Source organism: Schistocerca gregaria, chromosome 5, assembly GCF_023897955.1.
Source record: "Schistocerca gregaria isolate iqSchGreg1 chromosome 5, iqSchGreg1.2, whole genome shotgun sequence".
Lineage (NCBI taxonomy): Eukaryota > Metazoa > Arthropoda > Insecta > Orthoptera > Acrididae > Schistocerca > Schistocerca gregaria.
This window is the reverse complement of record NC_064924.1, coordinates 581,640,602-581,712,690: the sequence shown is the minus strand read 5'-3', so window position 1 is coordinate 581,712,690 and position 72,089 is coordinate 581,640,602.

The window sequence follows — 72,089 nt, the reverse complement described above, 5'->3', positions numbered from 1 at the left end:
CACTTCCATGCCCGAGGCAGGATTCGATCCTGCGACCGTAGCAGTCCCACGGTTCTGGACTGAAGCGCCAAGAACCGCACGGCCACCGCGGCCGGCTATAGGATTTTGAAAACAAAATTAGGTGAAGTTAAAAGCAAGGAGTGCAACATTTAGAGTGCAACGGTAATTCCACTGAAAAATGAAGAGGAGAGAGCGGAGGACATAGAAAGCCTCTTTGACGGGGAAGGTAAACGCACCAGAGAGCTAATTATGACGTTGTGGTTGATAATGGAAGCAAAATTAAAGATATATCAAGACACGTTCGTAGGATTTGTCTACATAGAATAAGCATTTGACAATGTAAAATGGTGGTCGAAATTCTGAGGAGAATCGGGTAAGTTATAGGGGGTGACGGGTAATATATAATATCTACAACAGCAGGAAAGTTATAATAAGATTGGACAACCAAGACCGAAGTACTCGCACTAAAATGGGTGTAAGACAGGGAAGGAGCCTTTCGCCTTTATTGTTCAGTCTCTATAGCAAGAAATAATGAAGGTAATAAATAAAGATTCAGAGTGGGATTAAATTTTACGGTGAAAGGATATCAATTATACGATTAGCTGATGACACTGCTTTCGCGAGTGAAAGTGGAGAAGAATTACGAGTACATGATCTGCTGAATGGAAGGAGCAGCCTCATTAGGTATAGAATAAGGACTCAGAGTAAATGTAAAAAAGACGAAAGTAATAGCAAGCAGCAGAAGTGAAGACAGGAGAAACTTAACATCAGGAGTGATAGTGACGAAGCAGATGAACTTAAGGAATTCTACGACAGAGCCAGCAAAATAACCAGTGACCGACGAAGCAAGGGTGACGTCGAAAGTAGAGTAGCATTTGCAAAAAAGACATTCCTGTTCAGGAGAAATGTACATATGTTACATAAACCTTACATTGAGGAAGAAACTTCTGAGAATACAAGTTTGGATTATAGCACTGTGTGGTAGTGAAACACAGACTGTTTGAAATCTGGAACAGAAGAGAATCGAAGCATTTGAGATGTGGTACTAAAGACGTACTTTAATGATTAGGTGGATTGATGCCGTAAGGATTGAAGAGGTTCTGCGCATAATTGGAGAGGAAGAGAATATGTGGAAAACACTGACCTGGAGAAGGGACAGGATGGTAAGACATCAGAGAATGACTTCCATGCTATTGGAAGGAGCTGTGGAGGGCAAAAACTATAAAGAAAGACAGTGCTATTCTGAGATGAAGAAGTTGACACACAAGAGGAATTCGTGGAGGGCCGCATGAAACCAGCCACAAGACTGAAGACTCAAATAAATGTGAATGCCATGTGCATTTGTCTGTATACCCTACCTTCAAAGGAGAAATAGTAGTGTGTTAGGGAAAAATAGTGATTGAGGAATGAGATAGTGGCTTTGAAGTCCTCTTGGAAAATTTGTGTTCGACAGCAGTTAGACCATAGGCATGAGGAACATTGGTGTATAGGAAGGAGGAGTAACATTTAGGGATCTAGGACGGAAGTAGGTGGGGATGATGGGGGAGTCATTGAAAGAAGTGGTTGGTATCACTGTCCTGGGAGGCTAAATTATTGACAGTTGGTTGGAAGTGTTTATCAATGAAGGCTGAAATTATTTCAGTGAGGGCACAATAACCAGCCACATTGGGGCACCCAGTAATGTTGGGAATTATGGGTTTTGGGAAGCATTTTTCAGAAGGAGCTTGTTAAGGTGCAATAAGGGTGAGTGAGGATAGGAATGCATTCAGCAATGAAGTTCTGGGAAAGGGCTAAGGCTTTAAGTTGGGTTGGAACTTGCGTTGGGCTCCTCGGTGGGATCCGTTTGAGACAGTTTACATGTGGAGTAGTCAGATAATTAGCGATTCATAACAACAGTAGTGAAACCCTCGTCTGCAGTTAGGATGATTGGATCAGTATAAGCTTTGAGGTTGTGTGCGGCTATTCTTTGTTCTGCTGGGAGGTTGGTATTCTGGGAAAGGAATCTGCAGACGACTGTGAGGCTAAGTTGGAAGTAAGAAATTCCTGTAAGGTGTCAAGAATGTAGTTAGGTGGGAAGGGAGGGAGGATCACCCTCGATGATGGTATGAACGGTTGTGAGAGGAGCTTGATTAGAGAAAAGAATCACAGATATGTAAGATATGTACAAAGATGCACAAATACTTAAAACACTGTAAAATGTATGAAACTACGAAAAAAGTAAGCACAAACAACACAGAAACGTAGAGAAATGTCAGAGAAAAGAAATGGATAAGGTTCACGTGCATGTATGTGTGTTTGTGTGTGTGTGTGTGTGTGTGTGTGTGTGTGTGTGTGTGTGTGTGTGTGTGTGTGTGTTACGATAAGGGACGAGAGGGGAACAGGGATGGGTTAGGTCGAGGATTCACGTTTGTGTGTCACAGGAAGATGTGGAAAATAAAACACTAAAGTATATCAAGATGAGGGATGAAGTGGGAGTAATAGGAATAAATATAACTACAACTACTGACGGAAAGAACCTGGTGCATCAGATGCTTTATCAACAATCCACAAAGTGACCAAGAGTGTGGTGTGTGGGAATGATCTTGGGTATAACGTGGCTGGGAAGTAGATAGGGCTTGGAGGGTGGTGAAAAAGCATAGGAGAAAAGAGTAGGAATATACACTGAGAAAAGAATAGTAACAATGGAAAACATCACATTGTTTTCAGGAAAACCTGCTGGTAAAATCAAACAACTCAACATCAGCCCTGCTCTCATGATTACCATCCTGGAATTGTGATAAATCTACTCTCCAACTTTAGATACCTGAAATGGAAACATTTCTATGATGCAATCCCTCCAGTCATAGCCAACCTGAATCCAACGTTGAATCCTGCATCTCTCATACCATCATCCAACTGTATGCTTCCAACCCCCTACCCCACCTAACCACCCACTGGTCACCCTCCAGAAATTCCTCACCTCCAATGTAGCTAACCATGCTTCTCCAGGTGACTTCCTCAGAACACGAACGTTTCAGCTAAAGAAAGAAGCCAGAAACAGGTTCAAAGTCCGATGCCCTCAGCAGTATAGTCCATTAAAAATTCACACACACACACACACACATACACACACACACACACACACACACACACACACACACATACACACAAAGCCTCAAAACTAACCCCAAAGTAATCATCTAACAAGCAGATAAATGTCCCACACTGATATATGAATTATAGTGACTACCTGCCAGAAAGCGTGTGCCAATTATCTGACTCCTCCACTTGTATACTCTGCCAGAGTGATCCTATCCAGAAGTCCAACACAACCTCGAATCCCTGCAGACAGCCTTAGGCCCTTACCAGGACTTCTCCACACAATCAGTTTCCCTCCTCACCCTTATGACACCTTGAACACCCATATAAAACATGTGTTCCAAAATCCACAAACACAACAGTTCTGGATGCTCCACTGTGGCTGGTTGTCGTGCCCCAACTTCAAGAATGTCACACCTCACTGCCTAACACCTCCAAGTAATTGCCCATAATCTACCATCCCACAAGAAAGATACCAACCACTTCCTTCATCAACTCCTCACCATAACACCCCCCCCCCCCCACCTTCCCCATTTAATCTCCTGGATCCCTACACAGTACTCCCTATCCACAAACAACCATCATGTCAGGTCTTACCACTGTTGAACACTATCCTTCCCACCGTTCTTTACACCCCAGACTCTCTACCTCATTCCTCCAAATACCCTACTAACTTTATCCTAGCCCACAACTATTTTTTCTTTGAAGGAAAGGTAAACAAACAATTCCGCAGCACAGCTGTGGGCACTTGCATGGCACCCTCCTATGCCAACATATTTCTGGGCCCTCTAGAGGAGACCTTCCTAGCCCCACAAAATCGCAGAATCGTTGACCTGCTTCAGATTCGTTGATGATCTGGACTCATTCACGACCTGAACTCAAGGGCCAAGATACTTTATCCTCAGTCCATCAGAGTCTCAACACTTCCTCTCACATCCGATTAACCTGGTCCTCCTCAACCAAATATGCCACCTTCCTAGAAGTAGGCCTCCTCCTCGGTGATGGTTTTATCTACACCTTTCTCCATATTAAACCCACCAATTAACAAAAATACCTGCATTTTGAAAGCTGTTATACCTTTCTCAGCAAAAGTTCCCTCCCATACAGCCTGGCTACCTAGGGATGGCGTATATTCAGTGATGAGGATTCACTTGCCCAGTACACTGAGGGTCTCATCGATGCCTTCACAAACAGACGCTTTACCCTTGATCTATCCCTCAAACAGATCTCCCATGTCATTTCCCTTCACACCCCATAACCTTTCATCACCCAAATTAACTAAGTAACCAGGCACTAAAGAATGCCCTCTTTGTAACCCACAATCACCCCAGAAATGAACATTTGGACCACATCCTTCGTCAGGATTTGACTAGCTGTCATCATGCCCTGAAATAAGTCACATCCTGTCTGAGCTCCTTCCCACCGATCGTGATGACCTTGAAGTTTATCGCTCTCATCCGTAAATCATTAACATCACCATCAATATGTCGGTAACAATGATGGAACGCCGTTAAAGACGAATATCAAGCGGACACACTGGAAAAGAGATCTGTGTAATTAAAATGGTCCCTCATTAACACCACTGACTAAGAACATTTACTATCACAAAATATAAACATCTGATCGTACAAATTAATCTTGGCAAAAGCACTAACGTTTAATCTCAACTTTAGTGTTTGGAGCCCCATAAATTTTAAAAAGCAGTATCATTACAAAACCACACTCACCACAACGCAGTTACACGTTTATCAGCCACTTATGGTACACAGACCATACCATTAGTGATCACTAATTGATAGTCAGTATGCCAAATCCAATGTACTTACCTACTGGGCTCACTGGTAAAATAACGTGACTTGCACTTTGTGAGTAACTGTAATAAAGTAACAGAGCACTGACGAGTGGTTAGCCCTCTATTATACTCGTCGGCACTAGTCATACCTTGATCTAAATTTCCTGATCATAGAAGACTGTGACCTCCTTATCACTAAGCAGGCACTAGCCTTGTGACTCGCATTATAGCGCAATAGTAGGCCAGCACCCTTAATAGCCAGCACCATAAGCTAACATATCGCTATAAGAATTAAAACCCCTCACATGGAATGATGCTGTTGCAAGAATTCGGAATTTCCGCTGAGTGACGATAATACCCCACATCGAGAGCGAACGCACGTCCGCTGTTCCATATGTACCACAAGGGAACAACATAATAAAAAACAGTCACGTGTGCAGAGTAACGGGACCAACAGCCAGGCACTTGGACGTCGGTTTCTTTAATCAACCAACACATGGAACACTAGCGAAGTGGCCAATACACGGTAGCGACTAAAAGTAAATTCGCATATGTCTGTCCAATGCACAAGCGATACCGAAACGCAGTTACGTACTGGTGGCCTGAAGGAACAGCACAAAATGCAGACGTAAGTATTAACCCACCTATTCCTCTCATTAACCATATTACTAGCGACGTTGGCAAAATTGATCCTTCTACAATAAGGAAACCGATAATTAACACGATAGAAACTAGAACGCCACACAGGCAGTGGGATTTAACTGTCTCTCGCACATGGCCCTCGCTAAGTGCCCTTATGTAAGTCACAATCCATGTGACAGTCAAGAGAAAAGTTCAAACTACGCGCATTTTCGTAATCTGGTGCATTCAGCATGACAGTTGACTCGGTGCAGGTAGCATTATACTAAGGAAGTTAACTACAGCAAAGTGTTATCACTGGTACAGAAAGCGTATTAGGTTACAGGAAGATTAAGCAGCTGCGACTATTTGTAAGTGCAGCTCACCGTACGAAGCATCGGCCAACTCGGATGTTTCATTAGTCCCAGCTAACCTCACTGTTCTATTAGCACCGAATCTTCAGACTGGAAACACAGCGGACATGAGCACAGTTGCTTTTGCTCCTTAAAACAAAACAACCAACCAAAGTGGAAAGCCTTACGGAGTGAGGCGACAACAGTTTCCCTAGTCATGATGCCTAAACCATACGGAAACGACCACTGTGACTGGTGGAGAACGTCCGACCGACACATAATACGTGACTCTATAATCCTGCACTCAGTTCACATGCAAAACAATCATCTTCGTTCCGATCCAAAACCACACAACAACACGGAAACACTCACAAAGGAACCAAAAGAAATTTCCGAATGCGTAATACACAGCTGACAAGGAACAAACACATAAACACTGAACCCGCTACAACACAACACAGGCGTTAACATTCCGGGAACTACAGCACGAGACACTTAATAATCATGGTACAGTGTAGCAACCATGACGATATTCACTTAGTTCCTCAGCGCTGTGATCGACGTTTTGAAACCATGAATACGGTCATGCAGGTTAACGTTCTGGGGGTCACTTAATGCAGCTATTCACCCTGGAGGGCTCTCGTTTCCAAATAGCTGGAAAAAAAAGTGTTCGGAAATTTGTGTGACAGGCAATAGCGTGAAAATATATACATTCTGTAGCATGGTTTCCCTGTACAACGAATATGACAACAGCTTCGCATGCAGCAGATTGTGGATAAGAAATGTCGTCAGATGCTTTTAAATTCTTTTATTTTTAAGTCTTGATCGAAATGACTTTAATCACCATTTTATTAAGTTATTTGGTTTAAATAGAATTTTTAATTCCACTTCTTTGTTACATAAATTTAATCGTAATATCAGCTTCTTCATTTCCTCTCATTTTCTTTCTATCATGTTTTCTCCTCTTTAAATCCTTGTTCATGTATTTTAATGAATTTTGTGTATTCCCTGTATCTTCGTCAACATTATTACATTCATTATATCTGTGTTTAAATTTGCCTGAATATCGCTTTATTTATAAACCCGTCTTTCATTTAACTTTCATCTTTATTATTTTGTCCATAGTGCCACACGTATTTGATTACGTTTGAAATGTTTATATGACGAACATAGTGCAAAAGAGAATTGCGCATCTGGAAACAAAAATACATTTCCACTACATTAAACGAATGCAAATAAATTATTTCATTGTTTGTTTTCCAAATGATAGGTAGGTATTTTAAAATAGTGGTATATTATAACAGACAAATGTAATTACGTTCATATTCACACATATCTACATCTACGTGATTAATCTGCTGTTCACAATAAAGTGCCTGGCAGCGTGTTCAATGAACCACCTTTAAGATGTCTCTCTACCGTTCCACTCTTGAAGGGCACGCGGGAAAAACCAGCACTAAAATTCTTCAGTGTGAGCCCTGATTTCTCTTATTTTATCGTAATGGTCATTCCTCCCTATGTAGGTGGGCGCCAACAGAATGTTTTCACAATCGGAGGAGAAAACTGGTGATTGCAATTTCAAGAGAAGATCCCGTCGCAATGAAAATCGCCTTTGTTTTAATGATTGCCACTCCAATGCACGTATCATATCTGTGACACTATCTCCCCTATTTCGCGATAATACTAAACGAGCTGCCCTTCTTTGTACTTTTTCGATGTCATCCGTCAGTCCCACCTGATGAGGATCCCACACTGCACAGCAATAATCCAGAATAGGGCGGACAAGAGTATTGTAAGCAGTATCTTTAGTAGACCTGTTACACCTTCTAAGTGTTCTGGGAATGAATCGCAGTCTTTGGTTTGTTCTACTCACAATATTATTTATGTGATCGTTGTAATTTAGGTTATTTGTAATACTAATCCAGAAGTAATTAGTTAAGTTTACAGCTTTCAGAATTGTGTCACTAATCACGTAATCGCAATTTAGCTGATTTCTTTTAGTACTCATTTGAATAACTTCACACTTTCCTTATCAGGGTCAATTGACGCTTTTCGCACTATACAGATATCTTACCTAAATGATTTTGCAAGTCGTTTTGATCACCTGATGACTTTACAAGATGGTAAATGACAGCATCATCTGGAAACAATCGAATACGGCTACTGAGATTGTTTCCTATGCCGTTAATATAGATCGGGAACAGTAGAGGGCGTATTACACTTCCTTGGACAACGCCGGATATTAAATCTGTTTTACTCGATGACTTTCGGTCTATTACTACGAACTGTGACCTTTCTGACAGGAAATTATGAATCCAGTCGCACAACTGAGGCGATACTCCGTAGGCAAGCAGTTTGTATAAAAGATTCTTGTGAGGGACGGTGTCGAAAGCCTTGAGGTAATCTAAAAATATGGAGTCGATTTGACATTCCCTGTCATTAGAACTTATTACTTCATGAGTATAAAGAGCTATTTGTGTTCAACAATAACGATATTTTCTGAAACCGTGCTGACTATGTGTCAATAATTCGTTTTACTTCGAGGTACTTCATAATGTTCGAATACAGTATATGTTCCAAAACGCTACTACAAATCGACTTTAGTGATATCGGACTGTAATTCTGAGGATTACTCCTACTTCCCTTTTTGGGTATTGGTATGATTTGAGTAATTTTAAAGTCTTTAGATAGGAATTTTTCTGTGAGCGAATTGTTGTATATAATTGCTAATTATGGAGGTATTTTATCAGCATACTCTGAGAGGAACCTGACTGGTATACAACATGGACCGGAGGCCTTGCCTTTGTGAAGTGATTTAAATTGCTTCGTAACTCCGAGGATATCTACTTTTATCTTTATCATCTTGGCAGTTGTTGTTGATTGGAATTCAGGATAATTTTCCTCGTCTTCTTTGGTGAAGGAGTTTCGGAAAACCGTGTTTAATAACTCTGCTTTAGTGGTACTCTCATCAGTGACTTCACCATTGTTATCGAGCAGTAAAGGTACCGATTGCGTCTTGCCACTAGTGTGCTTTATTATGACCAGAATCTCTTTGGGTTTTCTGCTAGATTCCGAGACAGAATTTCATTGTGGAAATTATTAACAACATCTCACATTGAAGTACGCGCCACATTTCGGGCTTCTGTAAAACTTTCCCAATATTGGGGATTTTCCGTTCTTCTAAATTTGTACGCTTATTTCATTGCTTGTGCAACAACGATCTGACCCGTTTTGTGTGCCATGGGGCATCAGTACCATCACTTATCAATTTATGTGGTGTATATCTCTCAATTGCTGTCGATACTATCTCTTTGAAAACATTTCACAACTTTTCTACACTTAGCCAGGCGGGATTAGCCTAGTGGTCTAAGGCGCTGCAGTCATGGACTGTGCGGCTGGTCCCGGAGGAGGTTCGAGTCCTCCCTCGGACATGGGTGTGTGTTTGTCCTTAGGATGATTTAGGCTAAGTAGTGGGTAAGCTTAGGGACTGATGACCTTAGCTTTTACGTCCCATCAACTTTCACACACACAACATTTTCTACTCTTACGTGGTCAGATCGGAAGAATTGAAGACTGTCTCTCAAAAAAAGCCTTAAAAGCATTTTTATCAGCTTTTTTAAATAGATGTAATTAGCGGTTCTTTTTGTTGTTTGTCGATGTTACGGTATTCAGCCTAGCGGCAACTGCCTTGTGGTCGATAATCCCTGTATTCCTCACAATACACACTATTTGTCCAGGATTATCTGTTGCTGAAAGGTCAAGCATGCTTTCGCAACCATTAGCATTTCTAGTGGACTCACGAAACAATTGTTCAAAATACTTTTCTGAGAAACCATTCAGTACAATTTCGGATGACGTTTTATGCCTGCCGCCGGCTTTAAACGTATAACGTTTCCAGCATATCGAGGGTAGATTAAAGTCACCACCGACTATAAATGTATGAGTGGAGTACTTATTTGAAATTACACTCAAGTTTTCTTTTAACTGTTGAGCGACTATATCTTCTGAGTCTGGGGGTCGGTAAAACGATCCAATTTCTGGACATTGTTAGATCGGTTCAAAAAATTTCCTCTGAAATTATTTCCGCCTTTAGCCAGCTCTCTCTACCTACAAATATTTGGGCTTCATTGCTTTCTATTAGGGCTTGGAGCTCTGGTTCTTTCCCAACAAAGCTACGACAATTTACAATTACAATACAAATTCCTATTGCGTAAAGAATGATGCAATGAAAAAATGAACAAAGGGAAAAGCTCATACGGTGATTAAAACGACGTGGAAAAGGAATAGAAATAAAAAATAACATTTGAACCTATTAATTAAATAAAAATGATGATTTAAGTCATTTCGACAAAGATTTAAAAATATTTACGTGTGCAGGACACTTGACGACATTCGAGCCCGCCACCTCCTGCTTTTGAAGCTGTTTTCCTATCCATTACACCACGCAACCACAACTTTCAGATCCGTGACTGTACACCCCCGCGACCCATAGAGGGAGATTACCATACAACCTCCAGAAGCGGCCTATGCTCAGGATGTCTAGAGGCAGGACTGTTTTTCTAAAAAAAAAAGGCTAGATTCATTCTCGTAAAAAAAAGATAGATAAATCTTTCTGGAGCTTACTGTACATTCCGCCAAGTCTGAGGCTGACAAACTGAGAAATCAAGTCTATGTAAAATGCACAGTTTTGTTCACGTCTATATCGCATACCATATTTATGCCACGAATAATCGTGTTGAAAGGAATGGAGAGGAAGCGGAATGGGAAAGAGGTAGGGAGGAAATAGCGACTTCCAGCCGCCCGGGGCATTGCAGCAATGACACAGAGAGAGCAGCATATTAGTAACGACTCGGCACTCGGACTCGGGTCCGCGTATCTGTAGAAAGGTTGCCTAAACTACCCACGGCCATCTCGTCATGCTTTCCGTCAGCTGAAAATACCCAACCTCCCGCTCGTAGCAGAGGAATGAGCTCTCGCTTCCCTCACCAACCCCCACACCCTTCAATTAACACACATCCTAAGTTCGGATGTTGGTTATGCACTGTCTCTGGAACTTTTTCATCAAGCTTGTTGCTAACTAAATTTTAGCGTCTACCGATATATCTCTCACGAAACCACCTCTACATGTAGCCAGAAAATCGACCGGATGGTATCTTCATTCAATTGCGTAACACTTTGTCGTTCCTGAATTAGTCTATGGAACACCTATCAAAGTAGACACCTGATGTGTTGGTGAAGAATTTTCTTATGCCCTCATCTCTTTAAGGTGCTGCTCATGCTGCACAGCTTCTTTAGTTAATACAGGTTTCAAATGTTGTCTGTTCTTATGCATGTCTTTCTCACATTCCACCACTCTGCCAGACTAATTGTTAATGGACTTACTGGTCACTTCTTCAAGCGTATTTTGTACCAGTACACTAATTATTGCATCGTCAACCAGCTCGTAATGAATCCCATCCCAAAATCCTTTTTCTATTGCGTCGACACTGGTGTTAACCAGCGCAAACTCTTCAGAAATTTTGCCTATATGTGCCCTTACAGCTTCTGATTTTGAATGTCATCCCTTCTATATCAGATTTAATTTCTTCTTCTCAGGTTTTACACTTTCTGCTACACTTGTCTCTACCTGTATCTCTGTTTTCATCAAACCTATCTCTGTACCCTACAGCCCATTAAAGATCACAAATTCTTCTGTATTTCCCTTAATCATCCCACTGAATCATTCGCTATTAAGCCTTCCTTCGCTGTTCTCGAACTATCTGCCGAACTTATATCGTCTCTATGAACACTACAAAATCCAGATTTTGTGTTAACTTGTCCGTTCACGTTATCTGAACCACAAACACTGGGTGATAGCTTAATCATTTGAAGCTCCATCACTATCACACTGCAGGCTGACGCATACTAACACTATCGGCGCAAGTAATTCAATTACAGGTAATGGTGGCTGCTTCTGCTGTACTGCTGCTGCCCGAAGTGTCGATTCTGGTGAACTCGTAGGTGCCGCAGTTGCCGCTGAGCCGCCGTCGAAGTCTCAGATGCTGCTAGTCGCTGCAGACTCGAAATTAGCGTGCCTCTGCACACACTTCCCCTTCCTTGAATTTCCACGGATAACTTCCCCACAACTACCTTTTGTTTCCAATTCTCATTCCTGCAGCTGCTGAAAAATCTTATGCTCTGAGCCTCCACGCGAGCTGCCTAAACTGCCAATAATGCAACAGATTTCGAATCTGCATTACAGAATATTATAAAGTGTTATAAGTGCATTTGTAATTCTAAAGGGATACGATTAATATCCCGGACGACAAAACACTCATTACGACGGTACCTAACGGCTACTGCTGTTGAGTTGCTATGGCTATTCGCACTATAGGTACAGGCACTTGCACGGCTCTGTTTAAAAACGTAGCTAGACGTAGTCATAATGGCGAGCCGCGCGCATCTGTTTTCACGCCCAGCAGCTAATTTTCTGCAAGTAGTTTTGAACCTGCAGTCAAATAGTCTATGCCTTCGCCAGAATTGCGAGTTAGTGTAACAGACAGATACAGAAAACATAACATACATGTCTAATTTTATAATAATGTTCTATTCCGTAACTGATATAGGTGACAGAAAATTATACTCAATAATGTTTATTCATGAAAGGACATCTCGAATAAACCGGAAGTGGTCCAAGGATATTGAGTCAAAATAGAATCAGAAAATATCCTTATCAAACGGAGTAAAATTACGTTGAGAGCCTTATGAGAATGGTAGCCCAATCAACAAACTAAATGTTTATCAAAGATACGTGAAAATTGATTCGATTTCGTGGTCATAATACACGAAAGATTCCCCAGCTCAAAACAGACCAGAGTATAAAGTGATAGTTTACTAATTAGTACACACTGTACAAACAATAGTAACTCGTGCTCTGTCTCTCCTCAGTTCCATAGTGCAAGTCGAAAAAGTTAGTTCTGCTCTGGAGCACATTCAGATCTCTTGAAGTATAAAGACCCTTTAGAAGTTACCGCGTGGTAGGCGAACATTCAACGTCGAGAATCAAACACCTCTACGATTGAGTCATGCAAGTTAACTCAGATAGGTCTGCCTTCTTCCAACTCGACACAAAGTGTGTCCAGAATCGCTCCACTGAGCTCTACACTCGAAAAGTCCAGGTCTCCGCTTGACTCCTGGAGTGTTCCACTGATATCTGCATTTCCAATGGCTGGAGGCCATGCTCACGAAAAACACGTTTTCCTTAAATTCTACAGACATGATCAGATTAAAGCTGACTACTTTCTAGAGTAAGCTATTATATTAAAACAACATTTAATTTCAAAATGTCATATACTTTCGGTTACACGCAGATTATTTACAATAAATACATTTAATAGTTGGTGCATAATAAGTAAAAGGCATTCTGCTGCAAGTGTACTCACGATAAATGACAACAGATTGTCCTTAGTCATTGTATAAGTAGTTATTTGGGCCTTCTTCACAGAAGCATCTCATTGTTCTCTTTCCACTGGCGGTGTCCGCTAACACTTGTGACATCCCACATATAAATTAGCATAAATTAGCAACGTTTGTTCTGATACCACTTGCAATCAACTTCTAAATAAAGTAACTGAGAAAATGTATACAATTTATTATAAAATACATAAATACGAGGTATCCATGCTGTGTTCAATTGCTGTCGAAATGTGGAGAACATGTGATAATGTTATCATAAAAATGTTTGTATAATAAAAAGAAAAACGTATTTACAATAGATGTCGTAAATCAAAAAATAAAATAGATGCAGATATTAGCTTGCTAGGATTAGAGACACAGTGCAACGCTATCATCCGACATAACGTTTGCTGCTACTGAATGAAGCTTTTAAAAGTTGCTAATTCAGGGATTCATTGTGAAAATGTTTATCGCTCAGAAATATTAACTTCTGTAGTTTTAAAGATAATATTCTGTGTCCTTGGATCTGCCCTGTTTTTCTGGTATCGCCAGTATATTCAGACATTGACACCGGTGTGTCAGACCCACTATACTTGCTCCGGACACTGCGAGAGGGCTGTACAAGCAATGATCACACACATGGCACAGCGGACACACCAGGAACCGCAGTGTTGGCCGTCGAATGGCGCTAGCTGCGTAGCATTTGTGAACCGCCGTCGTCAGTGTCAGCCAGTTTGCCGTGGCATACGGAGTTCCATCGCAGTCTTTAACACTGGCAGCATGCCGCGACAGCGTGGACGTGAACCGTATGTGCAGTTGACGGACTTTGAGCGAGGGCGTATAGTGGGCATGCGGGAGGCCGGGTGGACGTACCGCCGAATTTCTCAACACGTGGGGCGTGAGGTCTCCACAGTACATCGATGTTGTCGCCAGTGGTCGGCGGTAGGTGCACGTGCCCGTCGACCTGGGACCGGACCGCAGCGACGCACGGATGCACGCCAAGACCCTAGGATCCTACGCAGTGCCGTAGGGGACCGCACCGCCACTTCCTATCAAATTAGGGACACTGTTGCTCCTGGGGTATCGGCGAGGACCATTCGCAACCGTCTCCATGAAGCTGGGCTACGGTCCCGCACACCGTTAGGCCGTCTTCCGCTCACGGCCCAACACCGTGCAGAACGCCTCCAGTGGTGTCGCGACAGGCGTGAATGGAGGGACGAATGGAGACGTGTTGTCTTCAGCGATGAGAGTCGCTTCTGCCTTGGTGCCAATGATGGTCATATGCGTGTTTGGCGCCGTGCAGGTGAGTGCCACAATCAGGACTGCATACGACCGAGGCACACAGGGCCAAAACCCGGCATGATGTTGTGGGGAGCGATCTCCTACACTGGCCTTACACCTCTGGTGATCGTCGAGGGGACACTGAATAGTGCACGGTACATCCAAAGCGTCATCGAACCCATCGTTCTACCATTCCTAGACCGGCAAGGGAACTTGCTGTTCCAACAGGCCAATGCACGTCCGCATGTATCCCGAGCCACCCAACATGCTCTAGAAGGTGTAAGTCAACTACCCTGGCCAGCAACATCTCCGGATCTGTCCCCCCCATTGACCATGTTTGGGACTGGATGAAGCGTCGTCTCACGCGGTCTGCACGTCCAGCACGAACGCTGGTCCAACTAAGGCGCCAGGTGGAAATGGCATGGCAAGCCGTTCCACAGGACTATATCCAGCATCTCTACAATCGTCTCCATGGGAGAATAGCAGCCTGCATTGCTGACAAAGGTGGATATACACTGTACTAGTGCCGACATTGTGCATGCTCTGTTGCCTGTGTCTATGTGCCTGTGGTTGTGTCAGTGTGATCATGTGATGTATCTGACCCCAGGAATGTGTTAATAAAGTTTCCACTTCCTGGGACAATGAAATCACGGTGTTCTTATTTCAATTTCCAGGAGTGTATAACTTTTATTTACTGTCGGAGTTCAGAGAGTAGTAACTTAGCCATCTTTAACATTGTCTGGCACTCCACTATTTCTTGTAGGACTGTCTATCCTCGTAAGCGGCCATCCGTCGATAAAGTTCCCCATACTGGGATTAACTCACATGCGCTGGCGCTGTTAGTCTTTGTACCTGGTTGAGTTCGTACCGGTCAGCTATCCAGCAGCCGGAACTCGACGGCGTGCCCTGAGGCCTTGCGCCCGTAAAGCTGTAAGACAAAATCATTTTACTTAGTACTATACTAGGCGTCCGATTAGCTCGCCTAAGTACGCATAATCTTACATCCTGCACAAATTGGCAGTTCTCACAGTTGCAAAGCTGCAGTGCCCTTACTATCTCTTCCCCATTCCGTTTCCTTTCCATCCCTTTCAATCTTATGATGCATGCATATGTCGAGGCTGCTTCATTGTGAACGGTATTCATGATGTGCGACATGTTCAACAGATTGGATGTTACTACTATGGGTACGATTTATGACAGCCAGTTTCAGCTCGAAAGTGTCATCAATAGAACCAGTATGTTGTATAGGTTGACATTTATTGAACTACACGACAAATAAACGTAAATTAGTTACAAACTAGGGTGTGCACATATTTTACTCAATATGTGAACCTCATTACAGATATTCGGACCGGGCGAGGTGGCGCAGTGGTTAGAAACTGGACTCGCATTCGAGGGGACGACGGTTCAATCCCGCGTCCGGCCATCCTAATTTAGGTTTTCCGTGATTTCCCTACATCGCTCCAGGCAAATGCCGGGATGGTTCCTTTCAAAGGGCACGGCCGTCTTCCTTCCCCGTCCTTCCCGAGACCGATGACCTCGCTGTCTGGTCTCCTTCCCCAAACCAACCAACCAGATATTCGTACTTAGGCTATGACATGTTCGATATGTCTGCCATCATTGGGGATGACACGGCCCAGATGAGTAGTGAAATTCTGCATGACCGACTGAAGTGTCGGAACGTCGATGCTGTCGATGACCTGAATGGCTTTTCTTATCTCAGCAGTTTTTTGAGACTACTGTTGTACACCTTGTCTTTAATACAGCCCCAGAAAATGGACTAGGATGTGTTAAAATCTTGAGAAATGGCGGCTAGTCGAGGCCCATGTGAGTAGCCTCTGGGTACCCCAGAGCCACAATGCGGTCCCTAAGCTGCTCCGGTAGAACATCAAACGCTCACCTGCTTCTTAAGCGTCGATCTCAGTCTTGCAAGAACCGCTTCTTGTCTAAATCAGAGACACTTTGGATAATGCGGATGAAATCATCGGCCAAAACCTTCACGTACCGTTCGGTAGTCACCGTGCCATCAAGGAATATTACACCGTATTGGTGAAAAACAGTCTTGGTTGCTATTTTAGTTTTCTATTTTTCAACTACGCGTTTAGCCTTATTTAGGCATCTTCAGGCTGATCTTAATTTGGCATTTCTAGGATAACACACCGATTATTCCGTTACTAGATACTGCACACCACGCAGTCAAACGTTGACGGTGAAGAGTCTTGTCGATAGCGAAATTCGGATTCTCAATCACCCAAAATGCGACAATTTTGCTTATTGACGAACCTTTTAAAATGAAATTAGGCTTCGTCGTTAAACCAAACCATACAGCGCCTACTAATTCCCATCATGCCCCGCGGCCTACCGTCCAGTTTCAACGCCCTAACGCGAACTGTTCAGAAGTTATGACAATTTTATTTCATTAGTTCAATAATAGTTGCACTTGAAGTCATCACGTACCGGTAATTGTGTGCAGTTGTTGCGTAGATCTGAAAAACACAAAACGGAGGAAGAAGCTAGACAGCGTGTAACTAGTTCAAATACTGATGACATATTAAAAAAAGATGCGTTACGTCATTCTGTAGCCATGTTACGACGTTTCAGTTCCTCCTTCTACTACACCGCAAAACACACTTGCTGCGGATCCCGCCATTTGTCTTACGCTGACCGAGCGGATCTTCTTTTTGAGTCTGTGAGAAGAGAACGGACATAAAGGACGAGATTTTCGCTGTCGGTCGTCAGTAGCGGAATGGCCGAAAACCCACGGAGTAGCCACGGATAGGACTGTTCCCGGTGCAATTCTGAATTTCATTTTAGCAAACTGCGAGGAAGGAAGCTGGTCATGTCGTCGTTACCTCCTTATGGGTTTCCGCAGCGCTGTAGCTGACCGTCCGTAGAGGGTGGAAGCGGTGGCTCGAATGGGGTGGTGAGGAGGGCGGGGGGCAGCAAAGTAAACGTTATGACAGGCAGGCGGTGCAGTGGCCGGGGGCAGACGGGAAGCCAATGTCAGGGGGCCCACAGCGGCCGCGGTAAAGTATCCCCAGATGCACGTGGCACCTGTCCCACACTGCCGCTGACCGCCAGCTCGTCGGCGAGGTACGGGCGTGGTGGGGGTTTAAATTTAGTTTCACGCTCCGGTCGCGTGGTCGCCCACGTGCTTGGCAGCAGCCCAGACACGGATTTCCGCCGGAGTAATTCTCGGGTTGAGGGAGACAACGCCGTTCGCTGGTTTACATCGCCAATTCGAGAACGCCCACGTGGTGCTACGTTAGTTCCTAAACGAGCTGTGGCGGTGAGCCGTATTAAGATGGTGGCGCTTCGTACCAATTAGAGTTCTCCTTCGTTGTGAGCGGTGCTAACCAGCACCACCTAAAAAAGAAAACCCATGCATGTAGTGCGTGGTTTCACAACGTATTGTTGTCCAAGACAACACAGCAATATTCACATTGCACGCTATTTATCGTAATTGAGCTTGTACGTAAATGTAATTAGTATGTGATTGAACGTTAATGGTTTTGCTTTACTTTGTGTGCACTAGATTGGAAGTTTTCTGTTTGTTTGATTAACCTACAGCCTTGACTTTATTCCCAAAATGTTGTCTCGTACTCCTCTGCCAACTTGTATGAAATTACGATGGAGGTCCAAAAATTAGTGCATTTCAAGTTCTAGAAGATGAAACAATCAGGCACAAATGGTTATCAAGAAATCACAGAAAAATTTTACATCTTATTCAGCTGCAGACGTAGCTTTACCGACTTTTTTTAGTTAATTTGAATCACGAAGAGTTCTGTTTATTTTGATTGTAACTGAATTGCATGGAGATACATATACGAGGATGTTAGCTTCTGACGTTACACAAGACTACATAATCTCTCCCTTATTTGTTGCTAATAACACTAATATAGCTGGCTCTACTATTCAGTTCCGGTTTCTGCTGAAAAGCTTTCAGAATGCTGCCGGTTGAAAAATGACAACAATTTTTGCATATTTTACTTAGTAAGAGAAATAAATTAACGGTATCTGCTATGTCAGTATGTCAATACATCTGTCATGTGTAAGAACTTTATGTTCAAAATCCATGTTACCAATTCAGTGCAGAACACTCACAGTGAAAAATGTTTGTGCCCTACAATGTTTACATAGGCTAAATATTTTTCTTTCAAATTATCGACAGAATTCTACAAAGTGGGAAGAGTGCCTGAGGAGGTGAATATAGGAAATGTAAAGAAAGGATTGTTTTTATTTCCAAGTACACTCCTGGAAATGAAAAAAGAACATATTGACACCGGTGTGTCAGACCCACCATAATTGCTCCGGACACTGCGAGAGGGCTGTACAAGCAATGATCACACGCACGGCACAGCGGACACACCAGCAACCGCGGTGTTGGCCGTCGAATGGCGCTAGCTGCGCAGCATTTGTGCACCGCAGCCGTCAGTGTCAGCCAGTTTGCCGTGGCATACGGAGCTCCATCGCAGTCTTTAACACTGGTAGCATGCCGCGACAGCGTGGACGTGAACCGTATGTGCAGTTGACGGACTTTGAGCGAGGGCGTATAGTGGGCATGCGGGAGGCCGGGTGGACGTACCGCCGAATTGCTCAACACGTGGGGCGTGAGGTCTCCACAGTACATCGATGTTGTCGCCAGTGGTCGGCGGAAGGTGCACGTGCCCGTCGACCTGGGACCGGACCGCAGCGACGCACGGATGCACGCTAAGACCGTAGGATTCTACGCAGTGCCGTAGGGAACCGCACCGCCACTTCCCAGCAAATTAGGGACACTGTTGCTCCTGGGGTATCGGCGAGGACCATTCGCAACCGTCTCCATGAAGCTGGGCAACAGTCCCGCACACCGTTAGGCCGTCTTCCGCTCACGCCCCAACAACGTGCAGCCCGCCTCCAGTGGTGTCGCGACAGGCGTGAACGTAGGGACGAACGGAGACGTGTCGTCTTCAGCGATGAAAGTCGCTTATTCCTCGGTGCCAATGATGGTCGTATGCGTGTTTGGCGCCGTGCAGGTGAGCGCCACAGTCAGGACTGCATACGACCGAGGCACACAGGGCCAACACTCGGCATGATGTTGTGGGGAGCGATCTCCTACACTGGCCGTACACCTCTGGTGATCGTCGAGGGGACACTGAATAGTGCACGGTATATCCAAAGCGTCATCGAACCCATCGTTCTACCATTCCTAGACCGGCAAGGGAACTTCCTGTTCCAACAGGACAATGCACGTCCGCATGTATCCCGTGCCACCCAACGTGCTCTAGAAGGTGTAAGTCAACTACCCTGGCCAGCAAGATCTCCGGATCTGTCCGCCATTGAGCATGTTTGGGACTGGTTGAAGCGTCGTCTCACGCGGTCTGCACGTCCAGCACGAACGCTGGTCCAACTGAGGCGCCAGGTGGAAATGGCATGGCAAGACGTTCCACAGGACTACATCCAGCATCTCTACGATCGTCTTCATGGGAAAAAAGCAGCCTGCATTGCTGCGAAAGGTGGATATACACTGCACTAGTGCCGACATTGTGCATGCTCTGTTGCCTGTGTCTATGTGCCTGTGGTTCTGTCAGTGTGATCAAGTGATGTATCTGACCCCAGGAATGTGTCAATAAAGTTTCCCCTTCCTGGGACTATGAATTAACGGTGTTCTTATTTCAATTTCCAGGTGTGTATATATAATCATTTAAGACTGATTATGTCTTTCAGCGTTCAGTGTGGAGCATTGCCCCCTTATAAAATTCCTCCATGATCCCCTATTCAGTGCTAACATTGGTGCCTCTTCTGATGTTGTACAAATTGCTTCAAAATCATTCTTAACCGAATCCAGGTACCTTCTCCTTGGTCTGCCCCGACTCCTACCCTGTGCTGCTGAACCCATGAGTCTCTTGGGTAACCTTGCTTCTCCCATGCGTGTAACATGACCACACCATCTAAGCCTGTTCGACTTGACTTCTACATATATAGATTTCATTCCCAGTTTTTCTTTGAATTCCTCATTGTGGACACCCTCCTGCCATTGTTCCCATCTACTAGTACCTGCAATCATCCTAGCTACTTTCATATCCGTAACCTCATCCTTTTTGATAAGGTAACCTGAATCCACCCAGCTTTCGCTCCCATACAAGAAAGTTGGTCATACCATTGAACGGTGCACAGATAACTTAATCTTGGCACTGACTTCCTTCTTGCAGAAGAGAGTAGATCGTAGCTGAGGGCTCACTGCATTACCTTTGCTACACCTCGCTTCCAGTTCTTTCACTATGTAGCCATCCTGTGAGAATATGCATCCTAAGTACTTGAAACCGTCCACCTGCTCTAACTTTGTTCCTCCTATTTGGCAATTAAACCGTTTATATTTCTTTCCCACTGACATTACTTTCGATTTGGAGATGCTAATCTTCATACCATAGCCCTTACATTTCTCATCTAACTCTGAAATATTACTTTGCAAACTTTCAATCGAATCTACCATCACAATTAAGTCATCCACATATGCAAGACTACTTATTTTGTGTTCACATATCTTAATCTCACCCAGCCAGTCTATAATTTTCAACATTTGATCCATAAATAATACGAACAACAGTGAAGACAGGTTGCAGCGTTGTCTTACTCCTGAAACTACTCTGAACCATGAACTCAATTTACCGTCAACTCTAACTGCTACCTCACTATCCATGTAAAGACTTTTAATTGCTTGCAAAAGTTTGCCTCCTATTGAATAATCTCGTAGAACTGACAATAACTTCCTCCTGGGAACCCGGTCATATGCCTTTTCTAGATCTATAAAGCATAGATACAATTCCCTGTTACACTCATAACACTTCTCTATTATTTGCCATAAGCTAAAGATCTGGTCCTGACAACCTCTAAGAGGCCTAAACGCACACTGATTTTCATCCAATTGGTCCTCAATCAATACTCGCACTTTCCTTTCAACAATACCTGAGAAGATTTACCCACAACGCTGATTAAAGAGATACCTCTGTAGTTGTTACAATCTTTTCTGTTTCTAAGTTTAAAGATTGGTGTGATTACTGCTTTTGTCCAGTCTGATGGAACCTGTCCCGACTCCCAGGCAAATTAAATTATCCTGTGTTGCCATTTAAGACCTGCCATTCCACTGTATTTTATGAGTTCCGACTTAATTTCATCCACCCCAGCCGATTTATTGCACTTCAATCTATTAACCGTTTTCTCCACTTCCTCAAATGTGATCATACTCCCATCATCATTCCCATCCCATTCTACCTCGAAGCCTGAAGCATTACTGATCGTATTTTCACCTACATTGAGCAACTGTTCAAAATATTCCCTCCATCTGCCCAAGGCATCCACAGGACTCACCAGCAGTTTTCCTGACCTGTCCAAAATACTTGTAACTTCCTTCTTACCTCCCTTTAGAAGACTGCTAATTAGACTCCAGACTGGTTTTCCAGCAGTTTCATCCATAACCTCCAACCTGTTTCCAAAGTCTTCCAAAGATTTCTTCTTGGATGCTGCAATTATCTGTTTGGCTTTGTTTCTTTCTTCAACATAACTTTCTCTGTCTACCTGAGTTCTAGTATGTAGCCATTTTTCCTTTTAGAGGCTGCCTTGACTGTGTCATTCCACCAAGCTGTTTGCTTCATCCTACTTTTACACACTAGTGTTCCAAGACATTGTTTAGCCACATCTAGTACTGTGTCCCTGTACCTTGTCCATTCCTTTTCCAATGACTGTAATTGACTACATTCAACTAACTAGTACCTTACTGAGATCGCTGTTATGAAATTGTGCCTGGTTTCCTTATCCTTAAGTTTCTCCACTCTTATCCTCCTACGTATGGACCTGACCTCCAGCACTTTCAGCCTCAAAATCCCAATTTCACTGCAGATTAAATGATCAGTGTCATCAAAGAATCCCCTGAATACACGTGTGTCCCTCACAGCCTTCCTGAATTCCTGATCTGTTGTTATATAGTCAATGACAGATCTGGTTCACTGCCTTCCCAAGTATACCGGTGAATGTTCTAATGTCTAAAAAGAGTTTGTGATTACTAAGCGCATACTGGCACAGAAATCCAAAATTTGTTTCCCGTTCCTGTTGGCCTCCATATCCTCTCCAAATTTACCCATAACCTTTTCACACCATTCTGTTCGATTTCCAATCCTGGCATTAAAATCACCCATGAGCAGAACACGGTCCTTGTCCTTTACTCTATCAAGTACATCTCTGAGTGCCTCATAAAAACTATCCATCTTATCTTGATCCGTCCTTTCATAATGCGAATATACTGACACAGTCTTAAATTTCTTGCTAGACACTGTCAAACCTATCCACATCAGACGTTCGTTTACATACCTTATTGCAACTACGCTGGGTTCCATTTCTTTCCTGATGTAAAGCCCTACACCTCATTGTGCTATTCCTGCTTTGACTCCTGACAGGTAGACCTTGTATTCTCCCACTTCCTCTTCTTTCTCACCCCTTACCCGAATGTCACTAACAGCTAAAACGTCCAGCCCCGTCTTACTTGCAGCCTCTGCGAGCTCTACCTTCTTCCCAGAGTAGCCCCAATTGATATTAATAGCTTCCCATCTCATTAACATTGGCCTGCCAAGTCGTATCTTAGGAGTCCCCGGTTTGTCAGAGGTGGGACTCCGTCACCTCCAAGGGTCCGAAGAATTTTGCTCTGATTGTTGCCAGCATCATATTTAAAGTACTAGGGAAGCAGGTTGCTAGCCTTACTTGCCCCGAGTCCCATTGGGTTTTACCCCTAACGGTTGAGGGACTAACCGGTGGATTTGGTAGTCATAGCCGTATGAGCACAAAGGTGACCACGACTCATAATATGTCCGAGATGCCCAGCCTTATTCCAAAGTAACTGGTATCCCGACTGTCGGGACCACTTACTTGGACATTCATACATTGCCCGTGGTTCATGAACTAAGATATGACTACAGAAATCCACACCATGAACCAGGTTCAGTTGCATTGTCCATCCTGCTTCTCAAAACAGTTAAGTCCTATAGTGCTTAGAGCTACTTGAACCATTCGCAAAAAAGCAGAGAAGGTATGAAAAGCCAGAGGAGAAAAAGCAGAAGCTAGAAAAAGAATAGCTAACAGCACGTTTATAGTATAGTCTGTCTACTCCAGGACAGTCTGGTGACGTTTTCAGCTTGAGCTATTTAGGAGTGAAACATGTTCTACTTGAAAACATGTACTGTATGTACCTGGTACAGAAGATAAATAAAGTAACATGGAATTGTAGAGTTTCTTGTCTACATTCCATTCAACATACACGACTTCATTTTACACTGGTTTGTACAAGATGATAGCATGAACAATATCCGAAAAGAACTATCCACATCTAAACGCTTACCCCTAACGCACTATTTTCAGTTTCATTTTGCTGGTATATTACATACTTTTTTGTCGCAGTGTTAGCTTCCATATGTAAAGAGTAAAACTGCTTGTACATGAACAATAGCTACTAGATGATATTCTTAATGCGTTATTCTAACAATCCTCATGAAGTCGCATAACGATGCAAAGCATGTGATATGTTAAACTTCCTAACAGATTAAAACTGTGTGCGGGACCAAGACTCGAACTTGGGACCTTTGCTTTTCGCGGTCAAGTGCTCTACAACTGAGCTACCCAAGCGTGACTCACGACCCGTTCTCACATCTTAAATTCTGCCAGTACTTGCACGCGAAAGGCAAAGGTCCCGAGTTCGACTCCCGGTCCGGCAACAATTTTAATCTGCCAGGAAGTTTTATATCAGCTCATACTCTACTGCTGAGTGAAAATCTCATCTGGATTCATGTGCGATGTTGCTTATGGTTTCATGAATCCAAATCCGCTACTGCATTTAAGAGACAATTCAGGATAAAGTATCCCAAGCCTCGACCTCAGACGCAAACGGTTTTTTATTGGTACCTTCGTTTCACCAAAACTGGCCGTGTAACATTCTGGATGCCACATCAGGACCAACCAGTGGTCTCCGATGAACTAATTTAATTCCAATAGATCGCCGTGAATGGACTTACATTATAGACAGTGTGTTTATTCTTCCACTTCCGAAAAACGTCGACGAGCAGCGTCAACGGATAGCAAAAGAATCTGCCACCATACATCGACACTTGCCTAATAGGATTTGGCGAGAAAACGATTATAGGTGCCAGCCGCTGTGGCTTAGCAGTTCTAGGTGCTTCAGTTCGGAACCACGCTGCTGCTACGGTCGCAGGTTCAAATCCTACCTCAGGTATCGATGTATGTCAGGTACTTAGGTTAGTTAGGTACGAGTAGTTCTAAGTGTAGGGGACTGATGACCTCAAATGTTAAGCACCTTAGTGCTTAGAGCCATTTTTTTATTACAGTTGGGACGTTTATTGTGTTACAAAAGGTGACCACACAGAACATTTTAGGTAAAACTTGAAGATATGCTGCATACAGCGCTGTATCGAACGTGTCTGTAAATCATTTACGTTTCTCAGACTTCAACGTTGCTTTTCTGCAACTAATTTATGAAAACCCCGTATGACCCTGTTCCAATATCTGGTTTCTCAGAGTGTCTAAAAATTTTCTACACACGTTAAATCTTTACTTCTTTTATTATTTGTTCGGCATGTGTCTTACATTGCGTAATTTGCACTTTCATGCCATGTTCAACCATAGAGAGCAACTCTGTAAACGGTCTCGGTGTGATAGATTTCTAGAAACAGGCTTTATAATGTCTATAGTGTCATTTATGAACTTTCCTGAAATCAATACGATTCTGCTACAGCCTGCATTGTAATCTTTATTCTCCATTTCCTTAGCTGACGAATTTCTATAATGCATTCTCTGGGTTCACTATTTTGTATTCCTATTGTTTACATGTTTTGAAGTCTACTTCTTCTTCCTGCATTATTAGCGGAAGTTGAACTCCTTAGAACCAGGATTGCACACCTACCATTCGCGATTTCTCGGCTACTAGAAACTTTATATTATCTTTCTCTGCATCTGAGAATTTTTGCAATGTATACACTTTTGTAAACTTCAAAAGTTTGTTTTTATAGATATCGACTTGGTGTTTCATCTATTCCACACTCAGGAATCGTGCAAACAATTTTGTTTTTCAGACTCCAATCACCGCTAACATCGAAAGAAAAGAGAATGGGCTTTAAAACATGAAAACGAGAGCAAGAGACATCAATGATTATTGAAGATTATTTATAAGTTGAAAGTGGGAAGTTAATACTTCTTTGCAGAGTTGACCAATGATTCTGCTGTGGTGTTTATACACAAACTCTGAGTATGAGATATTAGTATGGAGAGTAGTTGAGAGCAAACAGTTTTTGAGAGAAGTAGGAAGTGGTCAGAGGCAGCCTGTGGTCTTCAGATTGCGCGGGACATGCAAGGTCACAGGCTGCCTTGACCGTGTGAGTAGTACCGGAGGACACTCAGGTATTAATTGTGGATTTTTTCTAGTTTCCCCTTTAGCCGCATGTAGTTACTGTTTCCTTGCCCACTGGGTGGGTTGTGTCATATTTGCGTATGCATATATTGAGAGTAATATTCGTATCTTTGTTGTAGCCAGAGACGTGTTTATTGAGTACAGACACTGTGGAATAATTAAGGTCTGTGTAAGGTTTGTCAGTGTTCAAACAACCTATTTTGCAAAAATAGTCCTTAAAAGTCTTTATGAGTACTTTTAATTTTTATTCACCGTTTAGTACTAGTTGACCAAACGCACCCTTATCATTCAATTTCTATATGGAAGATATGACAGGAGTTTTGGCAGTTTTTATGCACTTCATTCTGCTTGTATTGCAGCACTGCTTTTGAAATACTTTTAGCATGTTGCAGAGGCTACACGAGGTAAGTTGTTTATTGCGAACAGGATCATTGCACAACAGTTGTAGGAGATGTTAGAGAATATATCACAACTCACAGTCATTTACTTGAGAACAGATTTCTTTGTGATTTTGAGAAATATGTAATTTCTGTTTCTCCTTGTTCCCATGCAGAATTCTATTAATGTCAGAGATGCAACTTCACGTACGTCTTTCACCAGAAGAAATAATAATAACAATAAAATTGCAAATATTTTTCAAAGTAAATGCTAAACCTTTCTGCTGAACAATTTCTTTGCAACTGCAGCAAACTTAAGCTTAAAAAACCCACGAATCATTTTGTAAATGAAGATAAAACGCTTTTGGTGAAAACCGTCTCTAACTATAGTAAGCTTAAGAAGAGGGAAAAATAATAGTAACATCACACATACCAAACGCTGCTGAAGATGGCTACAGAAATAAATATACTACTACATTTAGTTTTTTAAAATAATTAGCAGTAGGTTAAAAATCGAAGAATCATATCATTTCAATAAATAAATGTTGTTGTTCCATAAAGCATGATACAGTTAAAATGGATTTATTGACGAATTTTTGACTTCCGTGTCCCTTTAGCGACAGAACTGCTCTGTGAGCGCCTCAGACTACGGCGACGACGTCACAAAATAGTGAACGCTCTTTCTGTTTTTAGGAGGTGCTGTACTAACGCTACGAATGCGGTAATTCTTTGTAGTCAACGTACGAGAATACTTGGACTCAACAGCATTAATAGTATTTTTCATTATGTATTTAATTTTCATGACACTACAACGGTGTCATACTAGGTTTCTATATAATAATAAGCCATCATCAGACGGTCAGTTCGAAATGAAAGACAAAGAGCGACAGTAATATACTGACACACTAAATTAAAAATCAAACTACCTGATGTAACCAATTATACATATCAGAATACGTTACATGATCATTCATCTGCTGAACCAATTCGCTGAGGCTCCGTATGTAGTTATGTTAGTATTGCGAATGTTGGAACTCAAGAGTGCTGTTACTTTTTTTCCCCGAGGCAACAGTCTTCCGACAGGTTTGATGCGGCCCACCACGAATTCCTCTCCTGTGTCCACTGCAACCTGTGGGCTCCATTATTTCTTGGATGAATTAAAATCTGTGTCTCTCTCTACCGTTTTCCCCGTCTACAAACCCTCTGGTACTATGGATCTTATTTCAAGATATCTTAACAGACGTTCTGTCAGACTGTCTGTTCTCCTTGTCAGTGTTTTCCACATTTTCCTTTCCCTTCCGATTCTGCGTAGAACATCCTCAATCAGCACACCTAAATTTCACTATTCGTGTGTAGCACCACATCTCAAATGCTTCGATTCTTCTTCTGTTCCGGTTTTTCCACAGCCCATGTTTCACTACCATACATTCTATTCAGCAGATCATGTAATTCCTCATCAGTTTCCCTCAGGATAGCAACGTCATCAGCGAATTGTGTAACTGATATCCTTTCACCGGGAATTTGAATCCCACTTTTAAACCTTTCTTTTTCCATAATTTCTTCATCGATGTACAGATTGTACAGTAGAGGCGGAAGACTACATCCTTATCTTACAGCCATTTTAATCTTACCACTTTGTTCTCAGTCGTCCATTTTAGTATTCACTCTTGGATCTTATACGTATTGTATATTAACCGTCTCTCCCTGTAGCGCAATGCTATTTGTGTCAGAAATTCGAACATCATGGTCCATTTTACATTGCCGAACGCTTGTTCAAGATTGCGAAATTATATTTCTTTAGTCTTGCGTTCATTATCAACCGCAACGTAGAATCGCCTTTTCTTTGCCCTTACCTTTCCTAAAGAAAACTGATCGGTATCTAACACCTACTAAATTGTCTTTTGCATTCTTCTGTGTATTATTCTTAACAGTAACATCGATGCATATTAAGGTGATGGTGCGATAACTATCGCACTTGAAAGCTCTAGCAGTCTTCGGAATTGTGTGGATGATAGAATGTCAGATATTATGTCAACAGTGTGATACATTCTACACAACAATGTGAATAGTAGTTTTGATGCCATTTCCCCCAATGATTTTAGAAATTCTAATGGAATTTCGTCGATCTCTTCCGCCGTCTTTGACCTTAAGTTCTCCAAAGCTATCTTAACGCCTTATTCTAATACTGGAAAACGCATCACTTCTAAACAACTCTCTTCTGCCACATCAGACAAATCTTCCACCTCATACATGCCTTCAATGTACTCTTTCCACTTACCCACTATCTGCATTTAACAGCGGAATTCTCCTTGCCCAAGAGCGTTACCACTCTTGCATTTTTAAATTCATCTCAGGTTAGTTTGACTGACCTGCATGCTGCGTAACTCCTTCAACAATCTTTCCTTTTTCAATATCTTCACGTTTTACATGTTGCCATTTCTTCTTGGTTTTCCTGCAGTTCCTGCTTATTTCAGTCCTGAGCGACACATATTTCTGTACTCCTGAATTTTCCTGAACATTTATGTACTTCCATCATTCATCAATCTCTGAAGTATTTTATCTTTTACCCATAGTTAACCTCTTTGCACCTATGCACCCGTTTTCCTCTTTCAAGTTTCTGTTTTTTTTTTTAATTTTATTTTTTTTAAGAGATGTCCACTTATCTTCAACTCTACTGCCTACTGAGCTATTTCTTATTGCTTTATCTGTAGCCTTTGAGAACATCAGGCGAATATCGTCATTCCTTACTACATGCGTATCATTCGTCATTGCGTAGTGATTCTTCCTGACTAATGTCTTAAGCTTCAGCACACTCTTCGTCACTACTATGTTGTGATCTGAGTCTGTATCTTCTCCTGGGCATGCCTTACATTCCAGTATCGGATTTCGGATTCTCTGTCTGACCGTGGGGTAATCTAGCTGAAATCTACCCGTATCACCCGGCCTCTTCCCAGTATGCCGCCTCCTCTTGTAGTTCTTGAACAGAGCATTCGCTATTACTAGCTGAAATTTATTACACACCTCGATTAGTCTTTCTCCTCTCTCATTAATAACACAAAGCCCATATCCACCTGTAACCTTTTCTTCTACCCCTTCCCCCAAAAGTTGAATTGTAGTCAACATAGATTTGCATCTCCGTTTACTTACAGTATTATCCTTTCAACATCCTCATATACTTTCTAAACATATTAATATTCATCTTGGGTCCTCGGCTTGTATAACTGAAATATAGTTGTCGCTATTGGTTTCCTGTGTATTCTGATAAGAACGTCTCGATCACTGAACTTGTAACCCCGGGGCTCCGGAACTCTACAGACATAATTTTTTCTTTCTTGTCTGTTCTACCTTCTGACATTGTAAATATTATATGACTGTATTGATAGCACAAGAGTTTTTGATTTCTCCTTTGTAAAAACGTTGATGTCATTATTTGATTCTAAGCAATGAAGTGTATCTATCATTTAAATTCATTTTCTCATTTCGAGAGAACAAAACTTAATGTATTTAACTGTAATTTTGTTTAAATACTTTTTTACAGAAATACCAACATGCGCAAACGATGTGTTTTGTCTAAAGTAACTACTTGCTCTTAGTAAAGACTGATCCTCACTAAGGCTTTTAGTTACTTTGTATGTAAAAGGTGGTATTGTTACCTTTGGGAACGGTACTGTGTAGAGTGCGCAAAATGTGGTTGGCATGGATAGAGAGGTGGAAACAAGAGTCAGTCGGGGACTAGCTACCAAATTTTCAACTGCTCATGTAAAAGTTGTGTATTGTGCTGGTGCCTAGATAGGCTTTTCGTGCCTTTTTCCAATGTGCCGAAGCCTCAGATGGATGGATAAAGAGCTGGAACTATTCTGGAATTGCTATCTATCAGCGCCACCAAGAAATGGCAGAGTCCCGCATTTCCGCCAGAAAATCCACCCACCAAAATGCACTCGCCACCACGTTGAGCAATCGCTGTAACGAAATCATGTAATTATTAAAATGTACAGTGAAAGATCAGCTCATGTGGATGATTTATTGGTTTTCAATTACAAGGAAAACCAAAAGACAATTTTTGAAAACATATCTTAATTTATCGTCTGGCACATTTAGACTTACGATCCTACCCATCTAAAGTGGTTACCGTGTGTCCTCATTGAAAGAACATTAAAGCCCAGTGTTTTACTAATTAATGCCTCTTGAACACAGTAAAAAGAAAGTTAAAGTTTATGTAGCAAAAGAGTGAGCTGAAGTAAATAATGTTAGCTGAAAGTAAATTTGCAATTAAAACTGGTTATTAAAAGTTAGTGGGCTTTGCTAAAAAACTAAAGTGAAAAATAGAATTTAGAGTAGGAAAGTGGTACAAACAAATATTACAACAGTTTGCTGTCAACTCCAAAATTAAAAGTTATTATAACTGAGGCTTTTGAAGTTTTGCTTAGTAAATTATCACATTGCTGCCTCTTTAAAATTGAAAAATGTCAATATCTTACAAATATGTCAATTTTCTGTCTGACTGCAGTTAAAGTTGAAAACTGCAACTGTGGAAAGTTATATACCCATGCTTGCTAAGTACTTGTTTTTCTTGTTTATTGAAAGTGCATATTAATAGTGTTACAGGATCCACAGTTTGTCCATTATGCTCATGATACATAAAAATGACTAGAAGGCCCATTATCTATGAAAACAGCAAATTTTTTGTTCAAAGGTACAACATATTGCAACATGCCTGCATCCACAAACTGTACTTTAATCTGTGCCTATTTAAACACACATTGACTTCTGTCACCGATAGGATACAACTCAGCGCTGATAGAGCACCTCATTTCCATCAGTAATTTTCTTGCCGAAATTACAATCACCCAAATGCCAAGGAGACATAACGACAGAAGTTTTAGTAGGATTTAAAATTAGCACCAGCTCCCACGCATGAGATTAAACTCAGCCAGATCTTAATAAGCAAATAGAGAATTTAACGGTGAACCGTGATAATATAATTTTCAACCAGTTCGATGGCCATTGTATTGGTAACCAACGAGAAGCGATTTACTGGTTAACTCAGGAACATGCTAAGATTAGCGAAGTCAGTAACGTCAAATGAACCACATGACAGAGGGAACAGCAAGCTAAGCGCGAGAAAGCTCTGCCAGGTTACAAGACTGAAACAGATAAATTTACTGTCGACAGAGTGGTCAATCAAGTTAACCATTTACAGAAAGAACATGAGAATCGTGTAGCGATCATTGATAACGAAACTAAAAAAAACTTTGAAAGGTTCTGCAGCTTTGGAAATAAACGTGTGGCCCGAATTGTATTTCTAAAACATGATCTGAGTCGGATTTACCAAACTACTGAAACAGATAGCTAATCCGAGAATTCGGATATGCATGTCGACTAGTATGAACGACAAAATTGTGCAGCACACTGGACCTAGATCATCGATCCAACAACAACTCATTACGAACCCTGAAGCAATCTATTGATTGGACACCACACCAACGGTCATCAATGCGATGATCGAGGAACATGCGATTCGCTACCGTCAATTTACCCCTTTCACAACAGATAAGAAAACAGTACATTCGTTCCTTTCATGGAATATTTGCTCGATCCTGGAGCAAAGTTCAAAAGATCAGCAGTCTTATACCTGGGTCACCAACTTTTGGGCAACCGAAGCAGATACTTATACTACCTTCATACAATTTGAGAACGCCATATTGGCTATGCAGATGACATGTGGTGTATAGGAGCGCCTCTGCAAAGAGGACAAAAGGCAGCCTTAGGAGGTAATTCGAAAAATATTAAAGCAAGACGTGGTGATGGGAAGATGTCATCACGAACCGTCATACACTACACGTTTTAAGAACAAAGCTGCCTAGCACTAGAAACTGATTAACGTGTCAGATGAAGATCTGGAAACAATTTTGTCAGCGACTGATAATGGTGATTTTATACGTGAAGCTGAGGGAGCTACCGAAATCTCGCGTCCTTTGAATCAAAAACCCTTAAGAACGAGGAGCTACTCGACAATCGACGCCGCCATAGCTAGACGAGCAGTTCAAACAATCAATCACAGTCATAACTCTCAAACCAAAAAGATTAACGATCCATTCAACAACAACTATCAAAGTGACCAATGCGACTGAAATATGAACCACCGTGTTCGGACACACAGATGGAATATTTGACAAAACTGTCAACACAAGCAACGTCTCGAAGCCATGAAAATGGCATGAGCATCATGTAGGTACACTGTGATACACGTCACAACAAGACGTCACATTAATCGGGATCGGAGGAAGACCGACTAGTCCGGTCCTAGAGAAAACTGCGGTCGTGTACCATGATATACGTACCAAAACATACAGTGTAGTAGTAGGCCATCGACATGAATGCTGCGAAGAACATAACGAATGCAACCAACACCTGGAACACAATGCGCATTACGCGATCCAGACCACAGTCAGAGGAATAAAAGTGGTAATAATACTGGACAGAAGATGCTGTTAAGTGCTATATTTGCCACTCTTCACAAGTATTGGAATACGGGATGCCCTGAAGTAGCCTGATAACAGATAAAATATTATGGTAGTTGTGGTGTCACCGCCAGACACCACACTTGCTAGGTGGTAGCCTTTAAATCGGCCGCGGTCCGTTAGTATACGTCGGACCCGTGTGTCGCCACTATCAGTGATTGCAGACCAAGCGCCACCACACGGCAGGTCTAGAGAGACTTCCTAGCACTCGCCCCGTTGTACAGCCGACTTTGCTGGCGATGGTTCACTGACTTCTACGCTCTCATTTGTCGAGACGATAGTTAGCATAGCCTTCAGATACGTTATTTGCTACGACCTAGCAAGTCGTCAGTATCCGTACTATTGATATTGTGAATCATGTACCGTAAAGAGCGACGTTGTCCATTAATGGATTAAAGTTAAGTATTCCACAAGCTTCGTCCGTTTTTCTCAATTTTAATTCCCTTGTTATGTTCCAGACCTCACGCCAGCCTGCGTGAGCTGAGACGCGTGCATTTCGGCCTCCTTTAGAAAAATACTGTTGGCTCTCCTACCAACCACAACAGTAGTAGTTGCCCCAGGTCTACACTCATCAAAAACGCGGCCTTGCTACGAATTAAATTAGTGAAAAGAATTAATAGGAATCATGGACATTCCCCTTGTTGAACGACAGGGCCGCTATGATCAACCCTTAATCCAGCAACCTACACTTGATAACAAGTAGTCACAACATAATCATTGGTTTAATCGCCACTGAAATAGGCCTAGCAACGTTTTGCCAGGGAATGAAGATACTATTTGTCAGGGAGAAGACCTATATGGAGATGCTTTATGAAGAAAATTTGAATGCCGGTCTACCCGGTGTCACTCGTGGAACGGTACAGGAATCTGCCTGCCTCGAAAAGTCACACCTCACTGCCTTGTGTCCGTTAACGTTCCGGTTACATTCCCTAGGCGCTGACATAAATTCAGCAAGTGTATTTTCTTCATCGAGTTGTCGCTGTCCAGGACGGTGTTTAGTTTGATAGCTCAATGTATAATTGGTTGTGGGTGGCAATACGGTCTGCGTTGTGGCATTGAACTCCCTGTTGTTTGCTGGTCGGGTGCAGCCGAAGTTGTCTTGTCGGTGGGTCCGTTGACTGTCTGTCGGTTGGGTTGTCGTCGAATCGAGAATGCTTGCGCCGACTGCCTGTCTCACCGAAGCAAGCGTTAGTGTTTGAATTCCAGGCCGACCCTCGGATATTTCTGAGCGCCGTTGAGTGTACTGCCTTTTCTTATTTGTTCTTGTTGATTGTATTTGTATGCCTTTGATGTCTTAAAATTTTATTTTGGTTTGAGTGGTGGTTCTTCAACCGATGTTTCGCTCTTAAGTTGTCAGATTGTTTGGTCTTCAGCCTTATTAAAGGAATGAAGAATGGCAGTCAGCCGCTTAATTTGGCCCCTTTCTACAATTTAAACCACCTGTCCTGTCCTGCGGGTTTAGCATGGCGTCTCAACTGTATAAATTCATACGAAAAGATTTCAGAACGGTTATGATCTGTCCGGATGTAAAAATTGTAGTTATTCTCAAACCACAGAAAAGTGCTCTAAAACAAGGGCAGTATCACTCGCTCTTTCTTTATTTGTCCCTTTTTCTCATTAATGGCGGGTAAAGTGGAGAGGAACTGAACATAAATTAATGCATAATAATAAATATAAATTTAGTTTTTAAGTTCTTGTCAAGCACTAAAATGTCACGGAGATTGTGACATCACTAATTATGTGGCACCTAAGCACACATTGAAACAGTTTGCCAAGTTTTTGAGGAAGTTTTAACTTTATTTGTGGGCAATTTTCGATTTCTTATTCTTATTGAAATACGAGGTAATTTTTTTGTTGAAAGATAAATTACGCATTAATTAGGTATATGACTGACGCCTGTACTTTGGGCGTGTCAACTCAAAGCATTTAAGGGGACATTGAAGTGTTTCCTTCTATATTCTTTTTTTCCTTCCACTTTTTAACTGATGCTTGACTTAATTCATTGTGGGATAAAGACTATATATTTTTAATTTTATTTAATGACATATGTGCTTATCAAAGAGCGAACGAAATTTCTGAACGCCATGAATATCTGTACTTAGAGAAAGCTCTCAGTGTGTAGAACGTGTTAATGTCACCGACAAAAAACGAGAGAGGCTACTTCTTGTGTCATCTAGCTACCAATTTGTATTTTCCATGTCGGAACTTATAGTGACAGCATGCAACTCGATGTGATTGTGCTTCGCTGGCTTAATAATAATTGATTCCACTACAGTAAGTAGAGTTCATTAGTTAACAAGAATTGTCATCCTGTCTCCTTATCATATACGTAATTCATTTTGTGCTTTGAATGTGTCTCAGCCAGTAAACAGGAGAGATTGGTGGCAGACTGTTCAGGGGAGAACGGCAGAACTGTATTTGTGCTCTTTCACTCTCTCGGTAATTGCCCTTACTCTTGCGACAGAGCAGGAAATATTGAGTAAGTTGTAGTGAGTGTACACGTGTACAAACGATAAAAGCAGGATACCTAGTTACCTCGAATATTTGTATTCCATAAATGTTTGCCAGTGGTATAAAAATATATCAGTCGTGACGCTTATGACCGCACGTTTACATGTTATAATGTACTATGTACTACTAAAAATACGATCCATGTGAAATAATAATCAGTGCAGTTGCATTTGTGCCCTAACTCTAATGCTGCTGGTACCCAATAGATATAAGGAAACGCAGCTGTTCCTTTTTGTGTTATTTTAAATAAGTGAAAAACAGAAAACTGCATCCAACGATGCGATGCTGATTCTTAATCGGGTACTGTCGCTGGAGACATTGATTAATCCCAGCAGACATGTACTGGCAGTAATAGTTAGTTAGCAACAAGACACTGCCCCTGTCGTATAAAGCAATTAGCTCAGTGAGATATCAGTAATCAGCTCAAACTTGTTTTTCTGCTATTTGACCATCAAGGAATGTTGATATGGTTTTCATAAGTTTATAATTTGTTTTAAAGGGTGGCAGTTCATATTGACTCCCACATTTCCAACAGAACATCATTCAAATTCTAGAACATTATCGTCGTGTCCTATATTGTATAAACAAACATGAGGTCCTCCAGCAGCGCTGGTGACCCATCGGGCAGAAATTGGTGATGCACATCTGTCTGGTAAAGTATAGGGCCCTGTGAGTCTGTGACCGACAGCTGCCAATACGTTGAGATACCGAAGCGATCCGGAAGCCTCATCTCCATGATCGATTGAGTATTTGCATCGTCCCACACATGCGTATTATGGTAATTAACTACGGCGTTTATTACGAAGACGGTCTCATCTGTAAATACGTTAGTCGTCGCAAATTGAACGGCCCATATCTCTACAGGAATTTATTTCCAGACACATAGTTATGGGAAATTTTCTCCTAGATGTGGCCAATACTACCTCCTCTAACTGATTACAATACCTAACAAAATATACCTTGTTTATTGGATGTTAAATTTTAGAACACAGTGCTACCACCTGTGTGCTGGAAAAATAGACTCTAACCCTCTTGAGCACTCAGTGGAGATGGACTTGAATGATATACACAGATAGGTTATTCCATATCTTAGATAGTGAGTATTAGAGGGCGATACCCTGCATGTAGTAGCACTCACCAGCGGTTGTTTTAATCGTATCTAAAACTATAATATTTTTAAAAGTGCCCTGTCATACATTTTATAATTTCCAAAATATTTTCTATTTATTTTTTCTGTATCGCATTTAACATTACGCATTTTGTACAAATTGATGACCAATTTCGGTAGCTTCACAGTCACCTTCCGATCTGAGAAAAGACCATCCAAAAGAAAAATTACTGAACGAAATTACCAAATTACTGTCTTTTCCTATTTCAGAATGTAGATTTCTGCACTCGTAAGTTCTCTGTGTGTCAGTGCTGACAAATTGGACCATACGAACTTCCCATCACAGATTTCATTCATACTTACAGGATGTATAGGGCACGAGTAGGATTTCAACGTAAGTAAACAGGAAAGCGCAACTCACAACCGTATTCGAGGAAACAAAGTTAGAAAATTTCAAGCATATTTCTCTATTTTTGTAAGCTCGCTGCTACTAAAGAAATCCGTAGCAGGGTGTGTTAACCTCTTAGTTTCAGGATATTCGTGAATCGAGTACCCCTCCTGTATTTCTTTTTTTATTTCCTCTCGTAACTATTATGACTGTGAAAACTGTCGTCACTGTCTGATATATTTTGAGTAATCTTTATCCTCAAGGTGTAATCTTTATCCTCAAGGAAGGAGAAAGAATTTCGTAATAAGACTGGAAGAGGTGGACACACAACAACATTTAATGAAATGAGTGTACCGATTTTATTTACACACATCAAAAAAGTTTTGAAAGACGATTCAAAGACATCACTAAACCCGCGAAAAGATGTAATGCTTGAGCAGTGCCTATTAGACGGAGGAGCTTATCAGTTAGAGTCATTCCACCAAGAAGTAGGTAAATGGCTAGTGTTGTCCGTTTCAGTCATACCCAGTCGGTCAATACCACGGTTCGATCGCGTCCGCATTGCTAATTTGTGTCAGGAAGGTCTCTCAATAAGAGAAGTGTCCAGGTATTTCGGAGTGACCCAAAGCTATGTTGTTCGGACATGGATGAGATACAGAGAGAGAGAGGAACTGTTGATGACATGCCTCGCTCAGGTCGCCCAAGGGGTGCTACTGCAGTGCACGACCGCTACCTATGGATTGTGGCTTGGAGGAACCCTCACAGCAACGCCACCATGTTGAACAATACTTTTCGTGCAGCCACAGGATGTGTTAACGACTGAAACTGTGAGCAATGGGCTGCATGATGAGCAAGTTCACTCCCGACGTCCATAGCCAGGCCAATCTTTGATACCACGACTCCTGGCAGCGTGGTACAGATGGGCCCAACAACATGCCGAATGGACCGCTCAAAACTGGCACCATGTTCTCTTCATCGATGAACGTCGCATATGACTTGCACCAGACAATCGTCGGAGACGTGTTCGGAGGCCAACCGGTCGGGCTGAACGCCTTAGACAAACTGTCCAGCGAGTGCAGCAAAGTGGAGGTTCCCTGGTGTCTTGAGTTGGCATTATGTGGGACCGACATACGCCGCTGGTGGTCATAGAAGGTGCCGTAATGGGTTTATGATACGTGAATGCCATCCTCCGACCGACAGTACAGCCGCATCGGCAGCATATTAGCGGTGCATTCGTCTTCATGAACGACAGTTAGCGCCCCCATCGTGCACATCTTGTGACTGACTTCCTTCAGGATAACGACATCGCTCGACTAGAGTAGCCAGCATGTTCTCCAGACATGATCGCTATCGAACATCACTGGGATAAATTGAAAAGAACTGTTTACTGGCGATGTTAGCCACAAATCACTCTGAAGGTTCTACGGCGAATCGCCGCTGAGGAGTGGAACAATCTGGAGCAACAGTGCCTTAATGAACTTGTGTATAGTATGCCACGACGAATACAGGCATGCAGCAATGCAAGAGAACGCGCTACTGGGTATTAGAGGTAGCGCTGATGTGTAGGAATCTGAACCACAACCAATGAAGATCTCGCTGAATGGTGGTACAACATGCAATGTGTGGTTTTCACGAGCAATAAAAATGGTGGAAATGATGCAAATGTTGATCTGTATGCCGGAACTCGCGGAACCGAATTGATGAACACTTTTTTTAATGCGCGTATATCATTTATCTACGTATGTATTTGGCAAGTATATTGTGTAACCTATAGAGCACTGCACAAATCAGGATGATATTGGTCAAAGAATCATGGGACACACTAATTATTATCTTTTCACGTGCATGGTTTTTCCGAAGTGTCTACTGAAAAGAAAAAGAAAAGCGTTAACATCCTAAGCGGTGCTCGGCCATCACACAATTTCTCAGCGAACCACACGTATCTGTGGTTAGAATTACATGGGAATGAAATCAAGACACAGTACCGGAAGCGAGAGTCGATCCACCGACCTTACGTTAACGAACTAGGCGTTTATTATCCTGGCTGAAGAATTTTTGATTGCTAGCGACCATATTAAGTATTTAAGCATGCAAAAAAACGTTGAAACCCGATATTCTAGAAAACGGTTGGGTGTTGCTTGTTGTTATTAGCAACATTTTGAAGTTCTAGCCGTGCCCTGTACAGGATGTGAATATGAATCAAATCGGTAAGGGAAGTTGCTATGGTCTTTCTGTTGTTTATCATTCGCAAAATCACGCATGTAGTGACTCAAGGCCTGTTTGACGTGTATTGGATGCTGACATTATAGTTTTGCACCATTAATGACCGGCAAATTGCTTGCGGTCACTGCAGTTAGCGTGCCGGCAGCGGCAGCTGATGGCACCTATATGTACGTGTATGTGTGTGTGTGTGTGTGTGTGTGTGTGTGTGTGCGCGCAACACGGCACAGTAGACGGGCACCTCCTTCCTGAGCAGTCCGTCGCTTCGCACCGCGGGCTGCGACCCCTGTGACGCCGCTGCAGACCCCGCGCCCTTCCGCGCCATAAACTCCCATTAGGGCGCATTATCTGCGCACACAAACGATGCAGCCTACAAACACTCCATCAGCGGCAGTAGCGAGGCCTGCGCCTGTGCGCGACAATCTGTTATTAATAGCCGGGGTACTCGGGACGCGGCGACAGCGGCCCCTTCTGGAGGCTAGGGTAGTGGCGGCGGGCGACTATCCGCCCGGACTACCCTTAAGCCGCCGTCGATTACGTCACGCGGCACATTGTAAGCTGGCCGTCCTGGCGGGAGGCTGAGGATTTGATTACGGCGGCGGACTCGTGCTGGTGCCGTACGGCTTCCTTCAGGGCACCCGGATTCACTTCCACAGCCAGGACTCGGTAAGAGATTGATTTTGCAATGAACGGAAGCGTCTAGTGACTCATATGCTGTTCGCAAATACTTTGCCTTGTGTGTTCCGGAGATTACCAAGTGCAGTCGTAACATTTTGAACTGGAAGAAAGTGCTACTACCTGAATAACGTTTTGTTTATTACAGCTACGTGTCTTCAGCCCGTATCAGGGGTGCCAGGCCATTTTAAATGACTCCCTCAACCGTTCCACTACATCAGCAGTCTGCCACATTGTTTTGTTATTCTTTTCAGCAAGTCGCGGTGCTGGAGCCAGGGAATATCTGTATTTACCATAACTGTGGATGTGTGGAAATGAACAAAAAAATTAATTTCGAAACTGTAATTTTTTGTTATGGTAATTATAACCTTATGATTACCGTCACTGCAGAATGTCTAATCTTTTGGCATTTCAGCCTTTTAATATGTAGAAATATCAATGAAAGTGAGACAGGGCTAATGGAATGTACTAAAATTAAATAACGTTGTGTTAACGTAATTGCGAAGTAACGTTCTAAATGTATTACACTAGTTCTGCTCTCTGTGCAGATAGAAGTGTAACTATGGCTGAACTAGAACGGAGATAAAAAGCTGTCTAGCAGTAGCAAGAAACCCGTTTGTAACAAATATAAATATTTTATTATTTGATTCAATATAACAGTCAGGAGGTCTTTTCTGAAAGCATTTTTCTGTAGTTTGGACTCGAATAGAAGTGAATTTGGATGATGAACAGTCAGAGTAGAAGAAATTGTGAGTTTCTGAAGGGGTGATTGCGGTGAGCAGTTAATGAGGCAGATGTAAAAATTCTTGTTGAGAAGGCGCTAGTGTTGAGAGCTGCAGCAAAACCATCTTCTGACTCAAAACGAAACTTTTCTTTTTTTTTAGAGCTCCGATCTAGAGCCTTATAAAACTATCAGTTGCCGCCAATTTCCCTTTATCTGCTTGCTGGAATTACTAAGTAGTACGTATCTCAGAGCAAGAGCAAAAATGAGGTCCTGTGTGATCTCTAATTCAAATGGTTCAAATACCTCTAAGCACTATCGGACTTAATATCTGAGGTCATCTGTCCCCTAGACTTAGAACTACATAAACCTCACTAACCTAAGAACATCACACACATACATGCCCGAGGCAGGATTCGAACCTGCGACCGTAGCAACAAGCGAGGTCGGACTGAAACGCTTACAACCACTCGGCCACAGTGGCCGGTTGGGCGCTAATTATTGTATGGCAGCGAAATTTGGTACTTATCCTAATGCGTCAATGCCCACCTGGCACTATACAGCATCTTGTCGAAGTATCTGGTGCTTATATTGAACAAATTGTGTAGGTACTAGTAAGTAATACAATTAACGTTACACCTTTCTCACTTGCTGTTCCTAATCCATTGCAAACGGAAACATTCATTTGCTTTTCTTGTATTCATAGTGGCAGCCTATCACCTGGCAGCCAAATTCTACACTAGTGTTTTACAGCGTCAATCAGTTCCACATTAACGCATTAAAATATCTCCAAGGTTTCGCTGCCATAGACAATTACGTCCACTCTCGACCTAGTTGAGTAGCTATCCTCCGTGTTTAGGGTAGCGGAAACCGAAGTCAGATGACTGTGTACGGCATTTAGACTTTTTTCTGCTTTATTTTGCTACTCTTGAAACGTCCCCTTGGAACAATTATACATGACTGTGCTTAAACTGACACACAATATTTTTAGCGCAACGCAATCTGACTTTCAAAAATCCCTACGAAAGAATGGCCCTGACTAACATTAACCTATACGTTCCACAAATCACTTACCTCAGAAAAAATCTTCGTTACTCGAACTACTGCAATACAGCGAGCACCACTACTGCCAGCTAAATAAAAGATTCTAACTACGGAAGGCACTAACTACTGATAGGTATAGTTAGCAAATGAAAGATTTTAATAGAGAACAAACAGTGTATTTACCTTAATAGTCTAAATATATATGACAGTTCATGACATCCAGTCTTACAAATTACAAAACTCCGCTATCTCTCTCCCCACGTCCACCACTGCTGGCGGCTCACCTCCAACTGCGCAACGCTACGCGCTGTTAGCATCCAGCTGCCACTGCCCAACACTACAATGGCAGACAACAATGCAGACTAAACACAGACTGCACAGGGCACAGCCAGTGATTTTTTCATACCGAGCGCTATGTGGCGTTACCAACAAGAAAACCGAAACAGCCTACTTACATAGCCCCCATGCTCCCCACAAAAAATTTTTAAAAATTGTTTTGGGCAGTGGCCAATAATGATTTGATAAAATTTTTCATAATTACTATAACAAAGATTTCAAATACACACACTTATTGATACAATGTTGGTCAGAAGCTAAAATTTTCTCACAGTCCATAAAGACAGTCCTGATCGTTCATCACAGTAAAATTGCAGTGTTTTTTTTCAAAGTCTGAGCAATAAAAGAAATTGCACTTGTAAGTAGTGGATTTCTAAGCAGTCTTGAAGAAGTAGTGTTGTCCTTCCAACGAAAGACAGTGCTGACTCTTGACATGCAGACAGATAATGGGCCACAACAGAGCAAACCCACAGCAGTTTCAGTCGAAGTTTTGAAGAATATTGGTAGGTAGGTCATCACAGCGTAGACCCCTTGTAGTCCTGGTAGAGATTACGGTATTGGTGGGCCACCAGAGGTGCAGACCCATTGCAGTCCTTGTAGAAATAATGGTACCGGTGGGTCGTCAAAGGTGTAGACCCACTGTAGTCCTTGTAGAGATGGCCAGCAGCCATCTGTTCGACTGTGCAGGCGCACAATCACCATTGGAGAGTCTTGCGGGTAACATAGCAAGTCCATAACCCACCACTTGTCCACTCACAAAGTTTTTGGAATTGTCCTTAGAACCAGCAATGCTGTTAACCAGTCCCTTGCTGAGTTATTAACACATGTGCAAACACTATCAGTCCCTACTTCTCACATATTGTCCATATACTATGACCAACAGAAACGTGTGCAGTGAAATGTAATTTACAAGTTACTTAATTTGATGAACTGGTGTCAATTACAATTTTATAACATAAGAATGCAATAACAAAGGTACAAAATACATCTTTAAAGAACATAACAATACAGATAACATTTGCAGTAGTACAGGCTTTACAAAAGAATCGAAATAGTAAATACATCAGTGTTACGAAAATTACGACATAAGTACATACATAAAAGACCAGAATAACTTTTGAAACATCAACTTCACACATGAGCATTAGAACAAAACAGAATAAATAATGTGTAAACGTCTTTACAAGGTAAATAACATGTTATTAATTCAAATTATTTTTGAGGATAACAGTATTCCTCATCATAGTTCATGTAACTGATTATTAGAAAAATTCTACAACATAAGTCTTATCAGATAAACATATAAAGACAGGAAGAACATAAATACACAAGGGTACACAAACACATAGTGGGATAACACAAGGAAAGGGCAGGGTTTGTTTTACTGCAGTATTTTGCAAACAAAACTTTCTTTACTTCTCGGAGATCTCCCTTCGATCTTCATTATTTCCAAAAAGTCCTATCTATACCTGCTTTCTGTACTTTTCTCATCCTCTTTCAAAAATAGTTTTTCTCCACTATACACTACTTTTTTTGGCCAAATCATTTTCATATAGCTTCTCAATGCTTCTCTTCCAATTCATCATAGTTATTTTCTTATATAGTCTACCCCCTCTTAAGCTAACTTAAAATCTACTGAGCTCAGATGCTAAACTAAGGGACGATGCAATGCAGCAGCACAAAACAATTAACACAAACAACAATGACAAAAATAGAAATTGTTAAAGCAAGCAGCAGCAAATGCAATAACTTATATCTAAACATGACAAAACTGAAGCAGAAAAAATATTACAGTAAAAATGTTTAATACCTATGTCACATCTTAACACTAGAGTGATGCATCACGAGAACATACGCTAGCAGATAAGTTACCAAATCGTAAAAAAAATTATTTTTGCAATTCCTGTCAAGGGAAATGTCTTTTTGAGCTCCTTCGTTTTTTTAAGTGCATCATAAGGTTATTATTTACTGGATCTGTAGGCATAAAATATTTATATTAGTACATCCATTAAATATTATAGTAACCAATGCTGCAATGCAGCTATAAACTAGATATTAAGCAAAATAGGCAAAGCAAGGCGTGAAACGTCATTCGCTAGCCGTATGGCGTTTCATAGGGCAGTAAACAATCTTTCAACTAGCAAGACAATAGACATGAAACGTTTCTCATCATTTCATTTCAGTAAATATCATAAATTAAGAACTCTACAGTGTAATCAGGTTTTCAAGTTTGAGGGTGTCGTATTGGCGGTGCTTTCTACAAAGGAATGCCAATAGCGAGGATAATGGCTTCCCTTTTTTTTTCTCCACCTGTGCCTGTGACAGGCACACACTAATGGCTTTCTTTTGTCAGGTGGTTGTCACACAGCTGGGTGCCCACGACGCATTGCGTGCAGGTGGTCACTTACCTTTCTTACTGAAAAAATTTACGACAGCAGTCTCATATAAAAAATTTCACAGGTCAAGAATTTGCGTTACACATCTGTAGAAACAAAGTTCTATTAATATAACAGTGTCCAAAAATTTTTGGCGGCCTTGTGATACATTCACGCGTATACACACATTTCATAACTCTTAAAGTACGATTCTTGGTTTCCAACATCCTTTTCCACAAACCAGAGTCCCTAACCACTACTCATTATTCCTTACCTTATTACACATATGTATATTCATCGACACTTCTTCAATATGTCATCATAACAGATACGTAGCATAACCAAATAACTCATATAGCATCAGCTTAAACATACCTCAACAGCATAATTCACATCGTCGTCGTAATAATAACATTATAACACCTCATTCATATCTCAAAAACGTCATAGCTTTCTGCAATAACTTCAAAACCTAAAAAAAAATTCTCTGCTCATGTCAAAAGTGTCATCTGCCTCAAACGTACTTTAAAAATCGTGATCCCATACCAAATATGTCATTCAAAGCTCTCATAGTATCACAATAGTTCCGAAAAATATGAACAGTTCACAATGTACAGACAAATACAATTTCATAAGTGTGACGTTATCCAACGGTGTAATTACGTAAACATCTGTCACTGATGTAGTAAAATAAATGTTTGTCTCTCTCAGTTAAATGATCAGATAGCTGTGTAATTTATGTGTTAGAGAAATATGTTACCGATGTGTAAAGTTGTATAAGCAAGTACCATATTACCTAGGGCTCCTTGTGCTTGCCAAACACATGGTACAGAAAGTAAGCGTGTACCCCCCCCCCCCCCCCCCCCCCGAGGATTAATGTAATTATATCCTCAGGTGTTACAGATTACAGCAATGGAATGAAATGTATCACGGAAAAATTTCTTTGTAATTCAAATATGTTGAAAAATAAATAGTTTAATGCGTGTTCTGTAGCGCTAAATGTGCGTCTTGCTGTAAGACAATCTCTGTGGAAGTGTCGTAGTTATTGTCCTCCAAAAGCTATGTTCTGCAGAAATCAATGTACTTACCTCATGATAAATAAAAGTGAAATGCTTTGCGTATAGATATCGTATTACTACGCTTATTGCTGTGATGAAGTAAGTACTGTACTGTAACGTATTGTTGTGCTACAGAAAAGGCTGTCTCATTGTAGCTATACCACAAACGTTACTACTAAAACATGTTTTACTTTCCAGAATAATACAGAAAAACTGTGCAGATATAAAACAGATACACCGCAAAAGCAACAATGTAAATCATGTCACTCATTAGTAGCATCGTGATATAATCGTGTAGCTATCAAAGAAACCAAATGCTAAGTCATCTTTAATCTCACAGAAAGAAATTTAAATCCAGAATTTATTTTCAAGTAAACCAAAATGTTGCATTAAAATCTCATTAGCAATACTGGTAAATGTCCTAAGTATGTGAGCCTGATAGTCGTTACGTAATCGTGCAACTAACAAGCAAGAATGTACACACGCAATAACACTGTGATGTCTGTTCACTATAACAATGCACTCGTAAATACTGTCTAAATATGTTCTGTAGGTTCTAGACTGGATAGTGAACCTCAAAACATTGTTGCATGTTAACAGTTTCTAAGTGTGACAAAGCATACTAGAAATGTGAAGTGAAATGTTTTATGGCAAAGACAAAGTTAAAAAGCAGATTATCTTTCAATAAACGGTTTTACATGTGAAATGTGGTGCCATCATTTACCCTTTCTAGGTCGCAAATTTTTAACTTCAAAGCAATTATCATGTTGTGTACGTCGGTAAGGAATGCTAAAATTTTTCTCAAGGTTAGCGTCTTATGTTATTTTTCTCTGAGCCAGCCGGCGCACGTGGCTGCCTGCAGTGCGAGTCATTGTCTGTTACCTCTTTGTCGGCGCGCGTCGTTACTGGGATTAGGAGACCTAACTTCTACAAATTCACCTTGCCGAGAGGGCCCTGTCCTGTAGGAATCCCGCCAGTTATGATGGATTCAGGTCTGTCATTTTGTCGGTAGATTCCATAGTTTCTTTCTTGTCGGCCACGTGGTGGAGAATTACTCCCTGAATCGTAATTGCGCGCTGGACCGTTGCGTCTGAAGTTATTCCGTCTCCCTTGATAATAATTATTTTGGTTTCCATATTGTCTGTTTCTCTGATTTTCTCTGTGATAGTCATTACCGCGGAGAGGTGATCTTTCCCTGTAATAATTACTACTCTGCAAACGGTTGTCATACGGGTGGTGTCCGTTTTGGTCACGATTTACGTTGTACGAATAGCCTTGTCGTGTATTATTTCTGTCATCGCGGAATTGTGACAGGTGTGACCTGTAATTGTTGTGTTCCTGTTTTCGCGATCGATTGTCAGTGTCAATTTCCAGTTCTTGTAACAGTCCCTGAAAAGCTTCAATGTCGTCTTTGCATCGTCCTGCTAAAATAATCTGTCGTAAATGTTCAGGTAATTTGATTAAGCAAATGCGGATGAGTTCTAAGGGGCTGTATGGGTTTGAAAGATACTAATTCTTATGTAACATGTCTTCAAAATATTTGACAAGACTGGAAAATTCAGATTGTTCGAAATGTTTCATCATTATGATGCTATGTTTTACTCGGTCTTGTGTGGCTTGGGACCAATATGCTGAGAGGAAGGCATGGTAAAATTCTCCTTCACTGTGGCAATCGTGAATGACCGATCGCATTCTTACAGCTGGTTCATTCTCTAAATAGCCACACATAAATTCTAATCTGTGCTCTAGTGACCAGTTGGGAGGAAAACAATGAGAGAATTGATGGAGCCACGCTTCTGGATGAATGTCGTTGCCAGAATTCTTAAATGTTTTGAATTTACGTGTAGTAATGAACAGCTTATAGTCAAAATCATCGTGTCGGCGGGTCGCATATCGGTCATTGTTACGTCGTTTCGGCGGTTCCATCTCAAAATTCGGTGTACTTTGCCAATTACTTTCATGATTTCCGAAATGCCCTGTGTTATTATTTTGTGGTTGTTCTGTATTGCTATGTCCCTCTTCCCATACTGGGGCGCGAGTGTCCTCTGAAATATGTAATTCTTGTATTACTTGAGCCAACTGATCTTGTACTTCCCGCATTTCTCTTTTGTACTGTGTGTTGATTTGATTTTGATTCTGTTTGAATTTCCTAATTTGTTCATACTCTTCAGTGTCAGTGAAGGCTACAGGTTTTGTGTCATTCAGATCATCATCTACCTTCGTAGATAAGTTAGTGAACTGATCTGAAAGTTCGGCTACTTTATCCGACAGTGAAATTATTTCCTCTGTGTGTCTTTCTGAACCAATTTTCAGAGTATCTACTGTGTCCTTTAAGTTCGCTTGAGTTTTTGCAAGTTGCGTAACCGAATCGGTAGATGCAACTGAGACAATTTTAGCGTGCAAGGTCTCATGATTTTCATGAACAATAGTTTGCAGTTCTTTTATGGCTGCTTCGTGATTCTGTAATGCATTTTCATGCCGCGAAAAAATAGGTTGGAAATGCTCACAAATTTGTGTTTTTACGTCATTACAGACTTTTTGACATTTCGATTCAATGTTATGTAACTCATTAGTTAAATCTTCACGTGTTTGTTCAAGGGTGGTGTCTAACTTTTGAAGCTTTTGTTCCATTGTGTCTAACTTTTGAAGCTTTTGCTGTGTTTGTCTCTGATTTTGTTCCATTGTGTCTAACTTTTGAAGATTTTGTTCCATTGTGTCTAACTTTTGAAGCTTTTGCTGCGTTTGTCTCTGATTTTGTTCCATTGTGTCTAACTTTTGAAGCATTTGTTGCAATAATTGTAATAACAATGCACTGGTGTCTGAAACATGTTCCTTAGTCCTATTCGGCAATGCATTTGCACCGGCAATATTCGCAGTTTGAAAAACAGAAAATGTGTCTTTACTTATTTGAGAAAACGGTGAGGACGCAAATCTGAATGTACAGTACTTGCAATATTGTGTCCTGTCATTTCGGAATCCTCAGGCGAACTGTTGCCGACCGATCGATCGATAACGCTTTCCTGTTCACTAATTGTTTCACTGCCTACACCATTATGTGCAACCCGCTCCATTTCCCTATGCACAATTACCAAATTACTACTTTGAACATTAGTTAATTCATTACATGGTGGCGCTAACACACTGTTTTCGACTTCACTGTCATTTCTCAGTTTACTTTGGAGCCTAGTATTACGTTTTTCACACGCCATTATTGTCACAATATTTCACACGACAACACAAAAAAGCACAATTTGAAAAGCAAAAATAAGAGAACACATTAACATACCACTGAAAATAATATCTATTAATTGCAAGCGCAGCGGCGAAATACTTTGTGCAAAACTACATGCATGCCACAACTGTTTTACTGTACAACAATGAAAGACTGCAACTACATAGGAAATTCTATGATTACGCGCTAGCAATAAACGAAAGCTACACTAATTACACAAACTACAAGAAAAAAATCAGAAGATTCCAGTGAGGTATCCTTGGCTAAGGGTCGACATATGAAACGTCCCCTTTGAACAATTATACATGACTGTGCTTAACTGACATACAATATTTTTAGCGCAACGCAATCTGACTTTCAAAAATCCCTACGAAAGAATGGCCCTGACTAACATTAACCTATACGTTTCACAAATCACTTACCTCAGAAAAAATCTTCGTTACTCGAACTACTGCAATACAGCGAGCACCACTACTGCCAGCTAAATAAAAGATTCTAACTACGGAAGGCACTAACTACTGATAGGTATAGTTAGCAAATGAAAGATTTTAATAGAGAACAAACAGTGTATTTACCTTAATAGTCTAAATATATATGATAGTTCATGACATCCAGTCTTACAAATTACAAAACTCCGCCATCTCTCTCCCCACGTCCACCACTGCTGGCGGCTCACCTCCAACTGCGCAACGCTACGCGCTGTTAGCATCCAGCTGCCGCTGCCCAACACTACAATGGCAGACAACAATGCAGACTAAACACAGACTGCACACGGCACAGCCAGTGATTTTTTCATACCGAGCGCTATGTGGCGTTACCAACAAGAAAACCTAAACAGCCTACTTACACTCTCATTAATTTCCCAGAGGCACGTGAAGTAAGTGGAATGGTGATCGTGGTGAGAGCATAGCTTGGGGTAAATTATAGTCGTTTGGAAATCACAGCCTCGAACTGGTTAGGAGTGGGTGTAACAAATGATGTGTCACACATGAGCAGCTTCGAGTGCCGCAATGGGTGAGCCTGCTGCTGGAACATTGAGTAGTGCGCGACAAAAACAGAATTTCGCGCTGTAGAGCCAAGGTTCGATATGGGACACGTTTCTCTTGAGCGAGAGCGACATCATCAGCCCTCAGACATTTGTGCGATAAGTGAAATAGCACTGTCGGTGGAAGGATACTGATATGTGGATCACTCAAAACCAGTCAGTCCTAGTCGCAGTACGATGAGAATATGACACTGGTTGAGCGATAATCCACAGCGGTCAAATAAAGATGGAGAGTGATTGGGTGACCTACCCGAGACCGTGTCTCATCAGCGTTTCGCTACTGACGGGAAAGCGTACTTTCGTGTCTCAACCTGTGATGAGAAAATCTCTTCTATTTCTTTGCATCACGTCATCGGTCATCAGACTGATTTCGTGAGAGTCGCTTAGAGTTCCTTTCTTGTACTTAACTCGTCATCTCAAAGAAGCACGTACACTTAATTTCTTCCTTTTTTATTGTGTATACTTCAGTGTTTTACTCCACAGTTTTTGGCTTCCATCGCTACATCGAGTACCGTGAAAGTCAGTAGTCCTGATATATTAGCTTCTCTCCTATCATCTTGTCCCTTCTCCTAGGTCTTCCGCATATTCCTCACCTGCCCTATTCTCCGAAAGACCAGCCTATTTCCTATCATTCCACTTAATTACCAGCGTTCTTGTGTATCAAAATATCACAAAAGCTTTTATTTTTACATTTCCTAATTTCCAGATAGTCCAGGATTAACTTCCACGTAATCTTGTAATCCCCAAGTACATTCTGAGAGAAATTCCTATGTCTAATGTTGCAGGAATCCTACAGCAAGGAGTAGCAAGGAAAACCATGACATCTTGGGTTGTCAGATGTTCTGCCGGATATCAGCGTCGTACTGGCACGATATTTCGGTCACGTAGCTCGCAACCTTCATCAGGTGCGACCTGAGACTGCTCCTCGAGTGGAGCCTTCCCCCTCCACCAACGGCTGCAGGCGCTTCCTCTGTGGTCCGCGCCCATGCCCTGCGACTTGCTGGGGTGTTGCTGCTCCGTTTTCCGTCCACTGCGGTTCTAGGTGTTCCCTTTGTGGTCCGCGCCCACCAAACCCGCTCCTCGGGGTTTCATCTACAGTCTGGGGTACCAAGCGTTCCCCCTGCGGTCCGCGCCTGCTCACCACGACCTGTTGGAGCGTTGCCGCTCCATTTTTGGTCAGCTGGGCTCTGGATGTTCCCTCTGCAGTCCGCGCCCACCAGTCCCAGTTCTGGGCGTTCCATCTTCGGTGTGGTGCGCCTGGCGGTCCGTCAGAGGCTTGTTTTCCATCTCCATGTCTCTGGTTCTTCTGTTTGTGTAGTGTTGCAGCTGGCCCCGTTGCTCCTTTAACAATTCCAGAGCTGGATCCCAGGCTCTGCTTAGCTGGTACCCTGTGTCACGGTTCATAAGATCGTCATCCATTTTTATTTCCATCGATTCTCTTATAACACTGTCCCAAACTGTGGGTGATTGTGCTAGAATCTTGGTATCCTCATACTTCATGGCATGATCTAGTTCTAGACTGTGTTCAGCAATGGCTGACTTAGTCGCCTGTCTTAACCTAGTGTGCCTCTGATGTTCTTTCACCTCATCTCCACAGTTCTTGTCGTCTGGCCAATGTAGGACATGCCACATTGACAAGGTATATTGTAAATCCCTGGTTTTCGTAACCCCACGTCGTCTTTGACACTCCCCAACAGTCCCCCTATCTTGCTGGATGGACAGAAAATACACTTGATCTTGTGCTTACTGAGGATCCTACAGATTTTGGCAGAAATAGAGCCAGCATAGGGCAGATATGCCACCTTCTTTGCTCCATCTAGGTCTTCTTCAGGAACCTGTGGTGTAGTGGCTGGTTGGAGTGCCCTCTCGATCTGTCTGTCTGTGTATCCATTCTTGGAGAAAACTGTTTTGAGACGTTCTATCTCTATAGGTAGATTCTCTTAGTCTGACAGGGCACTTGCTCTGTGGACCAAAGTCTTCAGAACCCCATTCTTCTGTGCAGGGTGGTGACAGTTGCTGGCCTGCAGATATAAATCAGTGTGTGTTGGTTTTCGGTACACACTGTGGCCAATTGATCCATCTGCTTTCCTCTGGACTAGTACATCCAGAAATGGCAGCTGGCCATTCTTCTCCAGTTCCATGGTGAACTTGATATTAGGGTGGCACGAGTTAAGATGTTCAAGAAACTCATTGAGCCTGTCCATCCCATGTGGCCAGATCACGAAGGTGTCATCCACATACCTAAAGATGCATGTGGGTTTAAATGTGGCTGTCTCCAATGCTCTCTCCTCAAAGCTCTCCATAAACATGTTGGCAACCACAGGGGACAGTGGGCTGCCCATAGCTACACCTTCAGTTTGCATGTAATATTGGCTTCTGTACAGGAAATACGTGGATGTCAGTGTATGACTGAACAGGTCCAACAGAGCACCGTCAAATTTCTCTGCAATCAGTTCTAGTGAGTCCTTCAGTGGGACCCTGGTGAACAACGATACCACATCAAAACTAACAATGATGTCCGAATCTGTGATGTGCAGTTGGTTGAGGCGTTGCAGGAAATCTTCTGAGTTGCGGATGTGGTGAATACATTTCCCCACATACGGCGACAGGAGACCTTTCAAGTACTTGGCTGTTTTTTACGTAGGTGCCCAAATATTACTGAGAATTGTACGTAGGGGCACGCCCTCCTTGTGTATTTTGGGCAGACCATACAGTCTAGGTGGCACTGGCGCTTTTCCCCGTAGTTGTCTGATGATCTGGTCCACTCGAGGAGCAGTCTCAGGTCGCACCTGATGAAGGCTGCGACCTGCGTGACCGAAATATCGTTCAAGTACGACGCTGATATCCGGCAGAGCACCCGACAACCCAAGATGTAGGGGCACGCCCTCCTTGTGTATTTTGGGCAGACCATACAGTCTAGGTGGCACTGTCGCTTTTTCCCTAATTGTCTGATGATCTGGTCCACTCGAGAGGCAGTCTCAGGTCGCACCTGATGAAGGTTGCGACCTACGTGACCGAAATATCGAGCTAGTACGACGCTGATATCCGGCAGAACATCCGACAACCCAAGATGTCATTAGATCGCCGGGAAAGGCTGAAGAGTTATAAGGAAAACCATGACAAATTTATATCAGTCCTCATTGTACTGTGTAAAAGTGTGTGAAGCCTGAACCATGTTAGGTTACCACAATAAGCTGCAGGCGCGCAATCCTTTGGCTTACTGTTGGTCTCCTGTGTACATCATTTCCGCCTTAGAATTCGTTGCGTCCTTAACTAATGATACAAGGGCTGGGGAACGATCTGACGAATGTGTTGGTAAGTTAAGTGGCGCTGTAGGTTGGGGGAATACGGTGACATTAGATTGCCTTTGTCTGTTATGTTCTTAATTCGAGTATGAACCTAGCTGAGTTAACGAACTATCATAACCATTTAGTTATTTTGATTTCTGGTTATCAGGTGAACTTGTTTATGTCTGATGAAGATCAAAATATCTGTTCTGGTCGAATGAAAGTTTGTTGTTATCCAAACATAACTTATCGTCAGATTCGCTATTAGTGTGTCACAGATCCCTTGGATTTTAAAATTAATGGTAATAAGCCACATACGATATTTTAATATTATAATAATGATTCATATGCAGGAGTTCACATTTAATGTCACTAACATAACATCAGAGAAAAACATCGTTTGAAAACATTAAGTTGTAAAATTAGAGAAAATTTTACATGTCTTCGTGCAACTGTGGTGTGAACTGTAATAACAACAAAATCGTATAACTTCGACACGATCGCCGGCCGGTGTGGCAAAGCGGTTCTAGGCGCTTCAGTCTTGAGCCGCGCGACCGCTACAGTCGCAGGTTCGAATCCTGCCTCGGGCATGGATGTGTGTGATGTCCTTAGGTTAGTTAGGTTTAAGTAGTTCAAAGTTCTAGGGGACTAATGACCTCAGATTTTAAGTCCCATAGTGCTCAGAGCCATTTGAACCATTTCGACACGATCACAATTTCCGTGATAAAAAATTTAAGTGTACATCGAACGTTATCAAAATTTTACTACGATTGTGAACAAAGGTCTACTGTGACTAAGCGAGCGGTCCTGTTCACCGAGCGATGTGGCTCACTGGACTCGCATTCAAAAGGACGATGGTTCAATCCCGCGTCCGTTCATCTTGATTTAGGTTTTCCATGATTTCCCTAAATCTCTCAAAGCAAAATCCGGGATGATTCGTTTGAAAGGGCACGGCCGACTTTCTTCACCATCCTTGCCTAATCCGAAGAGACCGGTTACATCACTGTTTAGTCTCTTCTCCCAAGCAACCCCAAGCAAGATCTGTTCCTTAAACGCGTATCCCACAGCTCAAGTTCATGCCATGTTTCTTTTTGAGAGATCATTTCCTTTCTGTCCTAACACATCCTACGTCTCGCGTTTTTTCGTGTTCTACCTGCAGAGTCAGGAATAGTGATGAACTTGTTGCTAACAGCACGGACCGCAGATATGAACAACCGTCTAATCCGGTCTGGACTGTTCAGGGCAGGTTCTCAAGCTACAAGCCCATCCACGTGAAAGAGTACGACCGCTACTATATCAGCAAGATGAGCCGCATTAGGAAAAGTATGTATTCCGAAAATCTGATAACTTTCGGTAGGCACATCGCTAAGGAAATACATACGATGCTGGATATGGAACACAGCTGGCAGGTATTGTATAATCCGCCCAGAGGAACATAGCTGAATTTACAGGAAGAATTAGAGATCGGCATTTCTACGAAGACGGCTCCCGATCGAGTAATAAATGATAAGAAAGAGTTCAATAGAATTTCTGCTTTGGTATTTTTGATGAAATGCTATAGAATTTCTGGCAAGTCATGCTGAATATAAACTACAAAGTTTAAGCCCGAGGACTGTGTGTTTCTACTGCTGTCTTCCACCACCTAGCTGCGCCTACAGGTATGTCTACAAACCGGATCGCCTTCACGTCACCTCGTGGCACCGCATCTGTCTCAGCAGCCTACTCACCGTAACAGTTAATGTGAGTTGTAACACGATATGTTGACAACATAACGATTTTTAAATCATTTGTTATGTTGTGGAGACATGTGACATTGCTTTTTCACGCATTGTTTCATTGTAATTAATATTCATTTAATTAGATTAATGGGCAAGTACTTTTAATTATTACGTTGAAAATCTACACATTTTGTTATCAAGGTTAGCTTTAATTATTTTGTGTGTCGATCCATATAACTGCACTGCTGTCAACTGTTGTTTCGAACTGTGAAAATGCAAGCAGGATAGTTATGTGAATGGTTAACAGCTAAGGTAACCTACAGGACGCACAAATATTTTGTTTGCTATTGCGTAGTTATGTGGTGTAATGAAATGCTTTCCATGTTTCATATTTGCCTACGATTAAAAAACTTGTGTGGTATTCATCCTGTTTCAATGATGTCAAAGCTTGTATTTAGAAATTGTAGTTATACTGCTTACTAAGCATTGGTTTGGTTCGCTTATTCCCACAGGTGTAGATTCACTGTGATTTTAGTTGTGCTGTTATAACCAAAATTTTACATTGAACTTTCATTATATACAAGTGAATGCTGTTGCATAATATGGTTATTTTTTCATCTCAAAACACGTTCATAGGATTTGTCCACCTGAATGATGCTTTCGACAATGTAAAATTGTGCAAGATGTTCGAAATTCTGAGAAATATAGGGGTAAACTACAGGGACAGACAGGTAATACACAATATGTACAAGAGCCAAGAAGGAAAATTAAAGTGGACTACTGAGAACGAAGTGCTCCTATTAAAAAGTGTGTGAGACAGGAATGTAGTCTTTCACCTCTACTGTTCCCTCTGCACCTCGAAAATGCAGTGGCAGAAATAAAAGAAAGATTTAGGTGAGGAATTAAAATTGAAGGTGAAAGAATATTAGTGATACGATTCCTTGATGGCATTGCTATCTGTAGTGAGAGCGAAGAAGAATTACATGATCCTCTGCAGCAAATGAAGAGTCTAATGAGTACAGAATGCTGCTGAATGGAATGGTGTGATGAGACCAGAATACTGATTGAGAGTAAATCGAAAAAAGATTGAAATAATGAGAAGTAGCAAAAATGAGAACAGCGAGAAACATTACGTCAGGATTGATGGTCACGAAGTAGAACATGTTGCGGAATTCTACTACCTATGCATCAAAATAACCAATGATGACGGGGCAAGGAGGACATCGAAAGCAGACTAACACTGACAAAAGGAGCATTGCTGACCACCAGAAGTCTACTAGTATCAAACATACGCCTTAATTGGAAGAAGAAATTTCTCACAACGCACGTTTGGAGCACAGCAGTGTATGGTATTGCAACATGGACTGTGAGAAGAACGGAAGACAACCGACACATTTGAAAGGTGTTGAAACAGACGAATGTTGAAAATTAGGGAAACTGATGAGGTAAGGAATAATGAGATTATGTACATAATCTTTCTTGGTAGTAGAGGGAGCTTTAGAGGGAAAAAAGGATAGAGGAAGACAGTAATTGCAAGTCATGCAGCAAATAACTGATGACGCAATTAGGAAGTACTACTCTGAGATGAAGAGGTTGTCACAGGAGAGGAATTCGTGGCGAGCCGCATCAACCAGTCAGAAGACTGATAAGACAAAACAAAAAAAACAAAAAACAAAAAACAAAAAAAATGTGAAAACGAGAATAGCTTCTTACTCACGTGGTGACTTTTCTGTGCCATATTGTCCGCCCCCGGTAGCTGAGGTGTAAAATAAAAAAAAATAAAAATAAAAGTAGCGTGACAGAATGTCAATCCTATGGGCCCGGGTTCGGTTCCCGGCTGAGTCGGAGATTTTCTCCGCTCAGGGACTGGGTGTTGTGTGTCCCAATCAAATTGAAAGACTTGCACCAGGCGAAGGGTCTACCCGACGGGAGGCCCTAGTCACACGACATTTTTTTTTTTCTGCCGTATTCTACGGCGCATGATCTCTGGGTGAACTACGTTTAACGATAGAAGCATGGCAAAAATCATTTTAAATTTTTAATATAAGGTATGTAACGAGTATGTTATCAATTACTGAAGAATTGTTTAAATACTCCTTGATGAGTATATTGCACTAAATAATGCCTGCATTATTTTACTTTCTATCTCACATGATCACATACTTCCGAGTGCTTTTCTATTGTAATACATGTGAAGAAACTGTTGGAGACTTGAATATCACATTCTAAAACAGTGTTGTGTTACTGTAGCAAGTAAATGTTGTCATAAAACTAAACGCCAGGGTCTACACTTGCACGTAGGAACTGCACTTCACTAGTACAAGAACACAGTCTGCAAAATTGACATTCAGTTGTTGGATTACATTTTCATTTATCATCACTCAGAAAATACTTAATTTTAACTAACGCTTTAAGTACCTTGTTGGAGAAACAGCGACGTCCCCATCGCAGTTGTCGTGAAGTTCTTCCTCTGAATAGCCCTCCTATTCGCTGGCAGAATTACTATCGCTGGCTATTGTAAAATAGATTTTTTCGTCTATTTTCTACTCTATATCACTGACATCTTCATGTGTTCATCCATTAAAAATTTCATCAAAATTCGAATCATTAAAACTGAGACGTTCTTGAAAAACACACTTAGTACTGTGCCGAAGAAAACAGGTATGTAATTGACGAGGCTGAGTCTAGTAAACCGATTGCTGGGTTGGAGATATAAGCAAGGTAGGGTGAACATGCAAGCATTCCAGTAGAACTGGCCTTGCAGAGCGAGTTCGAAAATTTTCGCTTGGTCTGAGAGACCACACATCGCGAATTGAGAGTTACATTTGACAGCCAAAGCTGCTTTCTGTTCCGGAACATATAGAGTGATCTGCACACAAGTAGGCTGTATTTGTGGGCTGAAGCGTGTTTATTGATGCCGCGTCTTGATCCGCCAAGAGCTGCAGCCGAACGCTCCCGCAGCTGTGAGCACCTCGGGCCGTGAAGCATGAGCCGAGACGTCGGGGCGTCTCGCTTTGAGGCCTTTGTCGCACTCGCCAGGTGTCCCGGCAGCCCGCAGCCGCGTCTCTGGCTGGCGGCAGCCATGCAGCACCGCTTTGACGCTCAGAAGACGGAGGCAGCTGCTGCGCTCGGGGCCGGGCGAGGAGAATACGACTGCCCGCGTGGCCGCCCCACTGTCTGCCTGAGGAAGCCGCCCGCTCGCTATTTCGGATGCCGGTACGCGTAATTTACTGGCGGGACTTCTACTTTTGCGCTCGCGCCAAGATTAATTATGGAACTTTGTTGTGTGCGCAGCGGGCACTTCCGCAGCGCTGTGGGAGTGGCTGTTTTTGTGAATGTATGTTCGTACATTGTGTGTGTGGGTGTGGGTGTGTCTGTGTGTGTGTATTTGCGTGTGGCTGTGAGCCAGCGGTCGGAGATAGAAAGAGGCGCAGTAAGACAAAAAGAAATGGAGGTGTGGATGGAGAATGGTGCGATGTGCTTTCACAGTAATAAACAGCTAAGTGCAACGGCGGACCGGAAATAATTAAAAATGGTGCAAGGCAATGAACAAGAGATCGTAAAGACTGCTCTTCGGCGGCTGTGAAGTTTCCTGTGTGAAGTACTTTCGTCTGCAGATGAAGAACTAAGGAGTAGAATAGTACCATTCTACGGGGCGCCTCAAAGATACTCTTATGATTTCATAAGACAGTTTTATTTGTTTCTTCTTCTAATAATTTCCGGGTTTTCAGCAGGATCCCGTCGACATTGTGCCACGATATTTCAGCCCAGAGACTTCCGGCCATCATCACGTGAGTACACAACTACTGAAGAGCCTAGGTGCAGTCGCAGTATTTTTGCCGAATCTCGCGCGTGCGAAATGTACTGGCATCCCACAGCGCGTGGGTCAGGTGTTGACACGGGCGGCATAGACGAGTTGTACGTGCTGCCCTCGGTGGTGAAATTAAAAAATCATTCTAGACATTAAGTATCGAATGACACCGTCGATTCCGCTGTGATTGTATAATTTGAATAACAGGATTCCAATTTTTATCCAGCTGAAAGCCGTTGTCACGATTTATAAGACTCTCGGCAAGACTATTTCCACTGATTCTTTGATGACAAAATCCCAAAATCCGGAAACCGGAGCTAAAAGTTTTGTTCCATTGTATTACATTGAATGTCCCAAAGAAATAGAGTGCTCTGTTACTGCCAATTTTGACGGTTGCCGCAGACGGGTGTATCTTTCACGTTGTGTACATCGTTCATGGACAGTTCTTGTCGTTTGGCCAATATATGCAGAACCACATTCGCTGGGAGTTTTGTAGACGCGTGGTTTATTCAGTTGTGAATCGTTTTTAACGGATCCAACCAGGTCCCGGTTCTTTGCTGGTGGACGGAATATAACCTAGATTTTATTTTTCTTCCGTAATGTGCCTCTTTTCGTCGACACATTCCCGGCGTATTGAAGAAACGCAGGTGACTTATAGTCGTCATCAGCTTCCTCAGTGCGTTGCTCCTTGTTATGACAGTTGCGCATGGCCTTCCTTATTTGGCGTGAAGTGTAGCCATTCTCATTAAAAACCTTTTCTAAGTGATCTATTTCTACATAGAGGTTTTCATCATCCGATATTACATGCGCTCAGTGTATCAAGGTACTATTTTATTTTGTTAATGATGTTTAAATGCCGTCTTTGCGACTACTAAAACATTTTTCAATTTTTGCACAAGCACTTCGTGTTATGCGTCCAGCAAATCATAAAAATAAATTTAATTAGGTTTCTAGACCTAAAATAGTTCACTGCGAAAGATGCTGAAGTGTAATTTTTATATATACAATTTTTTTCTGATTACCACTTACATCTAAGAGAGGCATTTCCTCATCCATTTCCAGCTATTCACCTGTCGGGAATTGAAGGTTTCGGTCTAATTCCGACAAGGACTTGCAACACCACACAAGTCTTCACGTGAAGTATTTAAAAACTAGCTTAGCACCCGCTGCGTCGGTCGCTTAGACTATATGGTTTGCGCTGAGTTTGTTTTTGTTTTTCCTTTAATACAATTTTATGTTGTTCACAAATTGCGACATCTCTTAAGATATTGCGCTTATTAAGCCCTTAGAAGCAATGTATTTTGCAAATCTACTTCTGATCGAAAAACTAATCCGCTAGGTGGAGCAGGATTTCTTTGTTAAGCCTGCCTTTTTGGTTCTTATGGTGACAATTCCATACATATTTCTTTATAAGTCAAATACCAATTCCCACACTTTTACCTTTCAATTTGTTTAAATATAACGAAATATTTTCATAAAAATTTTATCCCCTATTTCTCCCGCTTTGGATTGAATTTCGAAAAATACTCAAAAACGTTTTTTTCTAAGCGAAAAGTTAAACACCAGTTTTCATAGACGTAGAGTTCAAAATGTTTTTTGTAGTCCTTTAATAATTATTTATTTTCAAATATTACCGCATTAGTGTTTGAATTTCCAAAAAATGCTGAGCATGCATATTTTTAAACTTCCGGCCGAGAAACCAAATACCAGTTTAAGTAGCTGTAGCTTCGAAAGTGGTTTAACAGCGACATATTTTCACAAAACCTCTCGTCCCGTATTTCACCCCCTTAGTGATGGAATTTCAGACAATACTTTATCAACGATACCTAAAGGATAAGAATAACGCTACAAATTTCAATATTCTATCGTTAGCGGGTTTGGGAGGGTGATGATGAGTTAGTGAATCTGTCAGATCATATTTTACTTCCTTAGGGGTTGCAATTCCAGAGGCACTGAAACACTCCATTTTTTATTTTCAACAGAGAAACCAAATTTACATTTGGTTTAGAAATGATTTCGTAATGAAATTTTATCATAAAACATCTGCTCTGTTTCATCTCCAAAGAAGCTGTATTTCCAAACACACCTGAACTTTTTTTCTTCAAATTGTGAGTAGTCAGATATCAGTTTTCATATATGTAGCTTGGAAACAGGTTTAGTAGTTCTTTAATAATTATATAATTTCGAGAAAAATATTACTCAATGAATTTACAAAAATGCTGAAGCTAATGTTTCTGACCGAGAAACCAAACAGCAATTTTCGTAGTTCTATCTTAAAATTACCATAATAGCGACATATTTAAAAAATGTTTCATCCTCTATTTCACCCCCTGGGGGGTGGAGGCGAAAGATCCCTTCTTACACGATGCCTATAATATGAGATCAACACCCTGTCCAAATTTCAAGTTTTTGTACTTAGCGTTTTGGGATGATGATTCTATCAGTTACATATTTACATTCTATATATATACTGATATAGTACCAGTACCAGTAGGCTTTATGTACGACATGTAGAGCGATTACGGATACTTTGGCCACAAGAGTGAAAATGCTCCATCTCCAACTTAAATCGGAGTAGGGGTGATGGTGTATGTTTCCCGATCACCATTCTTTGCAACATTGTAGTGAATTAAACTTTTGACCTCTCCGCAGTGTCTCATACAGTGGGGGCATTTGACACTTAATGATTATTTGTTCGTTCTACTGGGACGCTGAGCCTCCTTTGGTCCATTTGGAGAGGCGTATATTTTGTGCGAGCATCGTATTTCACCCTCAAATCATACATTATCATGCAACATAGAGATAAGACCGCACCTCACACACACACACACACATACACACACAGAGACACACACACACACACACACACACACATATATTACGGTCACTAAAATGTATCGAATACACTAATCTCACAAATCTCACTCCTCAGGAAGAAAAGCCGCCAAGGTACGCGAAGGAGAGAAACAACCTTTCCAATCAGGTTGCTGAACCTGCCTCTCAGAATCTCTAAGTAATTCAAGTCATAAGATTTTATTTTCGTTTTATTTAAATTTATTAGCAGACGGTTTTCTTAGGTGTCCGTAAGGGTCAATCTCGTGCAGCTATCGCGCTTGCTCACTCGCTGCTTCATTATGCAATTGCGAGAACATGCAACTTGATTTTTTACGAGCAAGGAACACAGTCGCTCTGGCACTTACATTTAAGACCACTTCTCAACAACGAGGTATCGCGGTTGACCTCCACGGTGGCCTAAACTCAACGTATAGAATTTTTTTTTCTATTTCATTTATTTTGCAGGCTTTTATGGAAATTGGCTCCCATTGCAATAGCTCTGGGCGAACCGCGACGACACCTACCAAGAACAGTAACGACAATAACTGCAGACATCCTCACAAAAGTATGCGACATGTTTCACTATCAAGTCGATGTTTGTCATGCGTCCAATCAAAAAAACATTCAGCATTCATGAAACGTAGACGAAAATTTTCATCGTGAACAGAATTGTAAAAAGTACCCCAAGCTTCAATGTGCACACTTGTAAACTATGTATTCACTGTTTAATTGCCTGGTGAGTTGACAGAACTTCCCTTTTAATCCTATCGGAAAATACAAACGTAAAATATGAGATTTGCTTCAGTTTATAATACTAAGGTTTTCATGTCAGTAATGACGTATGATAACCTCAAAAATTAATCTTTGACCCAACACTATATAAAATTATTTTTACCACCGCCTTGCAACAGGACGTAAATAACGTTAAAGATGACCCTTACCATATCTGCCATCACATTGTCACGTAAATTGCTAACACAATAGATCTTCAAAATCCCGAGATGGGTGTAGGACTTGACAAACAAGCTCCAAACGTTCTCAACAAGACCATCCGCAGACCTTGGTTGTCGAGGTACAACTTGGCAGGAATGAACGCAAGCAGTAGGATATCTCGGCGTGTACGGACTGAAATGAAAGCCTACGATGGTTTGCTATGAAGGGCAACGTAACTGGTCGTAGAATACTGTCAAAGTACAGCTGTGCGTTAAGGGTCCCACAGATGACAGTGGAGGGTATCCTGATATGAAAATGGATGACACCCAGACCACCACTCATGATTGTCGGGCAGTATGGCGGGCGACACACAGGTTGGTATCCTACTGGCATAGGCGGCACTTCCAGACACATCTTCCTGAACGCTGGTGCTAATCTCCAAGCGGGACTCATCACTCATCTACATCTACATCTACATGGATTGTCTGCAAATCATGTTCAAGTGCCTGGCAGTGGGTTCATCGAACCACGTTCACAATTCTCTATTATTCCAATCTCGTATAGCGCGCACCATGAACGAACACCTATATCTTTCCGTACCAGCTCTGATTTCCCTTAATTTTTCGTGGTGATCGTTTCTCCCTATGCAGGTCGGTGTCAACAAAATATTTTCGCATTCGGAGGAGAACGTTGGTGATTGGAATACTCCGTCGCAAAAAAAACGCCTTCCTTTTAATGACGTCCAGTCCAAATCCTATTTGATTTCTGTGGAACTCTCTCCCATACTTCTCTATAATAGAAAACGTGCTGCCCTTCTTTGAACTTTTTCGATGTACTCCGTCAGTCCTATCTGGTAAGGATCCCACATCGAGCACCAGTATTCTAGAAGAGGACGGACAAGCGTAGTGTAGGCAGTTTCCTTAGTATGTCTGTTACATTTTCTAAGTGTCCTCACGCAGTCATTGGATAGCCTTCCCCACAACATTTTCTATGCGTTCCTTCTAATTTAAGTTGTTCGTATTTGTAATACCGAGGCATTTTGTTGAATTTACAGTTTTAGATTAGACTGATTGATCGTGTCGCCGAAGTTTAACGAATTCTAATAAGCACTCATGTGGATGACCTCACACTTTTCGTTATTTACGGTCAACTGCCAATTTTCGCACCATACACATACCTTTTTAAATCATTTTGCAATTTGTTTCGATCTTCTGATGACCTTTTTAGTTGATAAATGACAACGTCATCTGCAAACAACCTAAGACGGCTGCTCAGATTGTCTCCCAAATTGTTTATATAGGCAAGGAACAGCGAAGGGCCTATAACACTACCTTGGGGAACGCCAGAAATCACCTCTGTTTTACTAGATGACATTTCGTCAGTTGTGAACTCTCTGACAGGAAACCACAAATCCAGTCGCATAACTGAGACGGTATTCTATAAGCACGCAATTTTACTACAAGCCCCTTCTGTGGTACAGTGTCAAATTCTTTCCGGAAATTCACAAATATGGAATCGATCCGAAATCCTTTGTCAATAGCAGCCGGCCGAAGTGGCCGAGCGTTTCTAGGCGCTGCAGGCTGGAACCGCGCGACTGCTACGGTCGCAGGTTCGAATCCTGCCTCGGGCATGTATGTGTGTGATGTCCTTAGGTTAGTGAGGTTTAAGTAGTTTACGTTCTAGGGGATTGATGACCTCAGAAGTTAAGTCCTATAGTGCTCTGAACCATTTGAACCATTTTTTGGTCAATAGCACTCAACACTTGAAGTGAGTAAAGAGCTAGTTTTGTCTCACAGGAACGGTGTTCTCTAAACCCATGTTGACTGTGTGTCAAGAGACAGTGTTCACTGAAGACCATTCTACTGCTATTTCTGTTTATAACAATGGAGAATTGTGGTATACTACCCCAGAACTGGAATGCTTGAAATGGTTCAATGACGTACCAGTCCAGCTCATATCTGTTGGGATATTTATAACAGTGTAGAATTGTGGCACACTGGCCCAGTCCTGAGATAGTGAGGCAGATTCTATGATGTCAGGCTCGAAGTTCTGGAATACTGGCTCTGTGACATCTGAGACAAGGAATGCATGTAAAGCTCCTGATTGCCTGCTGGTGTACATCACATGTTTTCCCTCGTACAGTACTGCTCGCTCAAAGGTCAGTGCATGCTCTAAAGTTTAATTTCTCCACTTGCGTCGTTATTCCGACATACATTACTGAGGGAATAAGAAGGGCTCTCCACATCTGTACTGCACTCCATGCACTCCCTACTTACCTACGCTGCTGCACCACCTCCCCACTTCGTACGTAAGTGTACACGCTGCTCTGCAGCAATTTTGGCCACTTCCACAAAACTCCACTTGTGCTATGCTTAAAGAATCCCCTCATCCTCTCAGACACGGGAGTTTAAACAGTCCACCCCTCTACACCAGTTACACAAATTCGAAATGGTTAGAAAATCTTTTTGCCCCAACTTTAAAATGACAGGATGTCTGCTGGCTGTCAAAGAATAGAGTACTCATCCTCACTTTAAAACTGAATATCTCACTGACGTAGCCTGTAAAGTTGTCAAACATTGGTCACTGTCCCACAGAGTTGGATGGGTGGGAGAATAGACCTACATCATTCTGTGCTGAACGATGGTGGAGTCACGGGCAGCGGCAAGCGTCAGCTCCTGCCGCACCTCACTGTAGTATGATGTGCCAGACTGGGTCACGTGCTGAAGGCAACCCCGCAGGCTGACAGACGGCGTATAACTGTGCACGAGTATTGATCAGAGCACACTCTTCGACATCACCCAGTCCTCGAATTTACAAAGCTAAGAGTGGCTCGTTTCATCTGCCATAGGTGGCTAGCGCCACGTCATAAAATTAGGAATGCAGTCCGGAGTGGCCGAGCGGTTCTACGCGCTTCAGCCTGGAGCCGAGCGACTGCTACGGTCGCAGGTTCGAATCCTGCTTTGGGCATGGATGTGTGTGGTTTCCTTAGGTTAGTCAGGTTTAAGTAGTTCTAAGTTCTAGGGGACTGATGACGAAAGGAGTCCCATAGTGCTCAGAGTCATTTCAAGCATTTTTTTTTAGGAATGCAGTAAGGCACTCGCCAACAGTGGTGATATTCCATAGCTGGAGAAGTCCATTCCTTCACGACTACTACGAGAGATGACTGAATTCAGTGGTCTGTGTCTCTATCTCTGCTCGCCTACAAAACTAGCATCACTGTATATTTATCTCGGGCTCCTGGTCGTTTTGCGGCACGCAGCACTTTCCAATAGGATACATTACCCAGCGGGCGGTTACGCAGAGACGTTACTAAGTTTCGAGCTAGGTATCCAGTCTGAAACTGCACAGCAGTTTACTATGTAGGCGAACTCCCAGAGTGAACACTGGGACACGAGCATACGTCATCATAAATGCTGCACCAGTGTAGAAACTGTAGAAATATCTTGTAAATATGTGCATTTAACCACTTTCTGAACAACGATAATTTTGGTAGTAACTCTCCAACCCAGTCAAAAATCTAGTTTGATATTCTACATTATATTCATATGACGACATTCATATTTAAATGACTGAACGTAGCAACAAACTAGAGTCCAATATCTAACTCCAGTCAGGGTCATGAACGGACGGAGTAGCGAAGATGCCTCTACAAGATTTCTAATGGCAGCAGGCGACATATAGACCGCCATTCACTGAATTTTCATGCCAATTTTATTGATAAAGCAATAAAAAACTTATCAAGGGCAATGAAATTTCCACTTAAACAAGTGTTAACCCACTTTCCATGTGTCGTCTTATGTCTTATGCTGTTAAGATGAATATGGTACTGACAACACTGAACATTGACGTGTTGGTCTTCCTCTTATGTACTTAATATAATGTCGCAGTTCTTCGTTACGTGGAGAGGACAAATCCTTGGTGCGTTGAAAGGAATGGAATATTATTATTTAGTCTTTAGAAATTGTATAGGACGTTTTCCAAAGCTGAACACCCGACAGGTGATACAGATCTTTGCTTTGTATCCCGCCTGGATATGCAGCGCGTGGGTCTGCTCCTGAAAACTGATGGGTAGGCCGAATACAGGAAGCTAGGAGGAGCAGGTGAGGTAGAACACTTGGTACTGACACTAAAAGTGGTTTTGCTATGTACTTAACTTTGACTGAGATGAGCAACTAGGTGGGAAGCCGCACAAGCATCAAAGCTAACAGCTACTTGTAGTTGCACAAACTGTCATTGAAGTAACTGAAGTAACAAAGTCGGTAATGGCTAGTCCCCTCTGAACTAGAAGGTAAGTGGCTTGGTGGACGGCTCGGAATCAAGTGGGCTGACGCCAGAGCGGCACTGATAGAGCTGCACAGCGCCGGCTAGAGGCCGCTGTCATCAGTGTCGTAGTGCCAACCTAGAAGAGCTCACCTGCGTTGTGGCATCGTAGCTATCGATACCGCACTTTGGTTGTGTAAATCAACTTCAGTATATTTCACACAATACATTTTCATTTCTACTATAACTCACAAATGTATCACTGTTATATGGAAGCAGTATACACAGATATATTGGTTGGGGAATTCGCATTTCTACAACAGAGCGTACACTGCCACAGCGTGGAAACTGAACGTTCTATACAAATTTCTGAAAAGTAGTACAAATTTTGAACAGAAGTGTATACTTCCTTTCCGGGTCTCATCCGAGAACTGTATTTAACACTCTGCAGACGTTCCATCATATACTTACAATATAGAACAGCCTAAAATTTGCTGGCAACCTCGTAGGTAGGGCAACCACAGCTATGAGTAGTCATCTTGGGTATCAGAACCGCTTCAGCCGTATTTAGTCCTTTTTTTTATTAGATCTTCAGGTGAACACTTCTAGTGGTGCTTTGTTCTAACGGACAGCGAACGTTGTGTAAAAAGGTTCCGAGCCCTTCCGCTATAATGTTGTAGTGATATGCTCACCTGAACATGTGGCTTTTAGTTCCACGAAATAGTTAGTAACCCAATAATAAAGGACTAACCACGGCTGAAGCGGTTATTAATAACCATGAAGTCTAAAATGTGGCCACAATTTCCTTTCTACTTCAGATACACCCCCCTTCCCATTTCTGCTACAGTACCAAAACAAGAACGGAACTGAGAATTCCACACTCATTCTTAGTGATTCTGGTGCCAGTCTAAGGCGCTGAGACGACCCACACTACTCATCTACAATGCAGCGCCATTAACATTTCAATGTCTGAAATCCATTTCCAGCGCCTGACACACAATCAGTAAGATCCACACACTATGTTCGCAAACGTTAGACAGTCCTCAGAACAATTTTCACTTCTATTAAGGACAGCGAAAGTAGGACAAATCATGACACTTAGAGAGACCTGGAGGTTTGATTTTAAATTTTGTTATTTCTGTATCACGATTATATCGACTGCTTTAATTCGATACACCTTGCATTCATTCATTTCACCTCCTGTGTCAGCCTCTTTATCTCAGAGTAGCATCTGCAACCTAATTCCTCTGTTATTTGCTGGATCTATTCCAGTATCTCTAATCCTCCACGTGTTGTACCAGCTACAGCCCCCTTCAATGTCATGTAAGTTAGGTTTTCCGTATTTTTCATTCCTCGCCGAATCTCTGGAGAACCTCCTCATTCCTTACCGAATCAGCAAACATATTTCCAACTTTCTCACGCCATCTCAAATGCATCGATTCTCTTCTGTTATCGTTCCCCTCAGCCCATGATTCACTAACATCCATAAATGTGCTCTAAACGTATAATCTCAGAAATGTCTTCACCAAATAATTGAAAGTAACACACTATTTCCGGCGAGAATGCTCATTCTACCAGTGATAATTTGCTTTTTATATCTGTTTCATTCGTCCGTCATGTGTTACTTTGCTGCCTAGGTAGCTGCTTCCATTTCTGATACCTGTCATTACATTAGTCTTTCTCCAATTTACTCTCAATCCATAGTCATTCCATTCAGCAGATATTGTAATTCTTTTTCACTTTTACTGATGATAGCAACGTCATCATCGAATCTTATCACCTATATCCTATTACCTTTACTTTTAAACTCACTCTTGAACCTTTCTTTTATTTCCATAATTGATTTTAGATATACAGATTTAACACTAGTGGAGAAAGACTATGTCCTTGTTTTACTCCCTTTTTAATCCAAGCACTTCATTCTGGTCTTCTACACTCACTTTCTCTCTTGGCTCCTGTACACTATGTGTATTACCCGTCTTTCTCTACATCCTACCCCTATTTTTCTCAACATTTTGAACATTTGCACCGTTTTATAGAAATGGAACGCTTTTTCATGGTCGACAAATTCTACTAACATGTCTGGATTCTCCTCTAGACTTCCTTCCATTAACAACCATAACGACAGAATTACCTCTCTGGTACCTATACCATTCCTAAAGCCAACCTTGTTGTCACATAAGGCATCCAGAATTTAGTTTTCTACCCTTCTCTATATTATTCTTGACTTCAGCTTTAATCTCTCTCTCTTCTCAGCGATCACAGACCCTTTAGATCACGCACTGCATCAACGAGATGCTTCCACCCCCTTCTATCTCTCGCACTACGGTCGCAGGTTCGAATCCTGCCTCGGGCATGGATGTGTGTGGTGTCCTTAGGTTAGTTAGGCTGAATTAGTTCTAAGTTCTAGGCGACTGATGACCTCAGATGTTAAGTCGCATAGTGCTCAGAGCCATTTGAACCATTTTTTTATCTCTCGTATCCTCTCCACACCCTGCGGAAATTCCCAATGCTGCGATGTCCTTCTCTATGTCATCTTTCCACCTTGTACGAAGTCGGCAAAATGGTCTTGTTGCCAGGAGAGTTTATTGAAATAAATGGTTCAAATTGCTCTGACCACTATGAGACTTAACATCGGACGTCGTCAATCCCCTAGAACTTACAGCTAGTTAAAGCCAACCAACCTAAGGACATCACACACATCCATGCCCGAGGTGGAATTCGAACCTGTTACCGTACCAGTCGCTTGGTTCCGGGCAGAAGCGCTGGAACCGCTCGGCCACCGCAGCTAGCAGAATTCCTTCAAATGCTTTCTTGGTGATTCTATTGTTTCACATTCTGGGCACATGTCCAGCCCATTGTAGTCTCCTACTTTTTAATTTCTGAATGATAGTGGATTTCTTCATTAACTCATAACACAGAAAATCACAACATGCACGATGTTCAGACACGGGAACGTTGCGGTCGGGTGTCGAAACACTTGGGTCATAGCAGCGGTGACTTGGAGTGATTGCTGCTGCCGGCTACGCCCCTTCGCTGCACGAGACACAGGCGGACGTCAGTCGTTGCAGCGGCTACTGCTGCACCATTGGAATTGAAGCTTACATCCTGACAGAAATAGTCGTGTGCAGGGCAGCAGCCTTTGACATCCTAACTTGAAGAGTAAGCTGCAGTAATATAGAGAACTACAACAGAACACTAATTCACCACAGACTCTCTCACTCTCTCTCTGTCTCTCTGTCCTTCTCTGACACACACTGAATGCCAAGCAGATGGTTTGAGAAACATGTGCATGGAGATGACAGAACATTGCCAAAACTATAAGCACAAAATATTTGAAGTTAACACCTTCAATTGAGAAACATATTTACAGAACAAAAATCGGCTTCAGTTGGTAGTAATTTATTAATTTATTCCATAATGTGTTTCATCTTCAGGTGTCACCGACAGCGAACAAGAGCACGGGCTACTTGCTTACAGGCACTATGGGGTTGACATATTATAATGAAAGCTACAGTTGTGGCAAGTTGTGTACCCACATATTTATGGGAACATAAATGTGTGGTGCTCAGGTACGTCGGTCATATAGGGTCACAACAGTGTCAAACAAATGGTAAGGACTGGAACAAACACTGTAGCATAGGAGGTTCCGCGCAAAAATTAACTCAATAATAATGTAAGTAAAAAAGTAACTGAATTCACGCTTAGTACCAGTAACCACAGCACTGACCCGGATACCACAAGACGGTAGTAACTGATAAGGGCGGCCAAAAAGCACATTCCACCAACTTTAACCATCCACCAAAATTCTTATAACTAGACACGATATTGGTAGGTGATCCAGAATTATTTCAACAGTGCGTAACACCTCCCAATCTCGGTGACAAACTAGCTATCCCACCAAGCGTTACACCTTTTCACCAACGACCAATTTAGACTCAAGACACGACTCTGCTTTACTTTCAGGTGACACTGTGAAGGATGCCACAAATGATGTCATCGAGTTTCTGTCCATGTACCACTGTGGTGACCGCGCGGTATCAGTTTCACATGCGAACGATTCCCCCGCAGTCCACAAGACACATTAACACATTAATCCGCTGGAGGTGACAATACTAGGAGGCAGACTGCTTTCGACGATTAACTATTACATGCTTCGAATCCACTGCCGTCTAGCGAGACGTTGACGAAAGAGTTGGCTAGAGGTACTGCCTCGCTATCTTGTCATATCGATAGCAGACCGCGTAGCTCACGAATAATGACAAAGGAAAATGAAGCTTATACTGTTGTACCTGAGTGGGTAAATAACGTGGTTTGTAACACATTGATTAATTGAAGCGGCACAGACTATCATCGATTATCATACGACTGTTTAAAAAATGAGCGAAAATGTACGAAAATCTCTTAATTTGTAAGTGTTAAAAAAATTTTTAAAAGCTATTAAACCTCATTACTTTATTATGCGGAAGATCGTTGTCCTTTCATGTGAAACGCGACGTTCCTTTTGCTTCCGTGGAAGGAGGGGTCATGATGTGAATTTTTGCCTGGGCAAGCAGTGGCTCGTTGTTCCAGATGTTAACATCTCTGCACGCTTTTGTATGTAGTCGTGACGTCACATGTTCTTATCCTTCAGGTTTTCTCCACGTGATTAATGGTGTGCTTCCGGGTCTTCAGTCGAGTTTTTGTTTCCATTTTATACTCGATGACCAACCATGCCGTCTTCTTCAGGTGGTAACGTGACCGCTTAAAATTGAACAAAATTTTCAGTAAAGTTATTCTCTTTGGCTGTGACCACGAAAACCATATGTAATATACTAAAATACATATTAAGCTTGTCGATATTTCCTTTCTGTATTAAATGTCTGTAATAATATGGTAAAACAAGAATAAGTAATGAATATTGTTTAACAAAATCGAAAACATAATAATGGATACTTTATATGATTATAACGACTGCAATATTCATAGGTCATTTGAAAGTCTGTAACATTCTTGACAAAGCAAATATGGAAGCCGGGAAACCACTGTGGGTTTTCAACCGTAGTTGCAACCTCGGAGCTATGTGGTGTGGAAATGACGGAAAGAGCTGTCACAGGCAGTTTGGGCTGATTTACGCACGCGACTGTGTCACGTCCGGAGCCTTACAAGTTTTTGAGTATTACAACCGTGGACAGGTGAGTAAAAATTTCTGTGGCAGCAGCATCGTGCGTCGTAAAGTCATATCTTAAATGAAACTGTTTACCACAAAGAACGTGGTAACAATAATTTATTTCGATCTCACTGAGACGTGGAGAGCCTAGCCAACTGTCATTCTGTGATCTACGACTAAGACACCACAACAACTGTGATAAACAATCTAATATTTTATTATTAACTCTCAGTGAATAGAAGTATAATGAATATCACAGCCATACATTCCATTCGCAACCACTGAATAGATTAAGTTATATATCCTAAAATCACAAACTGAATCCTAATTTCTTTGTCACTGTGCTTCAATAAGTTTGAGAATATGCAAACCGTTAAAAAACCGTATAAGATAACCTTAATGTTACGACAATAAAATATTATAGTTAGTGTGTTTAACTCAAAAAGACAGTTTTAACTTTAGTTGTATGGATACAAATTTAATTGG